The 72,089-nt window shown below is 39.8% G+C and overlaps 1 protein-coding gene and 1 long non-coding RNA gene across 10 annotated transcripts in view; both read left to right on the forward strand.

Annotated features, from left to right (window-relative positions):
• The first annotated feature begins 10,009 nt into the window (after nucleotides 1-10,009).
• LOC123767388 (7SK snRNA methylphosphate capping enzyme) lies at nucleotides 10,010-57,490 on the forward strand. The gene is given in 10 exon segments (XM_069313056.1): nucleotides 10,010-10,033; nucleotides 17,137-17,296; nucleotides 24,443-24,631; nucleotides 35,699-35,867; nucleotides 38,815-39,029; nucleotides 44,529-45,123; nucleotides 49,111-49,329; nucleotides 52,688-52,843; nucleotides 56,399-56,419; nucleotides 56,421-57,490. Coding segments are annotated over 9 exon segments (1,995 nt in total). The 5' UTR covers nucleotides 10,010-10,033; nucleotides 17,137-17,150; the 3' UTR covers nucleotides 56,706-57,490.
• An 11,375-nt stretch (nucleotides 57,491-68,865) lies between these two features.
• LOC138356742 (uncharacterized) overlaps nucleotides 68,866-72,089 on the forward strand; it is a 12,107-nt gene continuing 8,883 nt past the window's right edge. Inside the window, exons 1-2 of one of the 9 annotated variants that reach the window (XR_011224619.1) lie at nucleotides 68,870-68,884; nucleotides 69,554-69,685. This is a non-coding gene — a long non-coding RNA (uncharacterized lncRNA). Of the gene's footprint in view, nucleotides 68,902-68,959; nucleotides 68,978-69,043; nucleotides 69,062-69,466; nucleotides 69,686-71,504; nucleotides 71,727-72,089 lie in introns of those variants that run through there. The other 8 variants (XR_011224618.1, XR_011224620.1, XR_011224621.1 and 5 more) reach the window with 8 other exon arrangements.

Here is a 72,089-nt window from a genome sequence, read left to right on the forward strand (position 1 = left end):
CTTCAGTGAACCAATGTATAACCCTGAATTGTTATCCTAATGTACCTAGTAATCCTTGTTCATTATCGTGTATTGTTATTAGTGTGTATTATTCTAATCTGCTTTTGTGTCAAAATTTCTTGCAATATACCTGTAAACATTTTTTTTCAATTTCACTGCAATTATTCTACTTAAAATTATCTGTACCAGTAAAGTAAAGCTGTAAAATACATGTACAAAATTTTTGTCAATTTTACTGTGAATTATCTAAAAATTATCTGTTAGTTTAAGGACTTACCCGAAACGCTATGCGTGCTAGTGGCTTTACAAGAATGTAAAATCAACTTAATTTCTATGTTCTCTGTTAACCCCCAATGTACCTTCTTATATATAAATAAATAAATACAAAATAAACGGGATCTGGGAAATATGATTAGTAAGAATTTAAAAATCAGTGCATAAATGTTCGAAATGAGGCAAATAGGACACTGGGATTTGTTTCGAGAAGCGTTAGCAATAAAACACTGGTGTTGCCAACGATGCGTCACAATAACGAGGCTGAAGACCAACCCATACACCATAAGAGGGAGAAACGACGACCATTCGGTCCGTACTGGACCATTAGCCAATAACGCCTGGTGTTATTCTTCAAGTATATCTTGCTCTTGTTAGGCTTCATTTAGATTATGCAGTTCAGTTTTGGTCGCCGTACTATAGAATGGATGTAAATTCACTAGAACGCGTCCAGTGTAGGATGATAAAGTTAATCCCCCAAATTAGAAACCTTCCATATGAAGAGAGATTGAAAAAGCTTAACTTGACTAAAAGTTAACATGACTAACTTGGCAGTCACAGCGAGAGGGTGTGTTACCTTGAGCTTCAATTGTGCCTTCATAGTAATAATGGAAGGTGTTAGTGAGGGAACTGATGTGAATCTATGTGAAGCTCTGAGGACAGAGTTGGATTAGCTGCTGGAGGAGCTAAAGCAGATGAAACAACGTGTCCACCTTCCAGATAATGAAGCAGAGGAGGAGAGCAGCATTAGGAAGTCTTCGTCTTGGAGTAGTCGCAGAAGGACAGGGGACTCAGGAAGACTTTGACAAGGCCTCCCACAGCTGTCCTGAAGACCTCAACCTCACTCGCCGTGCTGGAAGGCGCGTGCTGAAGGGAGACTGCTGTTCACCCGAGAGGCAAGACAACGAAGGCAGCGTCGGTAAATGAAGTAGCTGAGCAAATTTTGGTTGTTGGTGATTCCCAGGTGAGTTTTTTGGATAGAGCTTTTTGTGCCAGAGATAGGGGGTAACAGATTAAGGGTTTGCTATCCGGGAGCAGGAATTGAGGATATTGTAAATAACATGTATAATATTATGGCAAGAAATGGGAACAAATCCATTATTTGTATCAATGCTGGTGGAAATGATGTAGGACGAGTTAGGAGTGAGGAACTGATACAGAGAAGAAAGACAGCCATAGAATGTTAGGAGCAAGGGAGGAATCCAGATCATATGAGGCATTCTTCCAAGAAAGGGAGTTGGAATTGGAATAGAATGGTGGTCGATGGCATTTGGTGTCAATTGCCGATTGGACAAATATTGTAAATAAAATGCAATATGATAACTTAGAACAATTCAATGGAAGAAATTACATTTATGCTCGAGATGGGGTTCATTTATCTAGTGCTGGGGATGTTACTGTTGCCAACACGTTGGAATCTGTGGTTGGAGGAGTTTGTTTGGGTTTAAACTGTTGGTAGATAGTCGTATGAGAATGGATATGGGAAAAGGAGGCCTAAAAAGTATGAGTTGGTGGGGGGGGGGGGGGGTAAAAAAACAGTAAAAAGAACAGGGAAGTAAGGGCCTCAAAATTGCAATACACTTAAGGTATATAACACGAACAGTAAGAGTCTATGAAACAAAATAAAATATTTAAATGCTCTTGTCTGCACAGAAACAATAGATATTATTGCGCTTACAGAAACATAAATAAATATAGAAAACAGAAAACTATTAGCTGATTACCAAATAAACGGATTCAAACTATTTCACAAAGATAGATATATTAGACGAGGGGGGGGGGGAGGAGCCATATGTGTGAGGGAAAAGTTGAAATGTTGTCTCAAAGAGGGAAATCAAAACTGAGCCACACACAGAAACTATTTGGTCAAAATTAAACAAAAAAACTAAAAATCTTATAATCGGAGTTATATACAGGCCACAAACTTAGACAGAATGGAAGCAAAGCCTCTATGGGATGAAATATCTAGAGCATTTAGGTCAAACAGTATTTATGTCATGTGTGATTAATTTTAGTGGAATAAATTGGATTAACAGAACAGGTAATAACGAAGCAGAAGATTTTCTAGAATTAATAGACGATTGCTTCCTTAAACAATACATTAATTAAGCAAGGATTTATCAGATTTTATTTATTTATCAGTCGCCAATCCATTACGACTATACAGAAACACACCAAGGAACCAACTCGGAAATTAAGAGACTGTTAGACTTGGTGTTAACTAACAGGGAAACACAAATTAAGAACATCGAAATAGGGAGTGATCTAGGGAACAGTGATCACAAAGAAATCAGATTTAGCATAGAATGGAATAGATCTGTAGGAGAAAATTCTGTTAAAGTGACAGATTTCCGAAAAGCTGATTTTAATGGCCTAAGACTTTTTTGGATGTAATAAACTGGAAAGTCCTGGGTATGGGGGGGGGGGGCTGGTCTTGCAGCGAGACGTGAACCTAGTAATGGGTAACGTAAAAAGGAATTTCGATGGGGATTCAAAATATAACTTATTTACAAATATTCTAAGCATGGGACAGGAAGGTAATTCCTGTCAGGAAGGTAATACCTGGAAGGACAGGAAGGTAATACCTATAAGGACAGGAAGGTAATACCTATAAGGACAGGAAGGTAATACCTGGAAGGACAGGAAGGTAGTACCTATAAGGACAGGAAGGTAATACCTATAAGGACAGGAAGGTAATACCTATAAGGACAGGAAGGTAATACCTATAAGGACAGGAAGGTAATACCTATAAGGACAGGAAGGTAATACCTATAAGGACAGGAAGGTAATACCTATAAGGACAGGAAGGTAGTACCTATAAGGACAGGAAGGTAATACCTATAAGGACAGGAAGGTAATACCTGGAAGGACAGGAAGGTAGTACCTATAAGGACAGGAAGGTAATACCTATAAGGACAGGAAGGTAATACCTATAAGGACAGGAAGGTAATACCTATAAGGACAGGAAGGTAATACCTATAAGGACAGGAAGGTAATACCTGGAAGGACAGGAAGGTAATACCTATAAGGACAGGAAGGTAATACCTATAAGGACAGGAAGGTAATACCTATAAGGACAGGAAGGTAATACCTGGAAGGACAGGAAGGTAATACCTATAAGGACAGGAAGGTAATACCTATAAGGTTCTCTTTATACCATACAAATTGAATAGATCGAAAAATAATGACCAGAAATGGATAACAAAGGATCTGAAGAACCTTATAGGTAGAAACTGAGCTTTGTACAAAAGGATTAAGAATGGGGAAAGTTAGTCTAAAACAAGAATTCGCACAACTGGTTAGAAATATTAAAAAAAGAGATAAGAAGGGCAAGAAGAAACTAGGAAGAAATCATTTATATATATTATAAACAACAGAGGTCCCAGGACAGAGCCTTGAGGCACTCCACTAACAACATTATCCCACTCTGACTTAACCCCATTTATACTAACTCTCTGCTTCCTTTGGTATAGTCATGCCCTTAACTTAATATAGCACCCCTAATACAATGAGCCTCTATCTTTTTAATCAGTCTTTCATGTGGCACTGTATCAAAAGCTTTGCTAAAGTCAAGGTACACAGCCTCACAATCCTTACCACTATCAACTGCCTCAACTATGCTGGAATAAAAAGATAGCAAATTTGTTAAATATGAACGGTCATTTGTAAAACCATGTTGCGACTCATTTATTAATTTATGTTTTTCAAGACGAAGACGAATTGTATTTGCAATTATCAATTCAAGTAAACAAATCCACAAGGGCCGTGACGAGGATTCGAACCTGCGTCCAGGAGCATCCCAGACACTGCCTTAATCGACTAAGCTACGACAGGGTAAAAGAGCTACGACAGGGTAAAAGAGCTACGACAGGGTAAAAGAGCTACGACAGGGTAAAAGAGCTACGACAGGGTAAAAGAGCTACGACAGGGTGTGCAATTCAAGTAACTTTCCCACAATAGACGTTAGGCTAATTGGCAGATAGTTTGACGCAAGTGACCTATCTCCTTTCTTAAAAACTGGCACCACGTTAGCAACCTTCCATGACTCTGGCACTCTGCCTGACTCTATTGATTTATTAAATGGTAGACAGTGGCTCGGAAAGCTCCTCTTTGCATTCTTTAAGCACCCTGGCAAACACTTCATCCGGCCTTGGGGATTTGTTTGGTCTGAGTTTTACTATTTGTTTAATTATATCTTCCCTGGTAACTGCTAAACTAGTCAACCTATTCTCGTCCCCACCCACATAGACTTGTTCGGCTGAAGGCATAGTGTTAAGTTCCTCTTTAGTAAATACAGTTATAAAATATTTATTAAAAATACTACTCATCTCTTCGTCATTATCCGTTATCTGACCTGTCTCACTTTTTTAATGGACCTATCCTTTCCCTAATCTTTGTTCGATATAACTGACAAAACCCTTTAGGATCGGTCTTTGCTTGCTCTGCTATGCGAACTTCATAGTTTCTTTTTGCCCTCCTTATCTCTTTTTTAACATTTCTAACCAGTTGTACGAATTCCTGTTCTAAACTGACTCCCCATTCTTAATTCTTTTATACCACGCTCTCTTTATACCTATAAGGTTCTTCAGATCCTTTGTTATCCACTTTGGGTCATTAGTATTCGAACTATTCAATTTGTATGGTAAACTACGTTCCTGGGCTTTGCTTGGAATATTTTTAAATAAGTTATATTTTAAATCTCCATCGAAATCCCCTTTTACGTCACCTATCGCTGGGTTCATGTCTCGCTCCAAGACCGGCCCACCCCCGATGCCCAAGACTTTCCAATCTATTTGACAAAAAAATCTTAGGCTATTAAAATCAGCTTTTCGAAAATCTGGCACTTTAACATAATTTTCTCCTACAGATCTATTCCATTCTATGCTAAATCTGATTTCTTTGTGATCACTTTTCCCTAGCTCACTTCCTATTTCGATGTCATTAATTTGTGTTTCCCTGTTAGTTAACACTAAATCTTTAATATTATTTTCCCGCGTTGGTTCCTTAATATGTTGTGTAAGAAAGCAATCGTTAATTAATTCAAAAAAAATCTTCTGCTTCATTATTCCCTGTTCTGTTAAACCAATTTATTCCACTACAATTAAAGTCATCCACGACACAAATGCTGCTAGACTTAGATGCTCAAGATATTTCATCCCATAGATGCTTTGCTTCCATCCTGTCTAAGTTTGGTGGCCTGTATATAACTCCGATTATACGATTATTTGCTTTTTCGTTTAATTCTATCCAAATAGTTTGTGTGTGCGGCTCAGTTTTGATTCCCTCTTTGAGACTACATTTCAAATTCTCCTCGTCTAATATATCTATCTGTGTGACATAGTTTAAATCCATTTATTTAACATTCAGCTAATAGTTCTCTATTTTCTACATTCATCCACGTTTCGGTAAGTGCAACAATATCTATTTTTTTCTGTGCAGACAAGAGCATTTAAATCGTTTATTTTGTTTCTTAGACTTCTACTGTTAGTGTAATATACTCTAAGTGTATTGTTATTTTGAGGCCCTTCTCTTTCCCCTGATCATTTTGCCAATATGTTTCCCCCACAAACATACTTTTATTACCTCCTTTCTCTATGTCAATTTCCATACCACTATCTACTATCCAACTAGATTCATCAATTCCTTCACTACAACTTCCATTATTGATATGATAATATTACTACAATCGGAGCTCCAGCTAACATACCCTCTCACTGTGACTGACAAGTGACTCGTGTTTTAACCTCGTGTTTTTGTAAATTGATGCCACAGGAAAGTGCCACATGATACAGTGCCACATGAAAGACTGATTAAAAAGTTAGAGGCTCACGGTATTGGGGGCATATTAAGTTGTTTTAGAGCATGGCAATACCAAAGGAAACAAAGAGCAGGTATTAGTGGGTTTAAGTCAGACTGGGAAAATGTTGTAAGGGGAGTGCCTCAAGGCTCAGTCCTGGGACCTCTGTTATTCATCTATTTAAATAAATATGAAAATGTTCATTTGTTCAAATTAAACCGCTAATCGAAAGTTTTTCACCGATTGCTTTGAAATTTTCACACAACGTTCCATTCGCATCCAAGCGGGGTTTTATATACATATGTATAGATGTCATGTCTGTGACGGGAAAAAACATGCTTTTTTGAATAACTGGGTTTTTCATGTCAGGGAACCTCTTTACCGATTCATTTGAAATTTTGACACAACGTTGCATTCGAATTGGCGCATATTTTTACATAGCCCGAAACACTATACATACTAGTGCCTTTAGGTATTGTATGTACTAGCTCTATCTATAAATCCAACATTATGTTTGTAAATCAACTATGTATGTACTTTCCTGAATATAACTTACTTTACTTACCTACTATATACATGCCTCAACTGTGACAAGAAAAAACATGCTCTTTTTGAAAAATAGCCTTATCTGTTGCACGCAATAACAACACACGCTATACTAAATATGTTATGATTCCATTTCAATTTTTCCAATAGCATTGATAAATTGAATTTTAATAGATTTAAATTTATTTTCATTTTTATTTAATTATTTTGTGTGACATTGCATTGGAATTGAAATGTGCTGTTTACCATACCGTTCATTTTGTAGGTATAAGTATAGATGCCATATACCTGTGACAGGTAAAAAACATTTTTTTTTTAAGAAACAGCACCATCTGTTGCACGTAAGAGCAACACATGCTATACTAAATATGTTACGATTCCATTTCAATATTTCCGATTGCATTGACAAATTGAATTTTCATAGATTTCGATTTATTTTCATTTTGATTTAATTATTTTGTGGCATTGCGCTGGAATTGAGCTGTGTTGTTTACCATACTGTTCATTTCGTGAATATAGTTTATTTTTTTTTATTTTTCATAGTTTTTCATTTCGTTTTTTAACTGTTTATCTTATATTTCAGTGATGGGAGCATCAGATCATTTGATGTTCCCAATTATCTAATAGAAACATTAGATCATTTGAAAATGCATTGGACAAGGGAGTGGGAATGGTGGGGAGGACGAGGGGATGGGAGTTGGGGATGGTGGAGACAAGGAGACAGGGGAGTAGGTGATGGAGGGGAGGACGAGGGTACGGGGAAGGGGTAAATGTTAAGGAGGACGAGGGGATGGGGGAGTGGGAGATGGTTGGGAGGATGAGATGTTGGAGTGGGGAATGGTGGGGAGGACGAGGGGATGGGGGAGAGGGGAAATGCTAGGCAGGACGAGGGAACTGGGGAGTGGGGAATGGTTGGGAGGACAAGGGGATGGGGGAGGGGAAATAGTGGGGAGGACTGGGAGACAGGGGTAGATTGCTGTGGCTCAGCATTGCGTAGCCGGGTACAGTTAATAATATATATATATATATATATATATATATATATATATATATATATATATATATATATATATATATATAAATGATTTATATTCAGGTTTGAGCAGCAATATTTGCAAATTTGCTGGCGATACTAAAATCGAGAGGGAAATAAACACGGAAAAGACTCACTATCACTTCAAGACGATCTAAAGAGGGGTTTGAAATGGTCAAAAGATTGACAGATGTAGTTTAATGCTGACAAATGTAAGGTTTTGAGGCTAGGTAATGATGATAGAGTTACAAGATACGAGCTAGATTGTGTTGAGATTGCGAAAGGGATCTGGGACTTATGATTAGTAAGAATTTAAAACCAAAAAATAAATGCATAAATGTTCATAATAAGGCAAATAAAACACTGGGATTTATTAACCGCAGCGTTAGTAACAAGACACCTGGTGTTGTTCTTCAGCTATATCTTGCTCTGGTTAGGCCCCATTTAGATTATGCAGTTCAGTTTTGGTCGCCGTACTATAGGATGGATATAAATTCGCTAGAACGCATCCAGTGTAGGATGACAAAGTTAATTCCCCAAATTAGAAACCTTCCATATGAAGAAAGATTAACAAAGCTTAAATTACATTCTCTAGAAAAGCGAAGAATTAGGGGTGACATGTAAGAGGTATATAAATGGATGAATGCAAATAACAAAGGGGATATTAATAGGGTACTAAAAGTATCAACACAAGACAGAACATGAAACAATGGGTATAAATTGGATAATTTTAGATTTAGGAAAGACCAGGGTAAATTCTGGTTTGGTAACAGAGATGTTGATTTGTGGAACCAATTACCACGTAACGTGATGGAGGTGGGGTCCCTTAATTGTTTCAAGCGTGGGTTCTACATGTATATGAGTGGGATTGGGTGGTTATAAATAGGAACTGTCTCGTATGGGCCAATAGGCCTTCTCAAATAGGCATTATTCTGCAGTTACCTATATTCTTATGTTCTTAAGTAGGATCCCTTAAGTGTTTCAAGCGTAGGTTAGACATATATTAATAAGTTTGGGTGGATATAAATAGGAGCTGCCTCGTATGGGCTAATAAGCCTTCTGCAGTTACCTTCATTCTAATGTTTTCTGTCCCCCTGCAGGATTAGGTGGGAGATCACTGTTTGGCCCCACGCCGAACAGCCTATGTTCGTTCCGTATCCAGACCATTCACTCTGCAAAGTTAGGTGAGGCTAACCCCAGGCTTCTGGCCTCCAACCTTGGAAAGTCAGACACTCATCCTTATAGATACAGATTGGCTACGTATCATATCTCATTTGGTAGTCGTCTGTTACAGGAAGAATAATAATAACAGAAATATCAAGAAGAAATAGCAATATTCCCCTCACTTATGTGTAGGGGGGGGGCCTAATTAAGTGAATACTTTAATGCTTTATGTACATATATATATTTTTAATTAAATATGCCTTTATTGCTTGAATTTGTATCGCTGTATTTATGTCTTTAATATTTATATATATATATTTTAGTTAAAATATTGCACACAAAACTAATTTGGTAAATGTCACGAAGAGGGGAAAATAAAACATTATTGCGTATTTACCTCCCATTTGAGAGAGCACTTGTTACACTGATATGATACGCTTCTGGCTGTGTATTATTTTTAATTTACGCTGGCTGATACGCATTGCAAATAAAGCGACCATAATTAAATCAAGTTATTGCAAGGCAAAACTATTCACAGGGCTATTAAATTGAGTGTAAATGCTTCCATATATATGTAAAAAAGTGGCCAAATAAATGCATCTGGTGGACCCAGTGACCCTAGCGTAGCTCCGTTTTCTGTGGTGCGCTGGTCGCCATCCTTACGCAGACGGAACGTTCGTGTCCTGGCTCGAGGAGGTCTGAGGCTCAGGGGACACAAAGATGTCGTTTTCTCGTTAAGTGCGACTAGCTGCGGAGTGTTAAGTGTGCAGGTGGGTGTGTGAGGCGTCGCACTATGGTGCCGTGCGGGTGTAGCCGCCCGAGTTGGCGGCGATGGGTGTGAAAAAGGGAGTGTAATAGTGGGTGTTGTGTGCGCGAGGGGCTGTGGCGAGGATGATGGTGGGCGGGGAGTGCGCATGCGCAGCCTCCACCATCGCCTACCTGCGCGCTCCCTTCAAAGCTCCGCCACTCTGATGGCTTCTATTATCTATAAGGATTTCCTACTGTTAGGATGATATGTCCCCCTCCTCGGAGTCCCTGAGGATATTGCTATTTGTTACTAGTGTTGGTTGGCAGTGTCGAGTTGAGGCAATAAGGGCGATATCAGTCACGGGTCCCTCATCTGATTTAGCTATTTTGGGCACAATTAACGTGATTGAAAATTAGGTTAATTAGATAGTGTCACAGGTAGTGAATGATTGGCAAACACTAAGGACATGCAGGTTATTTAATTGTAGTATTCTTATTCCCTTAGATATTCGTTTTTATAACATTTATGTCAAGAATAAGGAGACCATAGGATTGTAAGTCAGTCGTGAATTTGATCGGTGTTTTAACACAGTTCAGATTGTACTAAAGTAAACTTAGACCTACCAAATGTCATAAGCAAACATCACAACTTGAGGTGGCAAGTAAATTACAATGCTGCCGTCAGTTAAACCTAATTTCTGTAGGTTTGTGCGTGTCTTAAGGATTATAAGGGTGTGTGCTGAGAATATTTTCAATGTATAAGAAGGTTAAGAATGTAAGAATTGAGGAAACTTGAGTGACCCCTAAGCTTGAAACAATCAAATGAACCCCCACATCTTTTTATGTTACCTGGTAATGTGTTGCATAGATCAATCGCCCTACACCCGCCAAACACACACCGAAACTACGACGTTGGTACAACGTTCGAACAAGTTTTAACACCTCCTAACCAGTTATAACAACCAATATAACAAGTTGTAACAACGTTCTAATACGTCATAAACACGTTAAGCCAAGATGTAACAACTCTATTACATGTTGTAACAAGCGGAAAATAGAGACAGTTTCGGTTTGTGTTTCCAGGGCAGTATTTCCAAACCAGTATTTACCCAGCTCTTTCCTAAATCTTGTCCAATTTATATCCATTGTTTCTAGTGCTATTTTGTGAGTACAATATGTATTTAACACCGTATTAATATATACTGCCTTTGTTGTGCCCTTTTATCCCTTTGTATTCTTCAGTCTTGTCACCCCTTACTCTGTCCTTCTTAAGAATGTCAATTTAAATTGTTTGTAACCCTCAAACGGCACACTTTGAGGGTTATTAGGTATGCATTAAAAGTTATGCAAAATTCTTTCTCATTATGTTATGGAACATTGATATCGGATGCTGGGAATACTGTTGGGAATAAACAGATTTTAATTATTTGTTTGACTGTAATGAGATGAAATGTTGAAGACGTTGTGTTCTAAAGATTTACTACCAAGTAAGTTTTGTAATTGATTTTCTACCTAACACATCTTCCTGTCCCATACAAGTTCATGAAATTTTGCAGTCAATGTTTTCAAGCATAGATGTTTAGATGTTAGTAAATGGATGGTGATGCACCTAAAATTTTTTTTTTTTTTTTTTAATCCCTGGAAGGTAACTAGCACATTCAGAATTTTGTCCCACTATGGCAAACAATTGCTCGAGGTCTTAAGTGTAAAATAACAACCACGTGGATGATTTAGAAACTTTGAATATTAAAGAGGTACATTTAAATAATTCACTAGTGACAGCACCATGAACCAATCATTTGCGATTGACAGTAGTTCAAGGGTTAATATCTCTTCATATGAAAGTTTTTTTTATCTGGGATTAACTTTATCCTTCTCTGAACTCATTCAAGTTTGATTGTGCCTTCCTGGTGCACTGCTTAACTTATACCACTCAGTATTCCCATGTGTGGAGGTTGCTTCCACACATGGGAATGTGTGTGGAAGCAACCTCCATGTGTTATGTTCACTTCTAGGTTCTATTCCTTGATTGATTCTTGCAGTTGGCTCCCTTTCTATACTATTCTGTCCTATTTTGAGATATCTTGAGGTTATCTTGAGATGATTTCGGGGCTTTTTTAGTGTCCCCGCGGCCCGGTCCTCAACCAGGCCTCCACCCCCAGGAAGCAGCCCGTGACAGCTGACTAACACCCAGGTACCTATTTTACTGCTAGGTAACAGGGGCATAGGGTGAAAGAAACTCTGCCCATTGTTTCTCGCTGGCACCCGGGACCACAGGATCACAAGTCCAGCGTGCTGTCGGCCGACCGGTCCTGTCTTCTCTTCCCTTTCACAAACCTCATTACTTTATATTAATTATGATTAAACTGTATGGTAGTATCCATTTGTCCCCCCCCATTTGTTTAGCTTACAGAGGTTACTGCAGGTGGCGCAGATAACTTTACTTCAATGCAGCGACTGATGTTTCTCTCTGCTAGTTTGTTTATTGTATCTTCGGGGATTTTTGTTTTCATTTTCTTTTCATTCTCTGGTGTTCTCGTCTTGTGTAGACAAAGGTGGTTTGCTTGGCTTTTTATTATGCAAGCCAAGGTTGTGTTTGTCGTCCTCTTCTGTTGCCTCCAAGGTTTCATAACTGCTGATGGTGGTCAGTTTGCCTGCTAACTGACAGGATTCTACCGGCCTAGGTGGCCCCAGTGTCTGGGATTTCAGTAGGACTAATTCACCCTACAGACCCTGGAAAACCTGTGGGGTCTGTCTTACAATAGCTACTTCTTATGAGCCTGCTCTCGCCTTGTGTGAAGTCGAAGGTTGTTCATTGCCCCTGCCTGAGGGAAACAATCATCCGAACTGACTTCGTCACATTACCTGTTGGGTTGGGGACACCACCGACCTGGAGTCTTGCAGGCCTTGTTCCTTGCTTGTACTTCACTTTCATTATTTTCTTTACAGCAATGAGCCATGTTGGTTGCCTGGTTGGAGGGCCCGGGAGATGCCCTACTTGGGTCTTATGGACCAGGATTTGGGGATGTTGTTCGCTTAGACTGTGGTTCCTTCCGTGCCCCTGCTTCCTTCCCAGGTGGGCATGGTTTGCCCTGCTCCTTCCCCCACTGATTCTGGCTCCCGAACATCTGAGGGTTTCAGGGTTGTAGCAGGGTTTAGTTCTGGATGAGGCTTGGGTGGCTTCGGGTGCTGCCCCTTCCAATTCGGGGCCTTTGTTGTGGGTTCCCAGGGCTTGGGGGAAGTCTGCTTGGAGCACTTGGGCTCCTTTTGCCCCTGCTTGGGCCCTTGTGCCTTCTGGGCAAGGGAGGAGATTTTATCTCCCCCCCCCCTTCCCTTTTTAAATTAATATTATCATACAATATTTGCCGGCGTGATTTACGCACCCTTGTATTGGGCGAATCCATCTTTTGCTTGGAGGTTCTGTCCTGGGGGGAGGGGGGGAAATAATTAAAATATATAATTTTATATAATGTGTATTATATATATAATGTGTGTGTGAGATTGTATTATTGTATTTTTTTTTAAATTTAAAATTTTAATTTTAAAATTTTATATTATCCATACATATTGTGTGTGTATGTATATACAGTATTAATATAGCGACTTTTTAGTTTGGTTAACCACTTGACTGTGCCAACCTAGTACATGTATTCTCGGTCAGTGGGAAACTGCACCAATCGAGAAAACTCTTTTTGATTTTTTCGTACCCATTCTAAATACAGTATGTGCGAGGTTGGTAGTGTACAAAATGGACTCTTACGACCTCCAGTGAGAGGCAGCCATATTGGAAAAAATTCCCAGAATGCCCTAGGGCTGCTGTCTGGGTTAGTACTGAGTGAGCAACAATTGGGTGGGGCCTCTGGCTCCCAAACACCTGTCTGACGTGGTGTTGAAAGCTCGCACACTGTCAGTGAAATTCAAACCTTATTGTTTGAAGAACATAAGGGTCATAACATTGGTGAAGCTAGGCGCAATAAGGACCTAACACAAATAAGGTCCTAACACTCTCCATAGTGTATAACAAATCACTGGCAACAGGGGAACTGCCAGATATTTGGAAAGTAGCTAATGTAGTCCTGATATACAAGAAAGGGGATAGACAGGAGGCACTGAACTACAGGCCAGTGTCCCTAACCTGCATGCCATGCAAGCTGATGGAGAAGATTGTGCCAAAAAAGCTAGTGGAGTATCTGGAGCGAAGGAACTTTGTAACACAGCATCAACATGGGTTCAGGGATGGCAGGTCCTGCCTCACAGGGTTACTTGAATTCTACGACCAGGCAACAAAAATAAGGCAAGAGAGAGAAGGGTGGGCAGACTGCATATTTTTGGATTGTCAGAAAGCCTTTGATACAGTGCCACACAAGAGGCTAGTGAGAAAGCTGGAGTGAAAGGGAAGGTACTCCATTGGATAAAGGAGTACCTAAGCAACAGGAGACGAGGAGTCTGTGTGAGGGGTGAGGTCTCAGATTGGCGAGATGTTACAAGTGGAGTCCCGCAGGGGTCAGTCCTTGGACCTATACTGCTTCTGGTATATGTAAATGATCTCCCAGAGGGTATAGATTCATTCCTCTCAATGTTTGCCGACGACACAAAAATTATGAGGAGGATTGAAACAGAGGATGATAGTAGGAGGCTACAAGATGACCTAGACAGACTGAGTGAATGGTCCAACAGATGGCTGTTGAAGTTCAACCCGAGTAAATGCAAAGTAATGAAATTAGGCAGCAGAAACAGGCCAGACACAGGATACAGAATAGGAGATGAAGTACTTAATGAAACAGAGAGAAAGATCTAGGAGTTGATATCACACCAAACCTGTCTCCTGAAGCCCACATAAAGAGAATAACCTCTGCGGCATATGCGAGGCTGGCTAACATCAGAACAGCGTTCAGGAACCTGTGTAAGGAATCATTCAGAATCTTGTACACCACATATGTAAGACCAATCCTGGAGTATGCGGCCCCCAGCATGTTGCCAGTACAGGTACCTTGTCAAGCACAAGACAAAGCTGGAAAAAGTCCAAAGGTATGCTACTAGACTAGTCCCAGAACTAAGAGGCATGAGTTATGAGGAAAGGCTGCGGGAAATGCACCTTAAGACACTGGAAGACAGAAGAGTAAAGGGGGGACATGATCGCAACCTACAAAATCCTCGGGGGAATCGACCAGGTAAACAAGGATGAACTATTCAACACTGGCGGGACGCGAACAAGGGGACACAGGTGGAAGCTGAGTACCCAAATGAGCCACAGAGACATTAGAAAGAACTTTTTCAGTGTCAGAGTAGTTAGTAAATGGAATGCACTAGGAAGTGATGTGGTGGAGGCTGACTCCATACACAGTTTCAAATGTAGATATGACAGAGCCCAGTAGGCTCAGGAATCTGTACATCAGTTGATTGACGGTTGAGAGGCGGGACCAAAGAGCCAGAGCTCGACCCCCGCAAACGCAACTAGGTGAGTACAAAGGTCTGATGCAAGTGATACAGCACCTCTGAGGACAATGTAGCGAGCGTATCCAGTTGTAGCTCTGAGCGCCACTCTTGCCCACCTATGTTATCTCCAATTTATTTAGATGATATATAAATGAACTGTGCCATCACTCATTTTCTGCGTTCAGTGATGATGCATCAAATACAAGTAGCATAGAGGAACAGTGTTAGCGGCTTCCATGGCGGTGTTTTCCATAGATATTTTCAAGAATAGCTGAATCTCTTCTTAAATGAGACTCTTTTGAGGCTGGCTGAATCTCTTCCTGTGTGGATCTTACAAAGCGGTCTTTTCACGACTACCTTACAAATTTACCTTTTCCTGTAATCTTTTCAAGACTACCTTACGCTTTACAAACTTGGCTACATACCACCTACAGGTACTAATGCCAAGGGTGTACCTGAGTGTGTTATTTGCAAGCACACAGAATGAAGAAACAGGAAGCGAAAATCTATCTGTACCTGGTGCAGCGAGAGCGAAGTCACGCTGTGTACCATGGACTATTTCGTTGATTATTACTTGCTTCCGAAGTACTGAGTGTGTAATACAGTGTTACTGTGTAAATAGTGTGTGAAACTGTACATATTGTAATTTTAGTGAATTTTTATCAAGTAATATTTGCAACAATAAACATTTATTAAGGACACATTACTGACACATGTATCATAGTTCCATGGAACATTATAAACGTTCTGCTGTATACATATTCTAAAGGACACAAATATGCATCATATATGATAAAAAACAAAACTGTATAGGAATTACATAGAACAAATAATTGAAAATATATTTGTGGCAACACCCGGTGCTTGAATGGCCCGCGGGACCGTGTCTGGGCGTGTCACGCACGGGCGACCAGCCCCTGATGACGTCGCAGTGCACCTTGTCCAGGTCCCTCACAATTATTTTTACATAGACATATTCAGGAATGGGAATTTATTATTTTACGAAGAAAACACAATTTTTTAGGAACGCTTTATTTCATGCGCACGGGGAATTTCACAAACAAGTGCAGCACGGTAGTTAATCATACATTCATTGCACGTTATTTTCTAGTGCTTTTGGTACCCTGGCTCTTCCCTTCTCTCAAATCGGTGGTTTCATTGTTTATATATATATGACAAGAATTTTGTTTATATGGATTTTTTTATATAAAAAAAAATATTCATTAGTGAAAGTCTACTTTAAAAATTAGTGGAAGAAAATTCTAACGGTTCCTTTGATGTGGTGGAGTATGATGACTTAAGCTTTGAAGAATTTTCAGATGAGATGCATGTCATTTTCTGACAAGCTTCTGAGGATTTAGGAAAGCAAGATGATGATAATTGGCTAGAAAAAGATATTAATGACCCAGGATATGGTGTACTGAGGGAAAGAGGAGATTCTCCAGCCCAATACAATTGAAATGGGAGAAGGCAAGGAGCAGGATAATGACTAGTGGTGATTAATTAATAATTCATCAAATAGTGATAAGTACTGTAGTTAAGAAGTACATCAGGTGGGACAAATGGCCTGATTATAAAAGAGGCCCATGCAAAAAAAAAGGAGGAAAGCCAAATTTTATTTTCATTAGGAAAGATCAAAAGGTCAAAGATATTCATCCAGCAAAGCCTCGGCCGTTAGCAGCCAGAGCTGACTTGTTAAGCAGTTGTACGGTAGTTTTAGTAACTTTTAGTAAGGTTACTGTAAGGTAACTACAGTAGGCAAGGATAGGGAATTGAAGTCCTTTAATTAGTGATCAAATAGACAATAACTCCACCAAGGTTCAGAAAGTTTAAATTGGTTGTCATTCTACTTTATTTACAGTATTTCTATTAAGATCCTCAACTAACCATATAAATCTATTCATTACATGTGAAAATGCAACTCATGTTGGTTGTACGAAAATATTTCATTTAATTTTGTTTACATCGTACAATTTTTTTAGATTCGGTATCAAAATACAATTTGAGAGTTGTTTGGTTTTATAAGTTACATACTGTATGTTCTTAAAATATTAGTCATTAATTATGCTAAACTTTGAAAATGGTTCAGTCTTTTGGGTATAAAGTGTGTTGTTAAGAAATATTTGTTTTTTATTACCAGGTTATTCATTGAAGATGTCATCTGAATTGGGTGTAGAGCGGCCAACAACTCTTACCTTGCCCGAGTCACAGGTTGAGCGCCGTGTGCACTTTAGTGATGTGGGAGGTGCACGTTTGGTCACCCATAGGCAATCTCATGTGTCAACTACTCCTAGCCCAAGGTAAAATTTTCTTTTATCTTATTTTTATGTAAAAAATTTCTATGCTTTCTGGTCATAAGAGTGTTTTAATATTATATTTAAATTTTCCAGCTGTTTGGTCATAAAAACGTTTCAAAATTATATTTAAATTTTCCAGTCTTATTTGTTTACGTTTGCTACTATTCGGAATTTGGAACATGTTGTAACAGTCACCATTTGTAATGATCCCCCTTTACTGGTAATGACTGATCATGGTCAACAGTACTGTTACCACTAGTAATGTACTAGTAATCTCCAGTTGATTGACAGTTGAGAGTTGGGACCAAAGAGCCAAAGCTCAACCCCCAGAAGCACAACTAGGTGAGTGCTTACTCTGGTCAACACCTGCTATTACCATGTATCCTGAAATAGATTTTGCCTTCACCAATTTATACCATTAATGATTTATGCTTAAAGATTTAATATGTACAACATAAAACAAACTGAAGGTTCACCCTGGCAGTGAGATAACCCCACCAGTCTGGCCCACTGTGAATGTGAGTTCAACCAACTGTACAGAGCTATCTGAATATTAAGTACAAAAGAATAATTTTATAAGAATATTGATTGATGTTACTCTGCTGCCACCATCCTCACTGTCTACACCGTAGAATTTACCGACATACTTGTCCTTGACTTGTAAGGAAGAAGTCAAGAACATGGAACTTTCTCTTGATAATTACTGAATTAATTATTAATGCTTATTGATAATTACAGACGTTATTAATTTGCTTAGCGAATCACTTAAAATATCCAAAACCAGTCAGCTCAAGATGTTATGTTAAAAAATCAATGAAGGGAAATTAACTAAAATGCCAAATTACTTTTGATAATTTATTAATACGGATAAATAATGTCCTAACATCCTATCCTAGAGGCAAAATGGTGGAAAATACTAAAAAAAAAACCTATGACAGTACCTTGACTCTGCACACTTAATCCGGCCAGTAAGGCTTGTTATCCATTCCCCTGGGCTGGTCAACACCCATCCCACACTAGGTCTAAGCTCATGCTAACGAATTGACTATGAATGATGATAATATTAAATAATAAATAAATGTTTATTCAGGTAAAAGTACATACAAGATGAATTACAAACAGAATGTTGTATTTCTAGATTGAGCTAGTTCATACTATGCCTAATGCCACTAATACTGTACACACAGCATTTCGGGTAAACGAGCATACGTACAAACGAGCAATTGGGCAGACCCATAATGCCAAGGCTGGTATGAAACTCAAGTCTTGTAGGCACTCCTAGGCCACACCCCTGGACACAAAAGAGCCAGTCACCCACTAAGGCCTACTTGAGGACCAAAGGGCATAGCATTCTCATGGCCTGATGCCCTAGATGCTATGCCTTACATGACAATAAGTCAACTGTTGTAACTTGTCATACACTGGAATAGTGAGGGGAGAGGCCAAGCCCAGTGGTCGAGAGCCATGTGTGGCCCTCGCCCTGTGTGACTTGATATGTCTGGGGAGGGAAGGTGGAGAACAAGGAAGGAGAAAGGGAGGGAGGGGGAGAGAGAAAGGGGAATAAGGAGAAGAGGTTAATAATATTAAAGCAGAATACAGAAATTTTCCTAGTTGTTACAATGCTTTGTTGCTATTTGGAATATGTAGATATAAACACCCGAGAAACTGCAGAAATAGCCAAAATAGAAGTACATGTCACTCTGAAAATAGCAGATTTCTCTACCCAAAACTGTGTAAAAGTTCACTAAACAAGGAGGAATGTTTTCAGAGATTGTCCAACATTTCATGTCAAAGGAACCAAGCAAAAAAAAAAAAAAAAAAAAACACAGCAAGACCCATACATACCGGTGGGATGTTTAGTAGATGAGGAAAAGAACGGTAAGAATTGTCCAAACTATCATCATTTCGGTCAAATGCTGGACAGGATACAGGCAATGTAGCATCCCTACCAGAACCGCAGATATTAACACCAAGTAAAATACCCAGCACTTCTAGAAATACAATAACATCTTTTATTTGGCAACATACTTGGCATTAAAACATGCAAAACAAAGCCCACTTTACAAATGGTCACCTAAATAAGGCAAATGCTATGTTTGCAGCTTTGACTGAAACTCACAAAGCACTATATAACAATGAGATATGGATACCAGAATTCAATCTTTTCAAACGTGATAGAAAGCATAGGCTACAGGATGGGATCAGCCTGTACATCAGACACGCTCATCTGTACAACTGCTAAACACAACAAATGATATAGTGGAAGTGCTGATATTCAAAATAGACATTCTTAATGTGGTAATTGTCCTTGTATATAAATTACCAGATGCAAATCCTCAACAGTTAAAGACCAGCTTACAAAAATAGAATACTGCTTAGAAAACCTTTCAAACCGTGCCCCAAAAATCATCTTACTTGACAACTTCAACTTGAGGGACCTAAAATGGAAAAATGTGGCAGATATAATTATACCAGAGAGAATCCCAGGAAGTAGTTTTTAACTCTTAAGTTGCTATTATCTTTTATTGATAATACCTAGGGTAATGCGGTTATCATCATATGACTAATCAATTATTGTCTGGGTTTTATATGTATGATGCAAATATGGATATAATAGGGCTAGGATGTAATGGAGTTTACTTTGACCCACGGAAAAAAATCGTGCTATTTCATGGTACAAACGTGGTTATTGTCATGAATGTTACTAGGGGAATGCGGTCGTCATAATTCATTGTGTCGGGGGATAGGCACGTAGTACATATTTATATGAATGATGCCACATTGAACCATAAATCAAATGTCACCCTAACCCCACTCGACTTTGAAGTAGCCATAGACAGCATGGCCATGTACTCTGCACCAGGCCCAGACTCCTGGAATTCTATATTCATCAAGAATTCTAAAAAAAAAAAAGTCACAGGCCCTAAACATCTTTTGGAGACAGAGCCTAGATTCTGATGTTATCCCTGACATACTTAAAACAGCAGAGATTGTGCCACCTCACAAAAATTGTAGTAAAGCTGATGCAAAAAAATTACAGTATACACCGATTGCTCTAAAATTTTTGAAAAGGCGCTAAGACATAAGATAATAAAACATCTCGAATCACTGTCTACATAACCTTGGGCAACATTGGTTCAGAACACGGCACTCCTGCCTCTCACAATTGCTAGACCACTATGACATGGCCTTAGATGCCATGGAAGACAAACAAAACACTGATGTAATATACTGTACTGTACTCAGATTTCGCAAAAGCTTTCTCGTTAGCACACTCCAGCAATGACGTCTTAAGCTCTCCACTAGCACGCTCCTACAGTGACCTCTTCAAGCACCCTTCTAACCCTCTTGCTAGCATGCTCCTGTGGTGAAGTCTTCCATTGCTCCACTAGCGTCCATGCTAGCACACTCCAGCAGAACTGTCCAATGGTTGGCCATGTCACTGCCTCTTTGTTCTGTCATTCACTGGTACCTCATCACCTCGGTCCTCTCAGAACACCGGATTGGAATAATAATTTTTTTTTATTAACACTTTCGTGCTCTGCGCAAGCGAGCCCCGCACTATCCCAGGTGGGTCCGGGTGTTTCACGGGAGCGCGCGGTAATTCTGAAGTGTGTACTCTTTTTCAACTTTGTCACCTCAATTCTCGCCCAAGGTTTTTCAATTTGGTATCAATGTGTTCGTAATAGAATTGTCTACAGGACAAAATGCATATAAACTCCAAAAGCTCGGCTACTACCCACAGCAAACAAAGCAATACCTGGTTGATGAGGTTCTGGGAGTTCTTCTACTCCCCAAGCCCAGCCCGAGGCCAGGCTTGACTTGTGAGAGTTTGGTCCACCAGGCTGTTGCTTGGAGCGGCCTTCAGGCCTACATACCCACCACAGCCCGGTTGGTCCGAAATGTCTTTTAGAAAACAGTCTAGTTTTCTCTTGAAGATGCCCATGGTTGTTCCGACAATATTTCTTATAGTCGCTGGGAGGACGTTGAACAGCCGCAGACCTGATGTTTATACAGTGTTCTCTGATTGTGCCTATGGCACCTCTGCTCTTAACCTGGTTCTATTCTGCATTTTCGTCCATATCGTTCACTCCAGTACGTTGTTATTTTACTGTGTAGATTAGGGACCTGGCCTTCCAGTATTTTCCATGTGTATATTATTTGGTATCTCTTTCGTCTTCTTTCTAATGAGTACATTTGGAGAGCTTTGAGACGATCCCAATAATTTGGGTGCTTTAACTCGTCGATGCGTGCTGTACATGTTCTCTGTATTCCCTCTATTTCAGCAATCTCTCCTGCTCTGAAGGGGGAAGTGAGTACTGAGCAGTACTCGAGACGGAATAACACCAGTGACTTGAAGAGTACAACCATTGTGATGAGATCCCTGGATTTGAAAGTTCTCGTAATCCATCCTATCATTTTTCTGGTTGAGCCAATATTTGGTTGGTTATGCTCCCTAAACATTAGATTGTCAGACATCATTATTCCCAAATCTTTGACATGCTGCTTACCTATTATGGGCAGATTCGATTGTGTTTTGTACCCTCTATTATGTTTCAGGTCCTCATTTTTGCCATACCTGAGTACCTGGAATTTATTGCTGTTAAACATCATGTTATTTTCTGCTGCTCAATCGAAAACTTTGTTGATATCTGCTTGTAATTTTTCCATGTCTTCAGCAGAGGTAATTTTCATGCTGATTTTTCTGTCATCTGCAAAGGATGACACGAAGCTGTTACTTGTATTTTTATCTATATCTGATATGAGAATAAGGAACAGCAGTGGTGAAAGTACTGTACCTTGAGGTACAGAGCTTTTAACTGCACTTGGACTTGATTTTATTTGATTGACTGTTACTCTTTGCGTTCTGTTCGACAGGAAATTGAGTATCCAGCGTCCTACTTTACCAGTTATTCTCATTACACTTTCAAGCTCTTTCGAAAGTGAGAGTGAGTTACCCGGGAGTATGGAAGAGCAATAAAATGTGTACACTCTTTTTCACTTTGGTCACCTCAATTCACGTCCTAGGGCTTTTATTTTGGTATCAATGTGTTCACAATAGAATTCCCTACAGGGGTATATGCATATAATGTAAAAAACCGCAGCATGCTCGACCCGCCGACAAGATGAAAGTGGGCCAAGGTTACCAGAAAGTGCTCTGCCAACGCGCGTGCCTCATTACATTAGAGAGCGTGGGAATACTGAAAAGTGTATACCTTTTCAACTTTGTCATTGCAATTTTCATCCTAGGTTTTTCAATTTGGTATCAATGTGTTCGCAATAGAATTCTCTACAGGACTAAATGCATATAAAGCCCAAAAGCCGGGCGAGAAAATGAAAGTGAGAGCATGTTACCAGGAGCACGCAAGAGCAATAAAATGTGTACTCTCTCTCCACTTTGGACATCTCAATTCTTGTCCTAGGTCTTTAATTTTGGTATCATTGTGTTCACAATAGAATTCCCTACAGGAGTATATGTAAATATAAAGTCCAAAAGTCTGACGTACCACCAACAGCAAACAGAGAAAGTGACGGAGTGTTACCCCAGTGAGTGCTCGTCAAGAGCAACAAAATGGGTATACTTCTCCAACTTTGTTACCTCAATTCTGGTCCAAGATCTTTCATTTTGGTATCAATGTATTCGCAATGAAATTCTTACAGGAGTATTAGCATATAATGTTCAAAACCGTGGCGCGCCCCTACTGAAGCCGCCGCCAACTTTCCCCGCGGAGGTAACGCTGTGTTACCAGCACAGTGTTAATTTATTTTAAGGCTAAATCTTTTAACTGCACATAGTACACATTTTGCCTGTAATATATATATACATGGCAATCACTCATTTGCTCTTGTTAAAAGTTCTGTGGCTCCTAGTATGGCCACCCTGCATGACACACACTGAATGGTGATGTGCCAGACATGGTCCCCATCCTTCATATTAGGGGTCCCCCCTAGAAGAAAAGTTAGGGACTCGGTCAAGATTTATTTCATGATAATTACTGGGGATAGGGCTACAGAACAGCTACTAGGGCTACAGAACAGACTGGGCTATAGACAATAATATGGTGTTTAACGAAGATAAGTTCCAGCTCATGCGCTACGGAAAAAATGAAAATATAAAAACGGAAACCACGTCCAAAACTGTCAAATCATAACATAGAACGAAAAGGCAATGTAAAGGATTTGGGTGTACTCATGTTGGAAGACCTTACCTCCAAAGAACAAAATAAAGTAGCTGTCACAATTGCAAGAAAAATGAGTTTGGATAACAAGAACCTTTCACACTAGAGATGCTGTACCGATGATGATACTTTTCAAGACGCTAGTGCTCTCTAGGGTGGAGTACTGCTGCACAATGACAGCCCCTTTCAAAGCTGGAGAAATTGCTGACCTGGAGAGCATGCAGAGATCCTTTACTGCTAGAATCCACTCGGTAAAACATCTAAACTACTGGGACCGACTAAAGAGCCTAAATCTGTATTCTCTTGAGCGCAGGCGGGAGAGATACATAATAATTTATACATGGAAAATATTAGAGGGGCTGCTCCCAAATCTGGACACACAGAAATAACATCACATGAGACCAGGAAGCATGGCAGGATGTACAGAATACCCCCGCTGAAAAGCAGCGGTGCAACAGGTACTCAGAGAGAGAACTCTTATCAACATCAGAGGCCCGAGACTGTTCAACACGCTTCCACTACACATAAGGGGCATAACTGGCAGACCCCTCAGTGTTCAAGAGAGAACTGGATTAGCACCTCCAAAGAATACCTGATCAACCAGGTTGTGATTCATACGTCAGACTGCGAGCAGCCGTGTCAAACAACCTGGTTGACCAGTCCAGCAACAAGGAGGCCTGGTCACTAAGCCCCGGAAACACTTCAAGGTAACTTCAAGAAGATGGGGGACGATTATTGGAGGCCAGAGGAAGCAAATGTGAGCTCCATGTATGTGTAGGAGTTTTAAATTTGATAGCCCTAAAACAATTTATTTGTGGTGTGTAGTGCAAGATTTAAAATGCACTGTAGGCATTGCATCCCTTGTACTGATGATAACACTGTGCCACCCCAGGAATGATATTAAATTGACTAAAATTATTGACTAAATATGATCAAAATTATTAAATGTTTTCTTTTTTCTGTTTTTCAGAAAGGTCCGTGCTGATCCTGATTTCAGACCAAAGCGCAAGAGATCCATAAGCTTTTCTTCTACGGGGGAATTTCGATTTGGTAATAAGCGACGCAAAAGGATTAGAGTTTTACCCTCAAAGTTTCTACTTGGTGGAAATATTACAGATCCTCTTAATCTTGGTTCCTTAGATAAGGAAGAAGTTATACAGTAAGTTCATTCAGCATATTTATACATGCCCATATATTAGTACAGTATCCATTTGATTTAACTACCTATATTGGGCTATACCCTGATTGTTAAATCTGGTCTCCACTATATCTGGAGGTATTAAAACATTGGTAATTTTTTTAGCCATATTCAGGACAGCAACAGGCTGGGTGGAGGGTGGGCAGGATGCAACCCGTTCTCGCAAATTTAATAAGTCAATATTGACTTATTAGTTGCGTGCATAGGTGACATTCTAAACATAATAGTTTCCCTTGAAAATCTTCATAGAAAACACCGACCTTACCTAACCTACTTAGTATGTTAAAATAAGCATCTATAGCTTCGTAATTACAATTGTTACTTAACCTATTATAGGTATAGGTTAGGTAATAATTGTAATTACGAAGCAATAAGATGCTAATCTTAACATACTAAGTAGGTTAGGTAAGGTCGGTGTTTTCTATGAAGCTTTTCAAGGGAAACTATTATGTTAAGTATGTCACCTATGCACATATTTAATAAGTCAATATTGACTTATTAAATTTGCGAGAACGGGTTGCAGGATGACTTGACTGGCAGGTAGGTAGGCAGGGTGCGTGCACACTTTCACACAACATACTAAATGAACTGTTCCAAAGTATGTTTGTGCAAAATAAGGTTTTCTGAGAACCAAACACAATGTCAATCCCAGAGAACACCATAGAGTACTTAGAGGTGTCCTGAAAAGAAGGGGAAAAATTACTAGAGTGGCTAGGAAGAAATAAAGCAGTTGGACCCGATGGAGTTTCACCTTGGATGTTGGAAGAATATGCAACTAGGTTGAGCATTTCACTTCAACTCATATTCCCAAAAATGTTTTGCACAGGAAACTTGGCAGATATTTGGAAACGGCAAACATGGTTCCAATCTACAAAAATGGTTGCAGAGAAGACTCTCTAAATTATAGACCCGTATCATGTAACAAGCATGGTAGTCACAACACTTGGAAAAATAGTTAAAACCACATGGGTAGAATACATGGAGCATAATGACATTGTAACACAGACAGTATGGTTTTCAAACAGGAAGATCCTGTGTAACAAATCTACAATGTATTTATGATAGAGCAACAGAAATTATACAGGAAAGAGATGGTTGTGCTGTGTATATCTGGACCTAAAAAATGCTTTTGGCAGGGGTCCCACACAAGTTGTTGTTTTGGAAACGAACATACTGGAAGGGTGACGGGGGGGTGGACTGCTGACATGGCTGAAAAATTGTCCGACAGAAAGATGAGGGCGGTACTAGCGGAGTACCACAGGGTACTTGCACCAGTAATCACCAGTAATATAATCTTGCACCAGTAATATTCATTGTCTACATAAATGATCTGCCAGAAGGAATGCAGAATTATATGAACATATTTGCTGATGATGCCAAGTTACTAGGAAAGATAGGAGACATAGACACTTGTCATGCGGAATACCAGTCAAGCCTGGTATTCCGGTAAAATTGTCTACAAAGGGTGGAGTATTGTCAGTAGACCAGCCTTCATCAGAACCTGTTGGTGGGGTACGTGAGGTAGACGCGGTACCAGTACCTCGCCGTGCATGTATGGCCGTCTGAACATCACAATTGTCACTTCCATCACTATCAAAATCATCATCTGCTGTTTCAGTGTCAAGTAAATCACTCACTACATCACTGTCACTATCACCAACACTTTCATCATCAGATAAATCAGATAATTCATCAATAACAGCCTGGAATTTGGATGGTGTGAGTCTTGCTCGACTGTACTAGTACTTTTGATGTACACTACTTAGCCTCTCTCTCGTGTTTCTTTCGCTGATTTCTTTCTGGAATGGCTCTTTTCTTGATCACTATCCATCTTGGAGTAAATGCAGATAGTATCTAAAGCTGCACTAAGAAATATAACCACGAAAAATAGGTGGAATGTCCTCACGTTTGTGAGGCGAGGGGAGAGCTCACCGGTCGGACGAGTGGAGCCAAAACAATGTGCCTACAATGTGGGTGGCGCCGCCGCATTAAAAATTAATTCTGGAACAAATCCACAAGGGCTGTGACGAGGATTCGAACCTACGTCTGAGATCATCCCAGACGCTGCTTAATTGACTGAGCTACGACATGGTCAAAACAGTTAAAACCGAAGTGGATCCGGTAAGTTCAATAGAACTTCGGTTTCAACTCTTTTTGACCATGTTGTAGCTCAGTCGATGAAGGCAGCGTTCGGGATGCTATCGGACGTAGGTTCGAATCCTCGTCACGGCCCTTGTGGATTTGTTCATTGATGCATCACGTTATTGTGATTTCTGTGTGTAATTAATTCTGGACATTTTGTGTTGACATCTTTTTTATATGATGCCTTTCCCTCAACTTATGGGAACATAACAAATATATAATCCAGGCCAAAAATCAAATGTTGAATAAAATGATGGGTAACTCAGTAGCTCCCTGCAGCTATAGTACTGGTGCTGTCAAGTCTTAGGGACTTGCACCAGCCTCTGAAACCCTAGCTGAACCTAACAGGTGATAGCTCATTCTACGAGGCAAGAGAGAGCTTGGGAATAAGAAATCAACATGCAGCCATTTCCCTGAGCACCTTTAGATGATGGCATCCCAGGTCACTTGAGATCACTGACAACCTCATTGACATACTGCCTGAACAGACACACTTCTAACACCCACTGGGATGAAGGGAATTAAGCTGGAATGGGAAATTATGAGTAACTCACCAGGAAAGGATGTTTCATTAATCAATGCTTGATTTCTAGGAGGGCCACTTCAGTAGCTCCTCATGGCTAACTCTCAAAGGTGCCTCAACAGAGGCGGCCAGATTTTCTGAGAGGGGGAAACAAAGGATAAATAATAAAAAATGGATTTGGTTTAGCTGTGGGAGAAGACAGCAGGAAAGGAAAACACAGGGAAGAACATAAGCATCATGCAAAATGCCCAAGGTGAGGTCATGGAGCATTCAAGTAGTGAGGCAAATACCCGGTTAGACCATCAGAAGCAGTGATCCCAGATATTCGGCATGGACATACTGGGAAAGTCGACAAAGCTGCAAACTTGCAAACTTCTGCATATTATCAGTGGAGCTAAGCCATTCAAAATGACCTTCAAGAGACAGCTTGAAATGGGGAAAGTGAGTGACCAGATGTTAACCCACAACAGCACAAATAGTGCATCAATAACACTGCATTGTTACCACAGGACAGTGCATATGATGCATCTCCAGCTGAACAAATTGGGCTTTGATAACCAACAAACCCCTCCAGAAAGCAGATGTCTTTTAGCCAGAAACAATGGAGCAGGTTAGAAGCATAGAAAATGAAGACCAGGACTTAACAGTTGCTTTCAAAAGAAAGTAGGCTCCCCACTCTGAAGGCTGGAACAAAGGCAGTATAAAAATCTGCCTTTAAAAAGGAAAATCTCAACTCTGAAAGAAACTCTTACCTTGCATTGATTTAGGGGCTCAATGTCCCTGCGGCCCTGTCCCTGACTAGTACTCCTGGAGGCGAGGCCTGGTTGGCCTCACTTTCTCACTCGCTAAACAAGGCTTCACTTTCTAAATAAAGAAAAAAACAACTAAACTTGATTCAACAACCACGAAGGCTTTGGAGGGGTATGAGTCGACAAGAGGTCAAAAGAACCCGAGACAGCTGGAAAAGGGAAGCAAAGCAACATAAACCCTAAATGCCAGCAAGACTTCTCTCTGCCAGGGCTGAATGACATGAGGTGACAGTGTTAGGCATCATCTAGTGATCCAAGAAAATTCATGAAAAAAAAATTACGACGACAAACTCACATACAGGAGAAGGAAGAAGAGGCATTAGGTATGCCATGCCACTTTTTATAGCCTCCATGAAGAAAGCCACAAATACAACAATAGAGCCACTACCTGAGCCCCATACAAGTGATGGTATACAAGATCAACAAACATTTTGTGAAAATTGGCAGAGAGCCTAGAACCATCCAGATAGATCAAGCTGCCAGTTGGCTGGATGAGGCAGAGGTTTTGGATAGAATTAGGGCAACAATCCAGAAGCGTAGGAAGGCAGGGCTGAACTGGCTACATTGGGGCCAGAAGGTGGTTTCGTTCTGCATCAAAGGGGAAGAGGTAAAGGTAAACTGACTAGTCCAAGCAAAATACATCAGTTCCTTAAACTTCACAATCCAGAAATCACTTAACTTTGACCTGAAGCTGTCAATTCCATGCAAAGGTGAACAGGTCCACATGTGGTTGGCCAAACATCTTGTAAAGCTAAAGGCAGGTGGTCTTGGCCATTGACACCTCTGTCATGACCACTCAGAAACGATACCAGCAGTACTGTCTGCCAAGTCTACCTTCCAAGGGGATGAGAAACCGAACCCCCCGACAGATGTAGAGCAAATCCCCACAGGTCCCAAATCTACACAGTAAAATAGCAACATACTGGAGTGAACGATATGGAAGAAAATGCAAAATAGAACCAGTGAAGAGCAGGGGTGCCAAAGGTACAATCAGAGAACACTGTATAAACATCAGAGGTCCATGGTTGTTCAACATCCTCCCAGCGAGCATAAGCAATATTGCTGGAACAACCGTGGACATCTTCAAGAGAAAACTAGATAGTTTTCTTCAAGGAGTGCCGGGACCAACCGGGCTGTGGTGGATATGTGGGCCTGTGGGCCGCTCCAAACAACCGCCTGTTGGACCAAGCTCCCACAAGCAAGCCTGGCCTTGGGCTAGGCTTGGGGAGTAGAAGAACTCCCAGAACCCCATCAAGCAGGTATCAAGCAAGAGATGGATGTGCAGAAATGCCATCTAGGCTACACTCGACTTTCTCCCTTCCGTACACCTTGGGCCCAGTTGCGATTGGTTATGTAGTCATGTCTGGATAAGTAGTCGAGTTCCTCCCAGGCTTGAAAATAATAATGTTGTGTACAAAAGTACATAACAATACATTATTGTTTCACTACATACTTTAAACAAAACACACACAGAATACTGGTAATAACAGCAACAGTATGGGTGCTCACCAATTGTCCAGATGTTTCTCTACATATAATAATGATTAATAATAATAATTGTCTTGAAATGATGTGTAGGTGAGTATGGTGGTGTTAACTGAGGGGTTGAGGGTTTAGTTAGATTGGGTTAGCTTTGGTTGGGTTTGGTTTGGCTAGGTTTGGTTTAGTTAGGTTGGCTTTGGTTTGGGTAGGTTTGTTTAGGTATACAGTAGTTGGGTTTGGGTAGGTTATGTTAATTTGGGTTTAGTTAGGTTAACACACGCAAGTACAAACTTGTTTCACTAGCATTATAAATTTGCTCAGGGGAGAGAATCGTCCTGCACGATCTCAAAACTAGACACATTTCTCTGCACCTCTATCCACCACACAGAAGACAGTCCAGAGTCATCTTCCTTTATAAGGTGAATACTTTGATAATAGATCATCACATGTTTTCTCTTGACTTCATTGCTTGTTGAAGCCCAAAACAACTTATTTCCTGCACTTCCTGATGCACTAGTAGCAGGATGCAAAAAATATGTACAAATATAAAACTGAAAGAGGGGGGAGGGTTTTGTCCGCCACTGGTAAATAAAAACAGGACAATGGTTGTACCACCGACAACTTGGTGGTTGCCCGCCGAACTACATTGGCTTCTGAGTAAGGGTGCCACCTAGGGGCCAAATTGCAAATGAATAGATGGAATAAACAAGTGGTTGAGGTCCGATACCAAGGTCCGGAGTGTACTGCAAATTCCGAGACATGAATGGGCGCTCACCACTCAAAACACTAAAAAAAAAAATAGACAAATGGGTTGAACACCTCGAGAGTATTGACAATAACAGACAGATAGTATGGTTTTTGAACAGGAAGATCCTAGTGTAACAAATCATCTTAGTTTTTATGATAGAGCTATAGAGATACAGTACTATAGGATTTTTATTTTTTTGTTGGCAGTGATATTCCTGCATTGGCCCCTAAGAGGTGGTTAGGTTGACTGTCTATCTGGACTTAAAAAAGGCTTTTGATAGTTCCTCACAAGAAGCTGTTTTGGAAACTGGAACATGCTGGAGACTTCTGACTTGGATAAAAAAAATTCTGATACAGGTGAGAGTGGTAATCAGAGACAATGTAACTGACAGGAGTGTTACTAGCAGAGTACCACAGGGTTCAGTTCTTGCACCAGATATGTTCATTGTCTACATAAACGATCTATCAGAAGAAATAAGTAATTACGAATATGCTTGTGGATGATGCTAAAACACTGGGGAATATAGGAAATGCTGACGATTGTAATGCCCTTCAAATTGATCTAGATAAAAAAAAAGTGCTTGGCATATCAAGTGGTAAATGGAGTTTAATTTGAATAAATGTCATGTTGTGGAATTGGAGAAAATAGACCACACAACTTACAAATTGTGTGGTAAAGAATTACAGAACTCTAATAAAGAGCGAGACCTAGAGGGGGTTTTGGATAATAAGCTGTTGCCAGAGAAACGCACAAAGAACATTTATGTTCTTATTGTTGCTTTCGTATGGGTATAAAGTATGAGTCGCTTTCCAACTTCAGACTTGCTTTTAATTATATGGATGGTGAAATACTAAAACTGTTCATGACTTTTGTGAGACCAAAATTGAAATATGCAGGCAGTTTATGGTGCTCAAATCTCAAGCAACATACAAATAAACTGGAATAGGTGCAACGGCATGCTATAAAATGGCTTCCAGAATTTAAAAAAAAAGTTAAGAGGCATTTAACATGCCAGAACTAGAAGATAGAAGAAAAAGAGGAGATATGATCACCACTTACAAAATACTAACAGGAATTGACCAAATTGACAAAGAGGAATTCCTGAGACCAGCAACTTCACAAACAAGAGGACACATATTCAGGCTAAGGAAATAAAAATGTTGAAAGACTATTACAAAGTTTTATTTTGCAAACAGAGTGGTAGACAGTTGGATAAGCTAAGTAAGGTGGTGGTGGAGGAGGCCAAAACTGTCTGTAGTTTCGAAGCATTATTTGACAGAGTGCTGGGAAAACGGGACACCATGATCGTAGCTCTCATCCTTGAAATATTTTTAGGTAATTACACTTGGGTAATTACCACAGGCAATGAACTCGCTGCCCCTGACAAGCATAGTGGTACCTGGAGATTAACTCCAAGCTGAGATCCATTGCATCTGTGGGCAGCTTGGAGTAATGGGGAAAGGCTCCATAAATATTAATCTGCTCAGAGTAAAGTGATGAGTCAAGATTCTCCACAAGTAAGGCAGGGCATTTTTTATATGGTCCTGACTGTGACATAAGGACTCCCCAACAAACCAGGTACAGTATAGCACCTTCAGTACCATACCAATGATGGCAGCACAGCCAAAACAGGTCTGACTGCAACAGAGTAATGTCCCGGCATCCCAGGCAAGGCCAGCTAGGTTCGAACCTAAGAAGGCACCAACTGCGACAAATTTTTGTTCGACCAATATGCAACAGAGTCAACTAGAAATGAAAATACATGATCTGATCTTCACAGACAATGAAGAAATATCAGGGACATTACAATCTGTTACCATATACTAAGATCATTAGCTCATTGAAGTGCAAACTAAGATCAATACTTGTAATATAAAAACAAATTATCAAGCAAGAGTTTTTCAATAAATTCAGTTTTAATAATACAGTAATAAGATTGACTGGGGAAAAGTAAACATAACTCAAACATTTAATAGTCTTAAGTAACAAATCTCCTAAGCAACGAATAAACAATTGACTGCTGAGCATAGAAAGTCTGCTTGAGGTGCTTCCTTTGCAGAAGGCCAGGAAGAGAATGCAGACAACACTACAGAAGAAGGAAACAGATAACAAATGCTAAAGCAGACACAATTATCTCAACAAAGACAAAATGAATTAAATGTAGATCGAAGAAATAAAACAAGCTGAAGCAATCATACTAGACTGAAGATATGAAGTTCAAACAGAAAGCCACACGAGATAAACAACATTCCAAAATATTTCTTCACATACATTAAAAATAAAAAATAAAAACTCCAAGTATTGAACCTATATTTAAAAGTGAAGGTTCATATACAGAGGATGACAAGGAAATTAGTGAAGTGCTAAAAAATCAGTATGAGGCTATATTTAGCACCCCAATAAACATGATGAAAGTGGAAGATGCAGACAGCTTCTTTATGAATATCAAACCACCACCCCCCCCCCCTTGACAATATGATTGATATAACACAAACTTTTTATAGACTCTGAAGTTTTATATTTATAAAGAAATAGTAAAGTTCCAGTAGCACAAGTATTCAGTGTAGAGAAAAGGCATAGATGTTGAGGGGGGGGAGGGGGTTGCTAAATAGCCTTCCTGGCTTGGTGTCTTCTTTGATAATTAATTACTTAGATGTAGGGGAGATGAGCACTTAAATCAGTTGATATAGCTCCCCTACACAAAGAATGAGGCAAAGCATTGGCTAAAACCTATAGACCAGTTATAATAATAATAATAATAATTTTTATTTAGGTAAGGTACATACATAAAGAGATTTTACAAAGTTTGTTGGCTTTATAGATAGAGCTAGTACATACAATGCCTAAAGCCACTATTACGCAAAGCGTTTCGGGCAGAGTTGCATTATCACACATGATAAAAGTTTTGGAAAGGGTAATCGGAAGTCAGATCTCCAGTTTTATGAAGAACAACCTCCTACACAACCCAGGTCAACATGAATTTAGAATGGGAAGATCTTACCTTTCATAGTTACTCAACCACTGTGACAAAATCATGGAAGCATTACAAGAAAGACAATGTACATGTGGTATACATGGATTTCACAAAGGAATGTGATAAATGTGTGTAGTAGGAATAACATGTAAAGTAGGGCAATGGATATTCAATTCCGTCAAAAGGAATGCAAAGAGTAAGTCAATCAAATAAAGTCCAAGCACAGTAAAAAGCTCTGTACTGCAGAGCAGAATTTTTGCACCACTGTTTTTTCTTATTCCCATATCAGACAAAATACAAATCAGTTTCATGTCATATTTTGTAGATGACAAAAATTCATCGTGAAAATTACTGCTGTAGAAGACATTGGAAATCTACAAATTGATATTAATAGTTTTTGATTGGGCAGTGGAAAATAACATGTTAACAATGATAAATTCCTGGTACTTATGTATGGTAAAACTGAAAACAATTTAAACAAATACAGGGTACAAGCCACAATCAATTCCACTCATAGTAGGGAAGTAAAATTTAAAATCTGGGAATAATGATTACTAACAACCTAATGTGTAGGGAGCATAACCAAGTACTGTTCACTGTAAATATAGTGTCGGCTAGAAAAATGCTAGGCTGAATAATGATATTCAAATCCAAGGATTCCATCACAATGCTCATACTATTCAAATCACTTGTGATGTTCTGTCTTGAGCACTTGCTTGATACTCACTTTACCCTTCAGAGCAGGAGAGATTGCTGAAATAGAGGAAATACAGAGAACATATACAGCATGCATAAAAGCAATAAGGCACCTAAATTATTGGGACCGTCTCAAAGCTCTCAGAATAACTCTCTCGTTCCCTCTCCAGAGTATATCACATTATATACAGTACATGGAAAATACTTGAAACAAAGGTCCCAAGTGTGCAAAGTAAAATAACATACTGGAGTGAATGATATGGTAGGAAATGCAGAATTAGAACCAGTGAGGAGTTGAGGTGCCATAGGCACTATCAGAGATGATTAAAAATCAGAGGTCCATGGAAAGTATAAGACATTGCAAGAACAAAAGTGGATTTCTTTGAGAAAAAAGTCTTCTGCAAGAGGTGACAGATCGAGGTTGTTGTAGATATGTGGGCCTTCAGTTCGCTCCAAGCAAGTCTGCTGGACTAATCTCTCTCAAGTCTAGCCTGGCCCCAGGCCAACTGGGAAATTAATCAGATTCCTGGCTTGCTTGAGGGGCAATCTTGTTGAGATCGCAGGTGACCTGAATGACTGGGGATGCCCAAATCAACCAGTAGTTTAGGTACAAAATGCAAGTCCCCAATAGAAAAAAAATGTCCACATGAGTTAGTCTGAAGATTTTGGGACCCAGGTTCAAACCAAATAGCAAACCCCAAAGGATGGTATGAGGAGTACTGTACTCCAGCCAATCCCTGGACTATAGTTTGCAATCCTCAACCAGTTCTAATGCATGGGGGTTTCTTGACCTTGTGTTCTGTCTTTTGTGCCAGAGTTGGATAGTGGGTTTCTTGGTGCCGTGTTGGCATCATCTTTTTACACAGGCACTGTGTGGTGGTTTGGCAGTTCTTTTTCCTCTACTTCTCTTCAGTGCCTATCCTCTGCGGTAGTTGCTAGTTCTAGTTTTTTCTGTACTGGCTCTTCTTTCTTTTTTGGTTACTGCCTATACTGTTGCCTAATGTTGTTCATAATGTTGTTGAGCCCAGTCATTTCTGGTGGGGGCAGATTTACTTAGTCCAGGTGACCTGACATATCATCTGGTGGAGGTTGGGTGCATTATGGCTAAAGTATTCACCCTACAGCAATGGTTGTTTGTCTTGTTTACCAAGGGGGTGTCAAATTTCCTTCAAGCAGTTGCTATTTTGGTGTGCCTATGTTTACCGGTGCAGTTTTCACCGTTTTGTGGTTGATTTGTGATCCCCTGCTCCCATCTTGTAGAGTGAGATGTTGGTCCTAGCTCCCAGTAGGTGATGGACAAGTCTCGAAGACCTGGTGTGTTAAGACTAAGGCTTGGGGGATGGCAGAGCTAAGACCTAGGAGCTATTGGGGTGTACCAGAAAAGGGTGTTTCATTACATTAACATTTGATTTATGCATAAATTAACAAGTTGTATATGAATTTTGTTAGTTTGCTACATCTCCCTGTGTGGTGTAATAACTTTAATTTGAAGTTGTGTGGTAATAAAAAATAGTAGTGCATTAATTTCTTGCATTGGTCATGTTTAGAATATAATGAATAAGCCTATTTGCATTTGGAAAATTTGGGGTATATTAAGTAAATTCATAGGAAAACTTACAGAAGTACAGTACTATATTGTGTGTTCACTTCACAGATCAAGTGTTGAAGCAAGTGGTTCTGCTGTGTCAAAACGCTCGGGTGCTGTACGAGTTATTATCCCGCCAAACATTAATGATCCATTGAACTTGGATGCATCGTCTGATAATGAGGACACACTTACGGATGCATTGCAAAGACAACTTCGTCGCAGAAGAAGAAATAGGGTAAGTACCAGGGAAGAAAATAATTAAATTGTATAATAATTGACTGCCATGTAATGAATGTGTTCAATAAAAGAAAATGAACAGTAAAATCTAAAACATTTTGTTTAGCAAATTCTTTGTCTGATAAGAATGATTTGTGGGGGCCTCGTAGCCTGGTGGATAGCGCGCAGGACTCGTAATTCTGTGGCGCGGGTTCGATTCCCGCACGAGGCAGAAACAAATGGGCAAAGTTTCTTTCACCCTGAATGCCCCTGTTACCTAGCAGTAAATAGGTACCTGGGAGTTAGTCGGCTGTCACGGGCTGCTTCCTGGGGGTGGAGGCCTGGTCGAGGACCAGGCCGCGGGGACACTAAAGCCCCGAAATCATCTCAAGATAACTCAAGATAACAAGATAATCAGATGCACTGGGCATTATTGTACTGGGCAGGCGTTTTGGGGACCAAAACTCTTTGAGATTGTTTTATAATATATTTGAATACAGTATGCTAAAAATACGTATTCTCGTATTTGAGTAAATATTATTCAACAGCACTAGAATATAATTTAACAATTATTTGAAGTTATTTACAATACTGTGTGGAATATCTTAAATGACACTATTTATTTGGGGAACCTCCCTCAGTATATCCCTGATGTATAACACATTGGCACTGGTAAGTCATAAGACCGTGCCAGACCTGAAAATTATGTTGACCAACAGGGAGCCAGAACCAGCATCAGAATCTGACACTCATTAGTGACACTGTGTAACACTGACACTCAGAATCTGACACACTACATAAGGTGAGGGATACTTGGGAATGAGAGATAAATGCAAAACATAGAAAAACCAATCAAGTCAGCCAAAACAAAACAAACCACTCAAAACAAATTAATGAAACCCCCTTAGAAGAGGTTGGGGGGTTTGTAGCCTGAATGTTCACCCCTGCAATTGGGGGTCGATGGTTCTGCTACTAGCACTGCTTTTGATGCTATATAGTGTACGAAGATTGTACATAGTCTATGCAAATTCCTCTAGTACAGTATTTGTAAATAGTATTTTAATAAATAGACACCTCAGGTAGCCATTTGTGGGCTTACAATGCAAGTGGAGTTTCACAGCAAAGGTAAGTAAAAATATAATCGGTAATATATCACTTTTATTTGTGATTTTACAATTGTATTACAACATGATTTTGATACAATGTGTTAAAATGGTTGGGTCTATGATGATGCAGAATGAAACTGAAGGCAGTTGGTCCTAATAGTCTAGTCAATCAAATGCAGTCTTTACTAAAAATGAATTCCCAGTAATTTGGTTTAAAAATTCCATAAAAGTGGGTTCTATAGTTTTTGCTAATTATAAACATAAATTATGAAATTTCCATGGGCATAAAAAAAAAAATTGAACGTTGATATAATGAAAGGTGTCTGGCATAAATTTTAAAGTTTGAGTAAAACGTGATTGTTTTGCCATTTTGTTTTCTTGGTAAGTTCTTTTACATTGAAATTGGCAATTGAGTTGACAAAAGGCATGTACAGTACTTTAACTGAAATCCTATTTTGATGAAATGAGTTGACTGTTGCAGTCATTTAATGAAGTATTTTATTCCACAAGCACTTTTATTGCACTTGACATCTGTTAGTCCAAACAATTTGATCGATCCATTTGGGATTAGATATTTAGTCATGGTCGGACGTTTGGTCGAATCTTCTCATAATAATTTTATGTACAAAAATACGTAACGATACATTACAGCTTCACTAGATAAAACAAAAGCACCACAGAACTTTGTATTGATAATAACTAATATTACCTAATATGGGTTCTCACTAAGGGTCTAGATGTTTCTCCACGTGTGATCTTGGAATGATGTTTTGGAGGGTAAGATTGTGTTGACTGAAGGAGAAGGTGGAAGGTATGTTGGGTTATCTTGAGGTTATCTTGAGATGATTTCGGGGCTTTAGTGTCCCCGCGGCCCGGTCCTTGACCAGGCCTCCACCCCCAGGAAGCAGCCCGTGACAGCTGACTAACACCCAAGTACCTATTTTACTGCTAGGTAACAGGGGCATAGGGTGAAAGAAACTCTGCCCATTGTTTCTCGCCGGCGCCCAGGATCGAACCTGGGACCACAGGATCACAAGTCCGGCGTGCTGTCCGCTCGGCCGACCGGCTCCCTGACTGGAATCTGGCGATTCTGGTTCGCCAGACTGTAGCTAACATTCTTTATTAATGAGCTCTTGACTAGCTCATCTTCATGTGAATGTGATGGGCTGTCATCAGGAACTTTGCTCTTCTCTGGAAAGCCAACATGTTTCAAGTGTCCTTCACCTCTGGGTACAAAATTACTTTTAAACCATATATGAAATATTGTTCTAGGTATGCACTATGCTGAGCCTAATAAATCAAAAGGGGATACCTTAGATAGCCTCAAGAACATCAGAACAGGAATAACAAACCGCAAACAACCTATTGGCACATGTACGGACGCTTCTATTTATCCCAGCACATGAACACTAAATAGTGGCTTTGCTCTCTTTGTATTTTGCACACAACACTTCTAGGAATGCTAGAGTAAATTTTGTTTTTCATTTATTTTTTGCTAAAAATTTATCACATTTTCTCATGATTTCACCTCTTGTTGAAGCCCTCAACAATAAATTTCCTGCATTTCCTGAAACCACAGGGGCAGGATATAATACAGTATATATTCAGTGAAATAAAATGGGGAGGGGGTAGGGAGATCTTTAATGACCATGGGTAAAGCAAAACAAAAGCAGAGGTAGTGCCACGGCCTCTCACTGACCAGCTGCTAAACTACACATCTCATTAGAGGATGGACAGTATCAGTGGAGCAAGTGAGGTGCCAGGCCGAGAACACAGATGCATATTCGAAATAATCGGACATTTGAAAGTCGAACAGGAGGTCAGGCAGTGTATATTAATTCATTAAAATTTTTATTTCAGAAAAGGAAACGGCGGCTGTCAGAACCTACTGTCAGTACTATCGATGGCACACTCATGCATGACTTGGAAGAGGTTGACAGAGTGGAGACTAAAAGCATCGACACAAGTGGTGTGATTAAAACAGAAATGTGTAGGGAAATGTCTATGGTCACTTTGAAGCCTCTTACAATTAATACAGAATCGAGCATACCACAAGGAACCACCGATGGAAGAAAGTGAGTAATACCTTTGTAAATAATTTTCTCTTGAATGTTCCTATTTTTGTACAGTTGGCCATTAATTTGTTTTGGAGGTCAGACTCATATGTTTAGAGGAGTCACTTTTATACCAAGTTTTGGTGTGTGTGGATTAATTTTTAGTGTGGATGATGAGGGTGGATTAGTGTGAGTAATCCGTGTGCCTACCACATTTTTGGCGATGTCTTGGATTCCCATAAACACTCATTCTTGCATCATTGTACACAAAAAGCATTTTTGACTTAAATGTTGTGTTTGTGGCTGGAGCTTTAAATGCAGTATTAATGTCTAAATATGTATTTTGTTAGTTAAGGAGTTCCTAAAAAGGTAAACTTTAGGAGTTCTCTGAAATCTGTCTGCATTTCTGGGGTGGCCTTAATGGTCAACTTTGTCATTGATCAACCATCATGGTGCCCAACTACTTGGGCTGGACGGTAGAGGGACGATCTCGCTTCATGCAGGTCGACGTTCAATCTCTGGCCATTCCTTTTCCCTGTCCCACCATAACGCCTTATGATGGGATGGGGAAATGATCCCATCACCTTATCCTGATCCCTTCCCAGTGCTATATAGTTGTCATGGCTTGGTGCTTTCTCCTGATAGTTCCCTTACCTTCCCCAGAATTTATGTACTGGTACCCCAGGGGATCTGAGCATTTAATAATACTCGACATTCTAAAGAAACCTCATCAAAACGGTTGAAAAAAACAGCCACAAAAACTCAATGTGTAAAGTGAATTGTTTAGGATAAACAGATACGAACAAAAACTATCCCCAGTACTCAAAATACCAACTTGCTGCTTTCCCCTCCTGCCACCAGATGGCAACACTAGTCATCCAGGGGTCCAATGTGGCCACCATCATCACACAGTCGCTTGGTGCCGCTACCAACAGACACCAGAGGTACCAAGCCACTCACCAGCATCAGATGGAGCATAAGCAGTCCAGAGCTAGACAGTTACAGCTAAAGCAAGGTACAGTGGGGAGGTAGCGAGCAAGAAATGCAAGGTCTTCGCTGACAATGTCAGTGAAGTGAACTCCGATAAATGCTGGAGCAATATTGTTGCACGAGAGACAATAACTTGCATAAATGTTTAAAAGTATAGACTCCCTATGTGTGGACAAGTACTGCAAGTCCAAACGATGGCCAGTAAACTTACCTTAATTAATGCATAGGTCTGTCTTGCATTAATGCAAGGTGGACGCTTCCCTCTTAGAGTGGATTGGGCAGCTACTTGGTGATGGTCAGGGGGGTTAGTCAGATTAATGGACTTGGCCAATGTTTTGCTTGATGATTTGGTTTTTCTAACACTACCCTGTAGGTGGTCCAAAAAGCTTCATGACCTCAAGATAGTCACTAAGAGCCTGGCATATTCAGTGTCCTAATAATGTCAGTGACAAGGTAAGCAGAGTGACTTATGGGGCTAATCCCAGAATGAAGACACAAAAATCCCTAGATGCATCCTTATTTTTCCTATGTACTGTATCCTTAACCACGGCACTACGCTGCATTATAATATGACACCTCGTGGTGCACCGAAAAAATTATTTCCAATCAATTATTTTCTCCTATATTATTAACCCCTAGACCGTGCAATACATATACCTGTATAGCTGATGTGAGTAACTTTACCGATACCGCGCAATACATAAATAGCTGATTTAGTGTCTTGTGCTAGATTTTAAACGCCCCGCGTGGGATAGGGGCAGCTATAGTCCAGCCACGACCGATAATTAACAGACGCCACCTAGAAAAAAAACAGTGGGTAACATTTCCGGGTGTGAGAGCCTCAGTACTGACCGAAGCCACCAAGGCTGGCACACGCAGCATGAGCTCACAGCACCGCTGTTCAGCTTGTGACCACAGCATCGCCTAAAAATGTCAAAATATATACGTACATGCTTTTATTTAGCGATGATAGTATTACAGAAGACCCCCCTGACTGTAATATAACAGAAAGGATTCTGATAATAGCAGGATTGTGGTGATATTTAGCACTGTGCTTCATGGTGGGAGGAGAAATGCTGAGGGAGGGAGGGAGGTGGTGTCGTCGTCTTCTGACTGTGTGTGGCCACCTTTTATTGACTGGACTCACTATACCAGCTTAGTAGTTTGCTATGGTGAACACAAATGTAAATACTTATGTAAACGTGTGTATAGTGTGTAATAACAGCAATAGGAGTGTGTTTGGAGCCGCCATTTTGGTGAGGGAGGTGCATCATCTGCATGATATGTCATGTTGTTACTGGTGACCACTATGGTCTTTGGGCACCATATCAGCTTATTTGTACAGGTATGGTGAATAAAACATGTAGATACTTATATATAATGTGTGTATATAGTGTAATAAGACTACAAACAGTATTGTTGGAGGAGAAATATTAGTGCATCTGGCCTAGAACCAGTGACGGCGGCCGCCACCAACTGTGTGTGTAGCTACATCTCTTATTGCCTGAACTCACCATACAAGCTTAGATGTACAGTTATGGTGAACAAAACATGTAGATACTTATATATAACTTCTGTGTATAGTGAATAAAAGCAAAAACAGTATGGTGTGAGGAGTATGTTGGTAAATGAAGAGGTGAGTAAGGGAGTGGTGGTGAGTGAAGGCCACTCTTCATTGCTTTTTGACTCACAATATCAACTTAGTGGTTCGCTATGGTGACCAAAACGTGCAGATACTTATATATAACCTGTGTATATAGTGTAATAATGGCAAAACTATTTGTTTATTGTTTTATGATCATAATAATTGAATCACTAATATGCACACCATAATTTTGAGTACAGCGATAGTTCACACTTTTATTATATAAATATATCACAATACACACTATTGAATAATATTACTGCAAAAAGCAAAGAAAAAATCAGACATTGAAATAATTAGGTAATAATATCTTTGTGGCAACTCCCGCCTGACAGCTGGGGCGGAGCAGACCTCATCTGGTGCCTGCTCTGTCAACGCCTCTTTTTCTGGGGGGAGCCCCTTCGGCTCCCCGGAGCTATCTAGGCTGAATGGATATGTTTAACTTTCTGGCATCAGTCAAAGTGCATGGAGTTCTTGCCTATCAGGGACCACGAGCCAGAACCTGGCCCCCCTCAGAGAGGCACGAGGTGCAATGGCCTATAGAAACCCCCATGTGGTTGCGAGCATTCTATGTCTGCCATCAACCGGGACAGGCACCCAGAAAAGTAGGCGCCCCAAAACACCCCTCCTATTCTGGTGAAAATGTTGCTACCGACAGCTGAACGAGTGGACAGAACTCCCCAAACAAAATTAGCTAACTAGCATGACGTTATCACATCGCCGCGCCGTCTGTGCAACCCCCCCCCCCCCCCTGGGAGCCGGTCGGCCGAGTTGGGGAGCCGGTCGGCCGAGTGGACAGCACGTTGGACTTGTGATCCTGTGGTCCTGGGTTCGATCCCAGGCGCCGGCGAGAAACAATGGGCAGAGTTTCTTTCACCCTATGCCCCTGTTATCTAGCAGTAAAATAGGAACCTGGGTGTTAGTCAGCTGTCACGGGCTGCTTCCTGGGGGTGGAGGCCTGGTCGACGACCGGGCCGCGGGGACACTAAAAAGCCCCGAAATCATCTCAAGATAACCCTCCCCGGGAGGGGGAAGGGGAAGCTCCAGACCCTCCACGCCGGCGATCCAACTGGCAGTTCTTAGGTTGGATATCAAAACACATGAAAAACACCGCCGATAGGAGGGAGGGAGGGATGCTGGGGAGCCTCCGGGACTCGCTCAGAAAATGGCGTTTCATTACATTCAACGCTGGTTTTCTGGGCGGAGCCCCGTCGGCTCCCCAGAGCTACCTCACCACAGATAAGGAAATAGAGGGACGAAACCGGGAGTTGGACGCTACGCGCCATCTTTACCATCTTCTTCTCTGAGGAGTCTCACTCCTCAAACTTATTACAATTCAATGGAGATGGTGAGGATGAAAACATCATCCCTATACCAATCCCTAATATCATGTGCACTAAACCCAGAACATAGTGCACTAGTATCACGGATTGCCCTATGACTAGCAGAATCACGTAAGTGAGCAACTCTCGCAGCCATTGATGGCCCCCACAAGCATGCGTCATGGTGGCCTGATCGCCACTGGTTCGACAGCAAGTTTGAGAGTCCTCACACTCTTGGTCCCTGAACAACTTTCTATAACAAAATCTGTCACTATCACTCATTTCATCATCTATATTGCTATAAAAGTCTGCAGAATTTATTTCATCAATCTCAGCTTGCGATGCCAGAACACTTTTTCTTCACTTGCAAGAATCTGTTGGCAGAGGTGAGAGTCAGCCTTGGTTTTCAATTAGTAAATGATGGCCTGTGACCCTCCAATGTGTTTCTTGATTTTTCAAAGATGGTGGTCATGCTTGGCGGTGTATATGGGCACTTGACATCACTGTAGTCACTGTGGGAGTTTTAAATTTAATTTGGTTTTGGTACGTGCTATCATTTGAGAAAGACAGGTGTGGAAAAAATGCCGTGATTGTTTTATGAGGAGAACAACTTTCCCCAATATCTAGAGCTATGACTGGTGATATAAGATAAGTTTGTGCGTAAAGTCTTGCTTGTATAATGCAGACGAGGAGTCACAATAACGTGGCTGAAATATGTAGACCAAACCACACACTAGAAAGTGAAGGGATGACGACGTTACGGTTTGTCCTGGACCATTCTCAAGTTGATTGTGACTTGATTGCTTGTATAACGTCAAAGCACTACACACGTGATTGCACTCGATGGAAACAAAATGTTCTGGCTTCGGGCGCTGCTCAGGATGCTTGATCTTTGAGCAGGCCCTTCCTTCCTCAGTCTGGCAGGGAGGCCTATAAGTAATATTGATTAAATATTTTTATAGTCTAGACAGATTGAGATAAAATGTGATTATAATATAATAAGGTATAGGATTTGAAGATTATTAGTAGTACTTGATAGTAACATTGATTCTTATTAAGAATTTGATTTAATCCTCACCAGAAATTGATTGATGTTCCAATTGTTTTTTAATGACTTAAGTTTTTCTCGAGCCTTCTAGATCCTTGAGAAATCATGCACAAAGTCACGTAGGCACATATGGGCCCAATGGCGTACTTGATCAAGGTGGCATTGTCGTGTAGGATCTAGATATAGGATATAATGAATCTGATGTGATTCTGATATGATATAGATATAATACATTTCTTAGATAATAATATATAGGGGTAATATTTCCCACAACGGGAGCAGTTTGAGGGATAGTGTCAAAGAACTCCTCAAGCATGCTATATGAATATGACTGTGCCATTCTTTGGTAATGCTATTTTCTGTAATGTATTAAGGCTATACAGATTTCATAATTTTGATCACATGTGTATTTGTTTATATTTAATTTTTGTATTTTTAAATATTGTATATACATGAAGTGATTTTGATAAGAGTACATGAAATTTTCGTAATTTAATTACTGCTTTTTCTTGTAGGGAAGGTCCTGTTACTCCTACTGGAACTAAACCTTCAACAAGTGGGATGCAGCGTCCTGTATTTAAAAAGCAGCGTAGTAAGTGTGAGAACAAGATTGTTAGCCCAGTCATACCTCAGCCAGGAGGAGAGCGTAAAAGACACCCCAGTTATTCCAGACATTATGCTGAGAGGCCACACCTTAGTCAACAGAACCTACAGCCTCCAAAGAAGTTTAATCCCAAGAATGAACTATTTCAGTATGGAAATTACAACAAATATTATGGCTATAGAAATCCTGATCAGACACCAGATGTTCGTCTTGAAAGTCTGAAGCGGGAGTGGTTTGAGGGAAAGGAAGTATTGGACATTGGTTGCAACATAGGTCATGTTACACTGACAATTGCCAGAGACTATAATCCTAAGAGAGTGGTTGGTATTGATATTGATAAAAAACTTGTCAGTATTGCAGAGAAAAACATTAAGCACTATATGTGTAAAGGAGATACAGAAGAAGCAAACTTTCCTAAATCATTGCGACTTCTTTATGGAACGCTAAAACCTCCTGTTAGAGCTGATGGAACTCGAACTTTTCCCTACAATGTTAAGTTTGTTCACGTAAGTGGAAGCATGTGTTTTGTTTTGGTAAATAATTGAAATTGTTCTAAATATTTTATTATGTTTATAAAAGGAATGTATAATATGACCTTGGAAAAAATCTGTACTGTACTCTTATTTCAGTACCCTTCTGGAGTTATTAATCTTCTGGATTTAATTTGTTTATTATTTTTAGTGCAAATCATATTAAACATGCTTACACATAGATACATTCATCATAACATTTAGTTGTTAAAATATAACACAACATTACTTTGTACTTGTCTCTATGAAGGCCCTATTTTCTGGGAGATCCTCTTGGTGGCGCCATGAGCTACCTACCTGGTAACCTCCAACCTTTATGCACCACAGTAACTGTGCTCATGTTTTAAAGCTAAATATCAGAGGAATACAAATCTTAAAGCTATGTTTAAGCGGAAATTTGATTTGGCTTCATTAACTGGCGATGGTCGCATTATAGTGCAGGGTGTTCTGTTTTTCATTTCATGCAATCTTGGCCTAGCTTGGATACCCCGGATTTGGAGCCTCTGCTCATTATTGACAAGGAGATAGAGTACTTGGTCATATGGACTTCTTTGAAGTTTTCATTTCCTTGTACTTTATTCCATTTGGGTATCACGTAATGGTAATGAAGCCTGTGAAGGTTCCATCACCATTGTGCAAAAGCCCAATGCAAGATGTAGTTACTTTTCTAGATTTTGAATAGAAAAAGTATTTTCGATTCTTCTGTTTTCACTTACGACCTTTTGCTCTCTCTGCCTCTCTGGGATTTTATGATTCTCGTTATGTTAGCATGATTGTTTCTATTTCTCTACATAATCTTCTTTCTCGTTCTTTGGACAGTGGATTGTTAGAGATGTTCTGCAATTTTTCGTCGTCTTTTCGTTCTCATTCCAGTTTACATCTTTCTCCTCAGTGATGTGTGACTTCCACATAGTTCTAGTGCCATTGTTCCCAACTTTGCAAGGCACTGGTTTAAGTTTTCATTATCCAGCTGTCTTTCCAAGCATATTCCTGTCTTCTAACTTTAGCATAATTTAACACCACTAGTCTCTCCTTGTGGCTCTGGTTTTTCAGTTGAGGAAGCCATTTAGAAGCATGTCATTGCAGCCTTTTCAGTACTGTATATTGATATGAAGCTTGAGATATGGGCACCCCATACAAGTGCATATTCCAATTTTGGTCTTGCAAAGGCCATGAACAGTTTCTTGAACATTTCACCATCTGTTATGAAGTTAGAAAGAGTAGCATAGGCTCCTTGTACAATGTCCTTTATGTGATCCTTTGGTGATGACTTACTATCCAGAACCTCTCCTAGACCTCTTTCTTTGTCCGAGTTCTTTAATGTCTTTTCACTTCATTTGTAGGATGTGTGTGGCCTGTTATCAACTACTTCCATATTCCTTAATGAGGCATTTATTCACATTAAATTCCATGTACAAAGTGGTCCTCCATGCACTTATTTTGTCTAGGTTCTTTTGAATTGCATAACAATCTTCCAAGTCTCTTGTCTTCCCTAGCAGCTTAGCAACATCAGCAAACATGTTCATATACTTCTGTATCCCCCTCAAGTGGATCATTACATAACCCCAGTGAATATTACTGGTGCTAGAACTGAACCTTGTGGTACTCTACTACTGTAGTAACACTTCTCCAATCTGATACATTACCTCTGATTACTGCCCACATCTTTACATGAAATTTGGTAGGGTGTTTAGAGTACATAAAGTAACATATTTATGCAAAATTTTAGCCTTCAGTGATGCATGATATTCATACATCAGGGTTGCCAGTGAATAAAAAATACAACATGTATAAGATAAAAAAAAATGTGCTTCTAATTGAGGTAGATCCTTCATGATATGCTTGTTTTGAAACTGAGGAAACATTTTCATTAAAAATAGGTTTACGTTACATATTGAATTTTTCATTTCAAGTTGACGTGATGTGACCTTTGACCTTGAATATACAAAAATGGTATATTAAATATTTTGGGAAACAAAAATTTTATATTGCTGAATACATTCTCACTTTGGTATGTTTCATTTTGTGATAGCTTTGGAAACAGAAGTAAAAACTAAAAAAGCAACTGAAGTATAGGTGTGTAGAAGTACATCATTTCATGTGCTACACCTGGTGCAAGAAATGGTGTCTGTGTACAAATGAAAAGACCCTTGGAAGTACACAGATGTACTTCCCAAGAGAAGTGTGGGTACTTCTCAGCAGATTTTCAAAAATAATAACTTTTTTTACATTAAATCCAGATGCACATCTAGCTCTGAATTTACTAATGAATTCTCTGAGCAGTTATCAATACTGACATGTGGATAATGGCATCGTGTATTCAGAATTGGATTAAGCTTAAACTTTTTTATTTATTAATTTATACTGTGTATATGTATGTGTGTGTACTCACCTAATTGTGCTTGCGGGGATTGAGCTCTGGCTCTTTGGTCCCGCCTCTCAACCATCAATCGACTTGTGTACAGATTCCTGAGCCTACTGGGCTGTGTGTGTGTGTGTATAAATAGCAATAGGAGCTAGCTAGCTCTATTATTTAACAAATTTTGCTCTTTTTGAAAATTTTCGTTTGGCATCATTGCTTCTCACTCTTGCTAGAGTTACCATGGTGTGGAAAAGTGGTGCAAATGGACTGGTACAATATACCTGGACAGATGCACCTGTAAGTAGTGAGAACTTGATAAGTGTGTGACAATGCATAAGAAGTACATAGACACACAGTGCTGCACCCCACTTGATATTAAAGAGCACAGCAATAGTAGAAAACAATTAAGATGCTAATATGGACGACAGTAAAACTGTCACAGTGTTGAGTACAGTAGTGAACAAATATGTGAGAACTATAGGAAAAAATAAATGGGATTCAATTAGTAAAGAAAGGCCAAGCACACATATCAGTTGATGAAGAAAGAACGTTATTTACACATGTCAATGAGAAATAATGGAAATGAGAAATTGTCACACAGGTAACATGAAGAAGCTAGGGCCAGGACTCGGACATTTCATGCTGTCATACCAGGAACATGGGATGAATTAATAATAGAGGCTTTCTACAGAAACAACTAGTGAAGTGCAGTAAACAAATATCCCATGAAACATTGTTTCTGAAAGAAATACTGTAAAAGGTTTTGTGACTTGTATCTATAATGATGCCTGGCTAGGTTGTCATGAATGTGAATGCAATGTCATAGGATGATTAGATCAGTTTCCTACATCCCAGTATGTCGTAGGATGTTTAGATCAGTTTCCTACATCCCAGTATGTCGTAGGATGTTTAGATCAGTTTCCTACATCCCAGTATGTCGTAGGATGTTTAGATCAGTTTCCTACATCCCAGTATGTCGTAGGATGTTTAGATCAGTTTCCTACATCCCAGTATGTTGTAGGATGTTTAGATCAGTTTCCTACATCCCAGTATGTCGTAGGATCTTTAGATCAGTTTCCTACATCCCAGCGGCCCATCCCTATCATGTGTGTATTCTCACCAGCCAAACTATATTGAACATTTTGAATGAACAAGTTCTCGCTAAAGTTGATCCTACAACTGTGCAAACTTAGACTTTAGGTAACCTCAAGATTTACCTGCTGTAGAAGTACTGAAGAGGAGGCATTAAATTATGATTTTAAGTTTTCCTCTAAGTTGTATCTGGCAGTATATTTCATTCTTCAGTATAGTAATTTACACAAATTATATTTAAGGTATTTCATTGCATGTGTAGTATCTTACTTTCATGATTTTTTGTGCCTGTTCCCAAAACCATGCCAAAATGTAACTTATTCCAAAGAGAGAATGTATTAAACTGTATATATATAGATACACTTTATATTCATGGTCACATCATGTGATTTTGAAATTAAAAAAAAAATATATTTAAGGTTAATAATATTTTTAAAATATACTTTATTAGTTGGGTTTTATTGCTACAAAATTGGCAAAACTTAATATTAACATTTGATGACTTTCAGGCCAATTATGTTTTGGAGTCTGATGAATTGTTGGAAACGGTGCGGCCAGAGTTTGATATGATCCTGTGCTTAAGCATTACAAAATGGGTTCATCTTAACTGGGGAGACTCTGGCCTCAAGAGATTCTTTCGTCGCATTTTTCACAATCTCAAGCCTGGTGGTAGACTTATTCTTGAACCCCAAGGCTGGCCATCATACAACAAGCGAAGGAAACTAACGGTAATGTACCATTTACTTTACTGTTTGTGTATGTTGACCAGACCACACACTAGAAATTGAAGGGACGACGACGTTTCGGTCCGTCCTGGACCATTCTCAAGTCGATTGTGTGACTCACACAATCGACTTGAGAATGGTCCAGGACGGACCGAAACGTCGTCGTCCCTTCAATTTCTAGTGTGTGGTCTGGTCAACATACTTCAGCCACGTTATTGTAACTCATCGCCTGTTTGTGTATGTGTGCACAGTATCGAGCTTCAGTTCTTGGTGTTCACTGTCTTGTGTAAGTATGTGTGTATGCAGTTAACACTTTCGCGCTTTCCGCGAAGGTCACTCAGCCAACCGAATGTGCGTGCGGCGTTTTTATCGCTTAAGCGTAAAAACAAAAATGTGTATACTCTTTTTACTCTTCTGACCTTAGTTCTCATGCTACGTATTTCATTTTGGTACCAACGTGTTCGCAATAAAATTCTCTAGAAGAACATCAGTAAAAAAAGTCACGAAACGTATAGGGATACCAGCACCAAATAAATAACTACGAAGATGACTCGCCGTGAGCGCCCATCAGCAACAAAATGTTTTTACTCTTGGGATTGTAATCACCTCCACACTTATTCTACAGCGTTAATTTTGGTATCAATGGACTCGCAATGAAATTCCCAACACGGTGATATGAATATAAGCGTAGAATAATGATGCGGCCCGCCCGCAAGAGTGTGGGAAGTGGTGAAATTGTTACCCGGTATCGGTGACGGGACGACGCACGGCGCTATGAAAGTTTATACTTATTTCACTCTCATGACATTAATTTTCTATGTACGTCATTCATTTTTGTGTCAATGTGTTCGCAATAGAATGTTCTATGTGCCCATAGGTAAAAAATATCAACAAAGCGTAAGTTAGAATAGCGCCAAATATAAAACAACGCTGGAACATATCAGTGAGCGTCAAACACACACGAAATGTTTTTACTTTTGTTATGTTTGTCAAGTTTATACTTGTTGCACACAGTTATTTTTGGTTGTATATTGATCGGAATAAAATTCCCTAAACAGACATATGCATATAATACATGATATGGGGGAAGCATTACCAGTATAAACGGCTAAAGTCACCCACCTGCAACCCGTTTGGGACAAAATACCATTTGATCGAAGTTATCCACACCTTTCATGAAATTATTGTACCATGCAGCCTAGTGGTGAGAAAGAGAGCCTCATAGCGCGCAGTTTGAAACAAACCCAAAGTAAATCGGATGAAAATTGAATTTTATACAAATATTTTAAAAGAGGACTCAACTTTATGTCCACTATGCGTTAGCGTTAGACGAAACGGGACGCGCCGGCGCGTCCAGATAGCGCGAAAGTGTTAATTTGTGTGTAATTATGTTTGTATAATTGTAAGACAAGAGCTTCACTTTTTGGTATCATGTCTTCCTTATATTGTATTCTTTGTCATATGGAGTTTTAAAGCTTCTTATTGTATTGGCACACTATCCTCTTAATGTATAACATGTCATTCTGTTTGCAAAAGAGAATTTTCATGTTTTTATAAAGCCAATGCTTTCATCATGTAGCCAGGTCTTCTTCTTGTTGTTGATTTAAACCCTAATGTGTTATCAATATCCCCCTCCCCCCATTCTAAAAAAATTAGAATGATAAATTTGGATGCAAAATATAAAGAAAATGTTAATTTTTCTTTGGCTTTGCAGGGTGCCCCTTGGGTTTTCCAGATTTTCTTGTTTTTGGACTTTGTTTTCATTGGGGCATTCTCATTTGCCATTTCAGGTCCTTTTGGCTTGTTCGGCTTTTTGGGCTTTTTATACAGGGCCTTGTTCTGCTTTATGAAGGTTGTGGTTATGTCAGCCTGTCTTGACAAATGACTGTTTTGAGTACCCAAACCAGTCTGCAAGCAAGGGATCTAGTACTTTCCCCACTCATTGTGTTCAGGTTGCTGGTGAACTGGCAGATTTCAAGGTTGGTTCTGTTGCTGGCTCAAATATGATTTGGCCTGGTCTGTGATTCTCAGCTTCTCTTTCCGTGCTACTAGCAGTTCTATTCTATTTGTGCCATGCATCTCTGGAGGCTCCCTTTTGCTAGCTGCTTATCTGTTGAGTTACACCAACCTCTTGAGAGTCGATAAAAGCCTACCAGATCAAAGGTAAAACCTGGCTTCCTCAAAGAGGCACAGAAAGCTTTTATGACTCACAAGGGCCTGGTGTGACTTAATAGGCATAGGGAGCTTCAAAGATCCCTCCAAAAAGTGGAGTTTCATTAGTCAACACTAGATTTTTGTGTAGTCGACAGAGACTTAAAAGATAAATACATACAGTATTTTATTTTTTAAGTTGTATGATTTCTTTGCAGTAAAGCTGAAAATGTAGCTAAAAAAAAAAATACTTTTTTTATGACATTAACCCCTGCACTGTGCACTACAACCAGGGTTGTTTTTGGCTTATAGTATAATAAAACATAAAACTCTCATGCACACAAGGAGCTAACATTTGCTTCCTCAGGCCTCCAGTAACATCCCTCACCCCCATCTTGAACAAAAACATCCCAAGGTCCTCACTATCCTTCTAGGTCCTTTGTAAACAGATGGGGACCATGTCTGGCACATCACATCTAGTGTTAGAATGTGTAGGGTGGCCATATTAGGAAGTATTGAACCATTAACACCAGCAGATGAGTGATTACCATGCACATAGTATTCATTTGTGCCTGTAAATATGTGTGTGTAAATTATAAGATTTAGGCTTAGTTAGGTTTATATATATGAAAATAATAACCCACTATTTTAAAAACATGAGAAATTGTAGACACTACAGGTATTTTTATCCCAACCCCGGGATCCTCTTCAGCAGTGAGCGATAATAATGACTGGAGCTACTTCTATGCTCTCAAGTTAGGTGTAAGCACTGGATAATAATCTCCTTGTTACATAATCACTCACCAAATCTGGTAACCTGAGGAAATAATTAAAATTTGGATTATTGTTTATAAAAGTATATTTTATTTTTTTCACTTTGAAGCCACAGTGTTGGGGATAAATTGTACAAGAATTATCACATAATTTTGTGGTCAGTCTCGCTTACATATTTAAATAAAGCTGAGCTTTCTTGGCCATGTCTAACAGACCTCTTGTGTTCGGTGATGCAGGTTTTTAGATCCGTGCCTGTTTGGCAAGGATCTAAAAATCTGCATCATCGAACACAAATGCAGGAGTTAATATAACATTGAAAAATATAGTTCAACACGCTTTGAGTGGAAATTAATGACCTTAAAGAATTTTAAATATTGAAAACTGCACAGTAAAATACATTTACCTACTGCTAATTTATAGTGTCTTTTTATTGCAGAAGCGAATATTTGAAAATTATAAAAACATCCGCTTGTTCCCTGATAAGTTTAATGACTTCTTACTACACGAAGTGGGGTTTAGCACAAGTGAAAAAATAACCACGCCCCACCATGTATCTCGTGGCTTCCAGAGGCCAATTATCATCTATACCAAGGTAAGGTTGTAATGCAAAGTAGCTGAAGGCTCCCTGTAGTTAAAACTGTGTAAATTACAATTTTATGTACATCAGAACACTTTACTCTAGCTAGCCAGTTAGCTATCTTTACCTGTAGTTTATCTCTAGTCAGATTTGAGAGTTCTTTGCTCTAAGCCTGTTTGCAGCAGCCTGCAAACCTACATATTCATCACAGTCCAGATGATCTGGCACTTCCTGCAGGCATTTGTCCAAATGCATGTTGAAAGTGTCCACTTTTATTGTTGTCATATTTCATGTATACAGTACAACCTCAATTCGGTGAACTATATGGGACCAACCCTTATTTGTTGGAGTGAGTTTTTAGTTGCAACCATAGATACCTTCAGGAGGCATTTGTGTGCTTTTATAATACATATATATATATATATATATATATATATGTATGTATGTATATTATATATATATATATATATATATATATATATATATATATATATATATATATATATATATATATAATATAATATAAACAAAAGTACATTGTTATCCCTGTTTCTTTTTGTTTCATTCGTCTAAAAAAATGAACATGTGATTGGAACAATAAAAGTTACCATTCATACCCTAATATTTCCCACGTTCTACGAGTTAATTTCTCTGAGCGAAGTTTTAATTTCACACAACTAGTAGGAGAATCTGTCTGTAAAGAGATCTAACCACATCTAGCATATTTCCTATTCCCCAGCCTCAAAATCTCATTTCCATAGGTCATATAGGGCCCATATTTAAGCGAACAAAAACTGCGGCAACTCAAAAGGAAAATGAAACATAGAATTTTGTTTTAAATATGCTCAAAGGCTTTCCCAAATCTTCAACTATTTTTTTTTTTACTCAATCTATGAAAATCATTAATAATGTGATTGGAACCATAGTAAGAGTTACCATTCATACCCTAATCATTTCCCACACACTATGGGCTAGTTTCGCTAAGGAAAGTTTTAATTTCAATCCTATCATATGACATAACTTTCCCCCAGGTCTGTGAACTTTGGTCTTGCTTCCTAAACAAATCCATACATCCCCTGCTTTGCTGAATCTCCAAACACTCATGTGGTGAAGTGGGTGAGTAAATCAGGCGTGGAATGTGAGAGTTACAACTGGAGATTTTCCAAAACAAGGTTTGGTGAATTGAGGCTGCACTGTATGATGAAAGTAGTTTAAAATCTTTGGGCATTGCTGTTCATATGGTGTTCTCTGATTGTGTCACTTTTACTAGGTAGCTTGCCTGCTAGCCATACTGTTCAGTTTTTAGAGTCAGTGTATTTGTCAATACATGACAGTGTATGGGGTCTGCAGACAAAAATAACTATTATTTTCTAGATATTGTACATTATATATATTATTACAAATGCATTGTATGTGTTTTTATAATGTGTGCATTTAAAGAAGCTAAAAAGCAAGCATTAAATATAATGAAAACCCCCCTATTCTAGTGTGGCCCTTGGTAGCTCCCAGTGTTTAGTGCTGGTCCTGCTGAGCCTTATGGCTCAGGGAGTTGCACCAGGCTCTTGTGATGCACCTTCCTAACAGATGCCATGACTACAATCTGGCTCTCCCAATAAGGTGAGGGGAATTTGGGGACCAAAGATTAACTCAATACTGAAAATCTAGAAACTATAGGCTTAACAAAATGAGCAATTGTGTGAAGGAAATTTTATATCTGAAAGTAATGAGACGAGTGATCATTACCAAGAGGTAAATGCCTTTACTGTGATGCACCTGACAGTTACCAGGTCACAGCCAAGGTCACCTCAGGCTCCAGCCAGCTGTCCTCTCATTCATGAGTCACAAAATTCCCCACCCTACAGAGGAAGCCCAAATTCATGTTAATAATTAAAGAATAATCAGCAAAGATACAAATAAGGCCAGAGCTTTCAACTGGGAGATGAGGAAATGAAGTATGTTAAAGTTAACAGGAGCAACTGAATTTAACCCTTAAACTGAGCATGGCATATACAGTATACTGTACATACGACCAGAGTAACATGTCCCACCGTGCGCATAGCATACATATACAACGTAGGGTACCGACTACGATTCAAATGGCCCACAACTAAATGGGGTTCACATCGGCTTCCTCAGGGCTCTTGTCAACAGACGCCATGTTTAAAAAAAATCGTGGCCAATGTTGTCGGGTGTGAGAGCTACAGTACTGTACTGTGTGAGCAACCAAGGCTGGCACACACAGCATGAGTTAACAGCACTGCTGTTTAGCTGGTGACCACAGCATCGCCTAAAAAATATGAAAATGGTGCCTGCGTGTCTGTTCTTGTTAACGAGTTTGGTATTCTCGTAAGAAAAGCATCACTAATGCGTTTGAAAAGAATAATTGCAGTGTGATTATATATGACAGCATATTCTGTATTAACTATTTTCTAATTTAGGGCTTCTATCCCTCTTACTAGTGTTCTTGCATCAAGGTTCAGCTAGAAGAGGAGTTCACCAAAAGTCATGTTTGTAACATGACTTTTGGTGAACTCCTCTCTGCACATCTTTTTTGTTTTGGTAGGGACGCGAGTCTTATTTTCCTCGATGTCACCCCTTTTATATAAAAGGAACCATCGGAAATGCATCCGAGGTGCCGTGTGGCTTGTTGCCTCCTCGTGGGTGGAGAGAGGCGAGACCACAGTATTTTTGTTCAGCCTTCCCATGACATGGAAGAAAGTTGGTGCTCTGTTCCCATGCACACAGACTGATCGATAGCTGACTCGATGTGCAGTTCATGTGCAGAGAGGAGTCATGTTTGTAACATGACTTTTGGTGAACTCCTCTTCCAGCTGAACCTTGATGCAAGAACACTAGTAAGAGGGATAGAAGCCCTAAATCAGAAAATAGTTAATACGGAATATGCTATCATATATAATCGCACTGCAATTATTCTTTTTAAATGCATCAGTGATGCTTTTCTTACGAGAATACCAAATTTGTTAACAAGAACAGACATGGGGGCACCACTTTCATATTTTGCCATGAGTTCTCTTCATTCTATCTCGACATCTAATACGTAGAACTGTCATTGTTCTCTTGAAATTATTTGTTCATTTGGCTCTTATTTCTAAATTTGAGGTACCATGTTGACTTATTGATGCAAAGAATATAGAAAATATACAAGAAAACATGAAAAAGTTTACATTGAAGTTTAGTGGGTTGTGCACTGAACGACTACTATTGGAAAACTGTCACATGTTATGCATATTTATATTCGAGCACACGGTTTACTACAAGGCACGAACACAGCAGTTAGTGCTGAATAGTTGGGAAGCCATTCGAGTACTGAAGTTCCTCTGTATATGTTCATATATTATCAGGCTTCCTGTCCCTGATAAAATGAATTAAGAGTACATATTGTAATGCATATTAGCTTTCATGTGTGCATTGGATGTAATTAGACAACTGCATTGATAAACATTTTATTAGGAAATTAAATATTGGCATAAAGTGAAAATTTTATATGTATGTGATGGTCCTTGGCAGATTATTAGTTTTCAAATAATTAATTATTTTGAATTTTTACAGACTGGAGGGAGTACTAAGTCAGAGCCCTGTTGGAGAAGGTGGATCTAAGGATGCCAACATCAAGAAGATCAACAAATCAAATGAAATTATACCAGAAGTACTATCTAAAGTGGAAAATATAAAGCCCAAAGAAGTGCATGAAAATGTGATGGTGGATTCTAATGCAGAAAATAACTTCATAAAGAATACTGATCAGAATAATGAACACACAAATATGGAGAAAAGCATATCAGTAATAATGAGTGAAGTAAAAATATTGGCAAACAATGGGAAGACATTGTTTGAAGCACCTGGAAAGACTGGATAAATGTGACCAAGGTGTGATTTTATTTAGAGATAGAGAAGCCCCATACAAACCTGTGATGCACAGTGCAACTCGGTCAGAACCCACTGTAAAAGTACCTGAATACCAAACATTTGGAGTGAAAAAAGGTAAGGAAGTGGTGTCAGAGGGACAGGAGGACTCCAGCAGTGTAGAGGATATGCATTTCTGTGATACTAGAGTTATAAGAGAATTAGTAAGTGAAGTTAGTTGTAAGAGACATTCCTCCAGTGATACACAAAATGTTAATAGAATATGTGAAATGCCTTATTCGTCATTAAGTAACATTAAGGACAAAAGTGATAACTTCCCTGTTGAGTCTACCAACAAATGTGAGCCATGTGCAAGTTGTAATACAATCTCGGAGACATCTTCAGGTAAAGATGTAGACAAGGAAAAATGTGCAGCTACAAATAGATCTGAAAAAGTCAGAACTATTTTACCTGCAGACACTATTATTGGAAAAGATTATGTGAAATGTGAAGATACAAAGACTAAAGCAAGACTGAAACAGGAAGGCAATAATTTGCTTTGTGAAATGACAAATAAGACGTGCTGTGACTCTGCAGTTTCACAAATGGAGAACTCGAAAAAAGATGAAACGAAAAGCAACAGTGCAACTACTATCGAGCCAAGTGTTAAAATGATTCCAGCATCCTCATCTCCACAAAAGAATGTTTTAGAACCAGACATATTGACCCCACTCAAACGTCACTGTGCTAGCATAACTGAAGAACAGGATGAAATAGAGGATCCCAATAAAAAGCAAAGACTGGAAAATCAATAAATCAGAATTGACGATGCGAAACATAATTAGCCAAATTTGTAGGTTGCATATTTGATTGACTTTACAAGGAAACACAAAAGGATACAGGCTAGATTTTACTTGATTGAAAAAAATGTGACTGATGTGTTTAGTAATTGTACAAAACTCTATGCTAATACAATTTTAATTAATGAATACCATAGTTTTAATTGGCACTATGTAATTTAGATAATGACATACAATGTATGTCTGGTAATTAAATTCATAATTCAATCCCAATTCATGTGGAGGCTCTATGGGTATACTAACTAACTGTAGTATTTATGTCCATGTGATGGAAAAGTATTAACTTTAAATACTGACTTTGTTGCACAGTTGAAGCGGTATTATATTAAGTAAACAAATAGATAACTTCAGTTACTGCACTATTATAGACAAATTGTTTACATATCCATAGTCACGGTGTTATTCATTTAACACTGGATCAAACTCTTACAAATTACGTCTGAATTTGGTCGGTTGCCTGTATGGGAGAAAATGGACGTAATTTGAAAATGAAAAAATATACAAGTAAATTTTGGATTGTTTCCCCACAACAGTAAGTTAATTTAAGGGTCTTCTGGTAGGTTAGGAGGGCAGGAAATTCTCAAGTTTCAACGTCATGGAAAACGTTAATTGAAAGTTTCCTCTCCTAACCTTTCCGAATAAGCCGGAGAACTCAAATAGAAAACAGGACAGTACATCACTTTCGTGAGTCGATTTCATTTCAAATTGCATCCATTTTTGGCCATAGTGCGCATACGAGCGAAAAGGGACAATATTTTTAAGAGGATGGGTTGCTGGATCATACTTAATTGTCATCGATCAAATGCTGTTCACAGAACAAATACCTGAACAACGTTTGAACAAAGCACAAATTTAATTTTTTGTTGGCAGGTCTTATTGCAATAGGCAATTTATTTTTTTTTAAGGTGAAAATTGGCTCAATTAAAATACAGTAATGTAAATAAAGATGAGGAATTCCAGAATGTTGAGATTAAATACTGACAGTGTGTAATGCTCATAACCAAGCTCATTGTGGATTGGAGTTTAAATCTGTTACCCCTACAAAACTAAAGCTGGAAGTGGTAAAAGATTTTAAGGGAAGAAAGATTGATGTGTTTGTTAGGATTATGTGGGACATAATATTCCTCCCTCTCTGGTAAGGAGGAAAGAATAGAGGAATGGAGTAAATCACTTCATAGAGTTGATAAGTTAGGAACAATCATGTCTGGAGTTATAGCTTCTTATTGCAGTTCAAGGTGTTTGTGCAATATTTTGAAAGAGTAAAATTGGCAAGTGTTAATGTATATGACCTTTGTGATGACAATAATGAGATTATGGTCCCTGGGCACTTTAGAATAACTGATTTAAATTGTAAATTGGGAATGGGCAAGGAAAGCAACATAATGGATAAGTAATTATCTAAATACTGCCAAACCGGGAAAACACAGTAGTGCTGAATATCACTAGAGATGCCAGTATAGACAGACATAATAGAGATATTAAAGTTACTTGACTTGACAAGGATTCTAATGAACAAATTGCCCTGTAGGGACATTAAGAAAGCAAGATATGAAATTAAACATTATACAAGGAGGCTGCTTCTCCTACTCTTCGCCGTCTTGATGCTTTGCACCATACTGGGTTGCGCCTCAGTTCTGGTGCCTTTCGTTAGACTCCCGTCCTCAGCTTGTATGTTGACACTGGCTTCCTATTTCTCCAGGACCGCCGTGATCGCTACTGTCTTCGTTATCTTGCGCGGTCCTTGCAACATCCTTCCACTCGCCTCTGTCGTGCTTTAACTTTTACCCCTCCTGCGGTTCCTGTTCCTCTTCACCACCTCACTCTGTCCGGTTATCTCACTTACAGGATTCTCTTTCAGTTCGTATTTCTAATATTTCTCGTGTTGTTCCTTCTTTGCCCCTGTGGAGAGTCCCCCTTCCGCAGTTTTGTACATCCTTGATCCGCATCACTAAAGCTTTTACCCCTCCTACGGTTCTAAAACGCCTTTTTCTTAAGCACTTTTCTTCTCACTCCCGCTCCGTTTGTCTTCACCGATGGGTCCAAGTCTGCGGACGGTGTTGGCTACTCTGTTGTTTTTCCTGATCGCACATATGTGTCGCTTACCTCCGGAGACTAGCATTTTCACAGCGGAGCTTTATGCTATTCATTATGCTCTTCGTCTCCTGCTTTCTCGTTGTCAATCTTCTTTGTAATTGTTGACTCTCGTAGTGCCCTCATGGCTCTCGGGTCCTTTAATCCGGTTCATCCAATGGTTGTCGAGATACAGCATTGGTCGTTTCTTGTTCACAGTAAATTCAAGTCAGTTGAGTTTTATTGGGTTCCCAGGCATATTGGTGTCTTTAAATGAGCATGCGGATGCTGCCGCTAGGGAAGCTGTCCGCTCTTGCCCCATCTCTCGTAAAGGTGTTCCTTATTCCGACTTTTACCTGGTTATCCATTCCTCCATCCTTACCCGTTGGCAGGCTTGTTGGTCGTCTGTTACTGGTAACAAACTACGTACTCTTAAAAGTTGTGTGTCCTCGTGGCCGTCCTCCTACCACTGTAACCAGCAATGGGAAACAGCTCTGGCAAGGTTGCGTATTGGCCATACTCGCCTAACACATGGCAACTTGATGGAGCGCCGCCCTGCTCCTTATTGTCCTAATTGCATTGTCCCTCTTACGGCCATGCATATCCTTGTTGAATGTCCTGACTTTCGGAACGAGCGTGTCTTGTTTTCCGACCGTCCCCCGCGGTCACTTGTCTCTTGATAGTATTCTTGGTGACTCGGATACTTTTGATATCGTTCGCCTTATGCGTTTCTGTTCTCGTATTGGCATCCTTGGTGATATTTAGCGCCCTCTGATTATCCCGCACATTTGATGGTGCTACATAGCCTTCCCGGTTTGGTGCCTTCTTTTGATAATTACTTACTTATACAAGGAGGCGCATGACTACGAGGGACAGAACAGCTACAAGAAAAGACAAATTAAATATACAAGGCAAAGAAAAGGGCACAGCATTAGGCAAGATCAGGTGCATAGTCAAAGTCAACAGTGATGGTAGAGTTGAGAGGGCTATGGTAAGAAGCATAGGCAAGTTGACAAAGTCCAGTGAGGAAGGAGGGGTGGTCTCGGGATAAGGGGACAAACAACAACGTGCTCTAAAGCAATGGACACGCCCATATATGGGGTCAGATGGCTTTTCTACAGAGATGGGAGAAGGTGCAAGAACAAGAATGGAAGGACCAATGCCTTCTTACCTGGCAGAGAGGAAGAGGGAAAAGTACTGGGTCTCCGTTATTGAGAGATGGATGTGGTAATGTAGAGTTACTCAGAGATAGCTGCTATAGTCTCTGGCAAGGCAACCCATCCTCCGAATTGATAGTATGTTTTAATACTAAGTGTAATAAGTACATTTTCTGACTGCCATACATAGTACATAATTGCACTTATGAGACTGTTACATTTACCTCCATATTTATTCTCTTCATTTTCTTTTAAGACACTCAATTTTAGGATGAAGTTTTAAAGTTGTTTGCTATATTCAAGTTTTAAATATCAGGAATTTCTTTTTCAGTTTTATTAAACAATAGAGATTTTGTACAAAATTTGAAAATATCCTGAGTTACTTTACAATTTATTGAAATATTTTAGTTTTGTTTTATTTGTTTTATAAAACTGTAATATCAATATAGCTATAGATAAAGTAATAGTTGTGATTAAGAAGCAATGAAAATGCTCATCTTCAAAAACTAAAGACAGTTAGGTTAGGTCGTGGTTTTCTATTCAGTTTTTTCAGGTAAACTCAAATATTGACAATATATTTGAAAGTATGGTTTAATATTAAGTGAAAGTACAATTCCTGATTGTCATACATAGTACATAATTGCACTTATGGGGCTGTTACATTTAACTCCCCATTTTTGGAGGACGGGCTGGGCAAGGAGGGAGAATAAGAAGGGGTTGTCAAGCGTGGAGGGTAGATATCAGCTTGGAAGGTCATATATTTGGGAGGACTTGAGAATGAAGATGGGATGGAGTCAGGGGTCTACAGAGGATAAAAAGGCAGAGATGTGACATAATAGGTGTGTACGGGGAGACGGGGTATCTCCCCGTGCTCGTCATTTTCATCAAAAGAAGGCACCAAACCAGGAATATTATGTAGTTCCATCAGTGTTGATGGATATTCAAAACATGCTAAATATCACCTAGGATGTCAGTACAAGAACAAAAGGCCATAAGGCAAGTGACAAGATACCTGCTTGATAGGGTTCTGGGAGTAGTTGTTCTCCCCAAGCTCAGCCCGAGGCCAGGCACAGGCCTCGGGCACTGGATATGAATGGTATTTGTTTCCTCGAGGGACATTAGGAAAGCTAGACTGACAATAGGCCTGAAAATTGGGACCTTCTACAAGGAGGTGCACAACTAAATGGGACAATAAGGAGCAGGGCAGTGTTCCATTAAGTGCCCATGAGCATTCATGGCTAATACTTAATCTAGCCAGAGCTGTTTCTCGTCTATTATAATGGTAGGAGGAAAGCCAAGGGGATAGGTTGTCTTTTAAGAGAGTGCACTTTGTTACCTGTACCACCAGAGGTAACAGATTGAGAAATGAATGAATGCCTTTTTTGGGGAAGAGGACAAGTGCTGATGGCATCCTTAGCAGCAGTGTCTGTATGTTCATTTAAGGCAAAACCAATATGGCTGGAACCCAGCAATACTCAACTGTCTTGAACCTGCTAGAGATAAACAGCCAATATTGGATTTCGACTAGCACAGGCTGCAAAGAGTTAAATAAATGACTCCAAAGCCATGAGGCCACTGCAAGAGTCAACCACAATGACAAAACAACATTGAAATCAGAAAAGCAGTTGACAGCATACAAAATTGCATAAATTTCTGCCATGAAATTGCTATTTTCTGGCAGTTAGCTGACATACTGTCTAAGCTCACTTATCTGGATGGTATGAGAAGGACCTATCACTGGATAAGCAGAATTTACTGCAACAATCCAAAAATGTCCATATTCACATTTTTTTGTACAACATAATTCAAGCTTCCACCCATGCACAATAAATACAAAATTTAATTTAAAACAAACTTCAACTTACCTTGTTGTAGTTTTTCTTGTTTGATACGGTAGATCTTGAAAATTTACCTAACCTGATCACCAGTCATCCAAAATCCTGTAGGGATATGGCAAAGTTTTGCCAGAAAATTATCCAGATTTGGTTTGGACTCTTATGCCAGCCTGCGTTGTCCGGCCAACTCTCTGGTTATCTGGATTTCTGTCTGGATATGTTGAAGTTTTGCTAGAAAATTATCCATACACAATTTTGGCCGGATTACCCAAATATGGTTCAGTGGGCTTCGGATAACCTCATACAGTGTAGGTTTGGTCAGGAAAGACAACAGAGTAGCAAACACTAGACAGTCATCTGTGAATAGGACACTGGAGTGGGAGTGTGAGTTAAGCTGTCCAAGGAAATGGCATTTCATAACAGTATGAGGGGTAGAAGCCATATGAGTCAAGGTCTTGCACAATCTTGCAAGTGGGATCCTTCATGGGGGTAAGGATGGAACACAAGAGAGAGTGCAAATGTGAACTGAGAGGGAATCTTTCAAGTGAGACATCTGTACAGAAAAAGGAAGGTGGTAAAAAGGAACAGGGCACATCTGAGGGGTAACAATCAAAGCATGGCACAAGTGAGAGTGAAGATGTTGCAGGGACCCTGTGAGGTAGCAAAGGCGGTAATGATCATTACAATCCTAAAGAGACATGATGTCAGTTTCAACATACAAGCTCAGGGTAGGGGTTGGATGAAAGGCACCAAAGCCGAGGCGTAACCCAGTATGGTGCAGAGCATCAAGACGGAAAAGGGGGTGAAGAAGATTCAGAGGGATAGGTGGAAGCAGCCATAACCTGAGTTTAGAAGGCAAACAGAGAAGTATGTATCTATTAGCTCCCCAGGAAGTACAGGTATGGGACATGACTAAGTAAGTCAACTCAGAGGAGAGAGATATGGGGCGACCATATCAAGTCAAGACAAACAAGTGTCAAAGATTAACCGTAAAGTTTAGGAAATTCTTTATACAGAAGCGGATTATCATAGAGTGGCAAAAGAGCAGGCAAAAAATTACCCCAGAAAAAAGTCATAGCAAAAGTTTTAGTCATAGAGAATGTGAAGCCATTATTAGTGGTTCAGGATGACACAGAATCCAAGGCAAGTTGGTGTTGGAGGAAAGGTAAGTCATCACCCCAACAGCAGAAAATGAGATCAACATAAAGGACTGAAAAACGTCAGAGAGAAGGGTGAAAGGAAGACCATTTAGGGCAACTAGGGAAAGGGTAGTACTTAGAACACTACCTTGGGGAACAATCTTCATATTGTTGAAAACAGTCAGAGCAAGTGCTACAATCTCACTTTAAATGAACAAATAGGGAGGAAGTTTTGAAAGATGAGTGGGAGATTGCCATGAAGGCCAAAAGAATGTAGTTGGGATAAAATATTGCATCTCCAGGTGGTGTATCACCTGGAGTATCCCTCGCCCCACCAGTGCTATAATTACCACTTACCCCAAGGTAAACAAGGGAGGAAAACCCCCAAACACACGGGGCGGCCAAACGCCAAGCAACGAAAGGCCAGCAGAGGTAGACCCAAGGCGACTTGTGGAAGGTAACCCCAAGCCCCAAGGGCGGTACTTACTGGGCACTCAGGGAGGCAAGCACTCACACGACCACCCTAAGAGCAGCACTGAAAAACAATGAACAACATTGAGAGAAGACACTGGAGCTGGAGCCACATGACTATACACGATCCCCACATGACTATACACGATCCCATCAGCCGAGGAACTGAGGGGGGAAACGCCAGCGCAAGGGTCTGGGGCTCCTCATTCCCCGTCCCGGGGAGGGGGGGGGGGGAGCTGCGCAGACATGTGCCACGGGTCATGTGACGTCATGCTTGTTTGCTCTTTTTCTTTTTGGGAGTTCTGTCCACTCGTTTCACGATTTTCGTTGTTAACCAGAATAGGGGTTTGTTTTGAGGCGTTTACCTTTCTGGGTGCCTGTCCTGGTCGATGGCAGATATAGAATGCTCCAAATCACATGTGCATTTCTATGGACCATTGCTCCTTGTGCCTCTGTGAGGGGGCCAGGTTTTGACTCGTGGTCTCCGATGGGCAGAGTTTCTTTCACCCTATGCCCCTGTTACCTAGCAGTAAAATAGGTACCTGGGTGTTAGTCAGCTGTCACGGGCTGCTTCCTGGGGGTGGAGGCCTGGTCGAGGACCAGGCTGCGGGGACACTAATGCCCCGAAATCATCTCGAAGATAACCTCAAGATAAGAAGGCTAGAACTCCACCCACATCGACTGATGCAAAATAGTTAGGGTATCCATATCAGCCATGGATAGCTCCGTGGAGCCGTAGGGGCTCCACCCAGAAAAGCGTTCAATGTAATGAAATGCCATTTTCTGGACGAGCCCCGGAGGCTTCCTGAAGCTATCTGAACTGATATGTGCTATATTAGTTTGGGGGTCATCAGTCACAGGAGTCCTTATGCCCACTGAGAACCACAAGCCAGAACCTGGCTCCTTCAGAGAGGCGCAGGGAGCAATGGCCTACGAGTTTACATTTAAAGTACAGTGGTACCTCAGCTTACAAATTTAATCCATTCCCAGAGACAGTATGTAACCCAAAAATTTGTAAACCAAAGCGAATTTTCCTATTAGAAACAATGTAAATTGAATTAATCCAGTCCACACTCCCAAAAATATTAACTTCAAAGTAAATTTTATACCAAATTCACCTGAATCTTCAGTACTAAAATATGTACAAGTTATTGCTAACCTTTATTGATGACTCTTGTTGGTGTATGGAAGACGGTGAGGAGGAGAGGTGTTAGTGTTTGGAAGGGGAGTCCCCTTCCATTATAACATTAGGCAGTGATGGCTTCTCTGGGGTACTCTCTCTGGTACATTTTGCCTGGATACCACTAGGGCCTGCTTGTGGCTCACTGCTTGTTTTTCTCACTTCAAATTATCCATAGAGGCTTGTTTTTCCCTACATTGTAACACTTGTCTGTAGTGAGGCATCACAGCGTCATTAAAAAAAGTTAAGGCAATGGCCTTTAACAGTTTGCTCTGGGGGCGAGTCATTTCAACAAACGTTTGTGTTTCATCCCACACTCTACACCATTTCCTAAATGTTGAGGAATGGACATTCTGTACTGCCTCCTCCTCCCCTGAAGAAATTTCCTCAGCTGCTCCTTGTGAAGAGGCTAGTTCTTCTTCGGTGGTCAGTTCTTCCGCCAACTCCTCCACATCAGCACCATCCAACTTCAAGCCCAGAGTAACAATTTCCTCAACAATAGGCACTTCAGGTTCAGTCTCAAACCCCTCAAAGTTTAGTTCTGAAACATATTCAGTCCACAATTTTCTCCAGCCAGAGATCAGGGTTCTTTGAGTCACTTCTTGCCAGGCTTTGTCAATGAGTTTTAAAGAACTACAAATGTTAAAATGATTTTTCCAGAACTCATTGAGAGTGAGGTTTGTAGAATCAGTCACATCAAAACATTTCCTGAAAAGTGCCCTTTCACAAAGTTTCTTAAAATTGAATATGATTTTCTGGTCCATAGGCTGAATTAGAGAAGTGGTGTTATGAGGAAGGAACTTAAAAAAAAAATAAAAATAAAATGTTTATTTAGGTAAGGTACATACATACAATAAATTTTTACAAAGATTGGTTGACTTATAGGTAGAGCTAGTACATACAATGCCTAAAGCCACTATTACGCAAAGCGTTTCGGGCATGATAAACTTAAATGACAAGCTTAATACTAATTGAGCATAATGAGTAGAATGAAAACAAGAAATGAAAACATAGATGAAAAAGCAGCACAAATACAATTATGTCGACAAACAGCGCTCTTTAAAGAAAAACAGACATTGGTTGACAATAGAAGGGTAAGGTAGGTTACAGGGAATTTATTAGGTATAGCTTCGTTTTTAACTTAAACTGGTTGAGAGAGGTACAGTCTTTAACATGGTTGGGAAGGTCATTCCACATTCTGGGCCCCTTGATTTGTAGAGCATTTCTAGTTTGATTAAGTCGTACTCTAGGAATATCAAAACTGTATTTATTTCTTTATTGTAACAAAATTAAATTTGTCCAACAATGCATCTTCCAAGCCTGGAGGATGAGCTGGAGTATTGTCGAGGAGAAGCACGGCCTTGAGTGGCAAACTTTTCTCCTGCAGATACTCTTTTATGGCAGGGCAAACCACCTCATTCAAACCGCCATTCACTGACCCATGGGTGACAATTGTCTTGTCACCCATGCTTTACACCCTTGATGTAGCCCTCTACATCACACACATTTGGTTTTTCTGCACATTACTGTTTTGAAAACTCTTGGATTTTCAGAATGATACACAAGTAAGGATTTAATTTTCAAATCGCCACTCGTATACCACACAACACAAGAGTTAGCCTATCTTTCATAGGCTTGTGTTCGGGCAATGACTTCTCCTGGGTATGCCCTCTTAGGCAATCTTTTCCAGAATAGTCCTGTCTCGTCACAATTAAACACTTATTGTGGTAGGTATTCCTCACTCTCTACAAAATCTTTAAATTTGCCAACAAATCTTTCAGCAGCTGGTTTGTCTGAGCTGGCAGCCTCCCCATGGCTCAAGACTATGAATGCCACTTCTTTTTCTAAATTTCTCAAACCATCCCCTGCTTGCCTTAAATGCTTTTGTATCTGCATCACTTGTTTCAAGGGTATTCTTTAAAAGGTCTTCATGCAATTGCCTTGCTTTTTCACAAATGATGGCCTCTGAAATGCTATCACCTGCTAACTCCTTGTTGTGTATCCAAAGTTTTATTTATTATTTATTTATTTATTTATATATATACAAGAAGGTACATTGGGTTTGTGAGAATACATTGGATAGTACAGTATATACATTCTTGTAAAGTCACTAGTACGCACAGCGTTTCGGGCAGGTCCTTAATCTAGCAGATAATTTTAAGTAGGTAATTTCAATCAGAATTGATAAATGATAAAGATGCATTACAAGAGAAAAATGAGATTAGAGAGATAAGTAAGTATATTAAAGCATATTGTTATATTAAAGCTCTGATTGATTACATTGACAGCTTGATTAGTAATTTAAACAAGGTTAATAGACACCATACAGCAGATTGACAGCACATATAAGACAGCAATGATCACAATGGTAAAGATGTTCAGATTGGGTACATAAAGATTGGGAGACTGGGTAGCAAAAGATACAGATAAACAAGATTTATAAACACCATACAACAGATTGGCAGCACATATAAAAAAACAGAATTATCACAATGGTAAAGATGTTCAAATTGGGAACATAAAGGTTGGGAGATTGGGTAGCAATAGATACAGTGCAATTTTAAGGCAAAAAGTGAAAAACTATGAAGATGAAATTAGGTACTTTTTAGTATTGATTTTGAATGATGTAAAAGTTGGACAGCTTTTCAATTCAGTAGGGAGTGAGTTCCATAAACTGGGTCCCTTTATTTGCATAGAGTGTTTACACAGATTAAGTTTAACTCCGGAAGAACTCAGTAAGCTTAACTCAGCTTAACTAAGCTTAACTAGCTTAACTAAGCTTAACTCAGGAAGATGTAGACGTTAATGTGACAACATTTCAAGAAATATCTCTCTTTTTAAAGTTAAATAATACAATCCTATCGCCGGTGTCCGGACACATGAAAGCTACTTAGGTATCAGTGGCCAGCCAAGTGGAGATCACAGGCTGTACAATACTGATAAATTATGTAATTCACAGAGATACGTTGATAAATATTAATGTTTTATATTTTATTAAAAATACAGATATATACTTTGTTTCATACGTTAAATGTAACAATATTTCAGTATATATTATATAAGCATAGTATATATAATTCAGTATATACAATATATAATAAGAGTGTCAGACCACGGAGGAAGAATTGAAACAGGAATTTCCTTTAGTACTTTCTTATTTTAATACATCTTCAGAGCGAACCATTCCTTCTGAAGATGTATTAATATACGAAAGTACTTAGAGCATTCTATTGTGGTTTTAATATTGAACAATTATACATATACGAAACAGACAAATCTGGTGTCCGAAATAGTAAAAATATTAGTGTGCGATGTGATCAATGTAAGGGGGATATTGGGTGTGCCTCGTATCCCCTACAACAACAAGAAGTTCGAGAGCGATGAGGCCGCCACCTACTAGCTTCAGGATGTCGTCGAATCTAAATTTATTTATTTATTTATTTATTTATTTATGCATATACAAGAATGTACATAAGGAATGTAAGGATACAAATATGGTAATTACAGTCTTGTAAAGCCACTAGCACGCGCAGCGTTTCGGGCAGGTCCTTAATCTAAGAAAATTTTAAGGAGGTAAATACTTGCAAAGTTTATAGACAAAAAAATGAAAACAGATTACATGGAATGAAAAAAAAAGAAGATGAGAGAAAATTATAGGTACAGTATATTAAAGCACATAGGTAGCTAAGATTGATTGCAATGACAGCTTGAATGGTAGTTGACAAAAATTGGTAGGCACAATACAGCAGAAACAATATAAGATTGATTGCAATGACAGCTTGAATGGTAGTTGACAAAAATTGGTAGTCACAATACAGCATATGGCTAGCACATAAAAGAAGACAGCAATGAACACAATGATAAGGTTGTTTGATATTACATAAAAATTAGGAGATTGGGTAACACTAGGTACAGAGCAAATTTAAAGCTCAGTGTAGGAAACTAAATAGATGAAGTTAGGTACTTTTTGGTTTTGCTTTTAAATAAGGCAAAAGTTTTACAGTTTTTCAATTCACTAGGGAGTGAGTTCCATAGACTAGGTCCCTTAATTTGCATAGAGTGTTTACACAGATTAAGTTTGACCCTGGGGATATCAAAGAGATATTTATTTCTGGTGTGGTGATAATGGGTCCTATTACATCTGTCCAGGGAGAGTTTCAGAGCATGGTTTGCATTTAAGAACAGGGTTTTGTAAATGTAGTTGACACAAGAGAATGTGTGGAGGGAGTTCAACAACTCCCTAAATCAACAATATACTACCGCCGCTACTTTCTCGGAAACGTAAGTACCTGCCGCTTTACTTCTCTCACCCTGCCTAGCCTGGCCTGGCCTGACCTGGCCTAGCCTGGCCTAGCCTAGTCTGACCTGGCCTAGTCTGACCTGACCTGGCCTAGCCTTACCCAACACTAATCACCACACGTGACAGCCCAAACGAATCGCAAATAAGTACACGTAACAAGTCATATGCCCGGACACTCTTTCACCTTGGGGACTGAGTGGTAACTATTGTATAGAAGAGCCGGCTCCCTGAGAGTGGTAAGAGGGCGTGATAAGAGGCTAACGTGTGGTCTTGAAGGAAGTCGATAAAGCAGACAATTTTCAAAAGGAAGGGCAGCATAACGAGCAGACAGGAATGGACAGACAGTCGGTTATCCCATAATGTGTAATACGCCCCGCACAGCATGGGTGGAGTGGGGGGGGGGGTTGTAGCAGGGCACAGTATGGTGATGGTGCGGGTGAAGTACACACCCACTGAATTCCTGCCATCAATAATTGTTTTCATAACCATTAGAACAATGGCATCCCTCCAGCCACCATCCTTCCACTGACCCCCTCCTCTGGTCCTCCACCTCAGACAATAACCCCCCACACCCCCTCTCCCTTCCAGACATCAGCATGTCAAAATCAGTACCATAATGTGTTTAAACTATTTAAACGAAGTCATTGTGTATCTCAAGGTATCTTAATTCATTTGAAAGTGTACATGTGCATTCGTTCATATACTCGCCTAATTGTGCTTGCTGGGGTTGAGCTCTGGCTCTTTAGTTCCACCTCTCAACCGTCAATCAACAGGTGTACAGGTTTCTGAGCCTATTGGGCTCTATCATATCTACACTTGAACCTGTGTATGGAGTCAGCCTCCACCACATCACTTACTAATGCATTCCATTAGATATAATCATATATGATTACACATAATCATAATCATTCTATACACATAATCATATATGTGTACGTCAACGTATACATACATGCGTATATATACCTCATATTAAAATACTGATAAACGAATGACCACGAACAAATTAATTTATAATTGTAGCATTATATATAATTTTAATAGACTAATTACGTGTTTATACATTTGAATGGTCCAGACAGGTGGCCAGCCTTGGACATATACACTTCTGGTAGGCACAATGACCTCATGTTAGACCCTTGATAGATTATGTGAGAGAGAGAGAGAGCTGGGGCAGGGAGGTGCGTGCCCCAGGGAGATAATCCATGCCCATGCCCCGCCTCGAGGTCAGTTCTCGAGTCACACCAAGAATAACAATCGAGCAAGTTGTGGCATATTAGGGAGGGTTGAGGAATAGGAAGCCTGTCTGATAGGGCTCTTGGCAAGCAGCTCTCCCTCAGTCTACCTATCTATATGGAAGAAATGTATCTAGGCCCTCCTCCCCCCCCTGCCTATTCTCTCTCCCCCACCTTTCTTCCTTCATTTCCTCCCTCCTTCCCTCCCCCTCACTGGTGAGAGAGTAGGAGTGTGAGAGTAGTTAGAGAACTCGTAGTTCTCACGCTCGTGAAATTGTCTGCGACCCTGGAGGAGTAGAGCGGAGGGGGGGGTGCAAGTAGGTGACGATGGAGAAGTAGAGGGGAGCATTATATGCAGTGAACGTAGGTGTCTATGGAAGAGTACATCATAGAGGAGGGTGAAAGGAAGGTGACGATGGAGGAGGAGAAGGGAGGGGGTGTGAAGGTAGGTGATGATGGAGGAGTAGAGGGGAGGAGGGGGGCAAAGGTAGGTGTCTATGGAAGAGTACATCATAGAGGGGGGTGAAGGTAGGTGGCGATGGAGTAGAGCAAAAGGGGTGGGGGTTGAAAGTAATCCTGAGTTTAATTTTTTAGTTATATATAGTGACACCTCGGCTTACGAATGAATATTTATGAACTTTTCGGGTTACGAGCCTAATTTCTTCAAAAAATTTGAATCGGGTTACAAACTTTGCCTCGGGAAAGGAGTTTGTTGATATACGTATGGGCTGACCTAGCGCGTGGTGGCATGGTGATCGCGCCTCAGTTTACCAGTGTCTCCTGCCTAGTAAGTATCGCGCCTGAATTCTTTGTAAAGCATTACATTTGTTTTGGGATTTTTGGCTATTTGAACATAAAATTTGTTATGATATATCTTGCCATGAGTCCCAAGAAAGCCAGTGGTAAGGTTCAAGCCAAGAAAACACATGTGAGAATGACCATAGAGGAAAAACAAGAGAGCATTCATAAACATCAAAATGGTGCACAGGTTGTTGAACTAGCTAGGCAGTACAACAAATCTATGTCAACAATATGCACTGTACTTGCTAAGAAAAAGGACATTATGAACATTAAAGTGGCAAAAGGCATATCAACAATCCCGAAACAAAGAACACAACACTTGAGGATGTTAAAAAGTTTTTATTAATTT

This window comes from Procambarus clarkii, chromosome 74 (assembly GCF_040958095.1).
Source record: "Procambarus clarkii isolate CNS0578487 chromosome 74, FALCON_Pclarkii_2.0, whole genome shotgun sequence".
Taxonomy (NCBI): Eukaryota; Metazoa; Arthropoda; class Malacostraca; order Decapoda; family Cambaridae; genus Procambarus; species Procambarus clarkii.